This window comes from Capricornis sumatraensis, chromosome 17 (assembly GCF_032405125.1).
Source record: "Capricornis sumatraensis isolate serow.1 chromosome 17, serow.2, whole genome shotgun sequence".
Lineage (NCBI taxonomy): Eukaryota > Metazoa > Chordata > Mammalia > Artiodactyla > Bovidae > Capricornis > Capricornis sumatraensis.
Window position 1 is genome coordinate 9899306 of NC_091085.1, and position 72089 is coordinate 9971394.

At 37.6% G+C, this 72089-nt stretch overlaps 1 protein-coding gene across 1 annotated transcript; it reads right to left on the bottom strand.

The window, feature by feature from the left end:
* Positions 1-896: 896 nt before the first annotated feature.
* RBM46 (RNA binding motif protein 46) lies at positions 897-43992 on the bottom strand. Its single transcript, XM_068990157.1, has 4 exons — positions 43842-43992; positions 42489-42956; positions 41212-41994; positions 897-1096 (listed from the first exon to the last, which is right to left on the bottom strand). Exons 1-4 carry the CDS (start codon positions 43990-43992, stop codon positions 897-899), a joined length of 1602 nt encoding a protein of 533 aa, XP_068846258.1.
* Positions 43993-72089: the final 28097 nt, after the last annotated feature.

The following is a 72089-nucleotide window of genomic DNA, read 5'->3' on the forward strand; positions in this document are numbered from 1 at the left end:
AACTATTAATTTTTTTCCTGCATTATCCTTTGCTTTGATCCCAATGAGGACACTGAGCCTATGCATACCAAGTAGGGGAAATTGGTTTTTAGAAGGGCCAGACAATTGTGAGAACTAAACTTTTTGCACATACTAATAAACAAGTGAGACATAGGCATATTAGAAACACTGTATATTTAATGTCAAAGAATTTGAATTCAAGTACAAAAATTAAACAACACATGATTTCAACATTAAAACACCGTAACACTTACTCAACTATACATCGAATATCAAAAACACAGAAGTATAACTACAAAAACCTTGAATATATTAACAGCAAAATTATAATTTATTTCTACAACAAATAATTATTAACTAAAATATTTATAGTTATTTTCAAGGACCACAATGGTAGACTTTTTCTTTAGTACTGCATAAAATTTGCATCTTAATCTTTTTGCCCTTCATTTCTTTTTACATAATAGTTAGATGCTTCTGGTTATATAATTGTTCTCATCTCTGATACAGATAAGTGATCCTTGGTAATCAAATCTAGTGCTTTAACACTTGTGAAACTCTATTTAGTAAAGTTACAATGAAAAAATTTAATGTAAACTTCTGGGTTCTATTGACCACTCAAGAATCAGAAGTTATTTAAAATCCCCAAAATGTAAAATGAACAGTAGTTTGTTATACCTTTATCAAGAGAAATCACTGAGTAACTTTTTAACTGTAGCATTTTTATAAGTTTTACAACTGTAGGCTATTCTGATGTTTACTATGACTGATATTTACTATGTTGAATATATAATTTTCATTTTAAAACCAAATGTACAAACCCGATTCTAAAATAAAACTATTTTAATGTGCATGCTTTACAAAGAAACTTCATATTCCTGTTTACAGTATTTTCTTCAGAAGAATGAGGCCTGATTGGAGATATATAATCGCTGTCCAACATGGCTGCCATTAGCAAGAGGTATCGTTGGTGACAAGGAATAGCTTGGATAAGAGTAAGGCCTTGAAGTATAAGGAAGCACGCTGGGAGTCCCAGAAGAGAGGGTAGCACTAACAGGGGAAAGACTATTTATTGAGCTGCGACGGAAATTGTAGTCTGTAAATAAATACATAACAATTATGCTGCACATCTTTATGGTTACAAATTTAACTCAAAGAGACAATGCATTATAACTATAATCACAGTTTAACATAATGTTCTAAAACTTTCAAAATCCTGATCATCTTATATTGCTGGTAAAGACTATTTCAGCATTCACTGCACTGCAAATCCTGACAGTTTCATCAGTCAGTTATGTTAACTTTCACTGACACAATGCTTCAGAGATCTTACTAGAATGCATTCTTGGATATCTATTAATTGTTTTGTGTCTTTATGATCAACAAAAAAGAGAACCTCTGATTTCTCTTACTCTATTCACAACGAAGTTCCTTTTAAATCTGATATTAACACTAAGGGGTAGGTCATCCACGAGGAAAAGATATAAAACACTGAATTCATTATTTGCTTCTTTTTAAAAATTGTGTTAGGTGAAACATTTACCCCCGGATTGCAAAATTTGTCTAATATTTCATTACTTAAATATTAATATAAACAATTATACAACTCAACAAACCAACTTAATATCAGAATCCTACCAGTACCACAAAACAGTAAAATGAATCATCTTCATAAAATAAACCTCAAGAAACCATTATCAACTTGTAATATTGAGAAGTCCAAAAATTAATCCAAATTATTTTTTGAAAACCAGTATTTGAAATATTACTGTTCCAAAATAAACATTCATCTTATGTAGATGCAATTTCCTGCTTCATTAATTATAATGTTTAGAGATGTGTGTGACCATTAAAGACCAAATCTGTTAAATCCTGTACTTTCCAAAAACTCAACTATGTTCTTTAGTGTAGAGTAAGTCAAAGAGTGTGAAAATGACTATAAAATGATTATTTATAAAAGGTATGGTACTTCTAGGAATGGAAGAAATTAGATCATCTAATATATAGGTCAAGTCTTTTCCATATTTTCCTGGTACTATAAATGAGGCTTAAAAATGAACATTAACCTAGTATTGTCATGGAATTTAATAGTAGGCCAACAGGAATGAGATCAACTGCAGGGGAATAAGCTCAAGAAACATCAGAAAGAACCTAGTTAAGAAAAAAAATGGAAAAAATAAAAATCAGTTAAATGTAAGTTTAATTTCTAGCACTGTAAAACTCTTAATTAGAATAATTTTTATGAACTTTTAATGGTACCATAAGATCAATGAAAGCAGATTGCTACAAGAAGACAAATACCAAGACATCCAGTTAAAAATATTTTCAATATTGTGAAACTGGATAAGGAATTATCCATTTGATACTACTTGCTTTCCTAATATCTAGGTATTACAGAATAAAGTAACATTAATCCAGGTATTATAGAAATTTTTTTTCTTCTTTTAAAGGATCCTCTTTGCCTGAAGCATTACAATATTGAGTATAAATAGAAACCTTAATGTTTCTGATAATTCTAATAACTGTTTTTTTAAGAAGTTCTGATTCTCTCCTCTCATTCTAAAGATTATCACACAAATACAATCAATTCCTTATTCATATAGTTCATACTTTCAAATTTTAACAATGTGATCATAGACAACAGGATTTAAAAGAACAGATCTTTAAATAGTTAAACTTTGTATATGGGGAAATGCAGTTTTCAGAGGAATCACTTTCACTTTGAGTTTATATCCATTCAAGATCTAATGCAGCCTGTTCATGGAATGTGGCTAAGAAAGAGATTTTCAGAAGATTTCACAAAGAAGATACAGACAACTGGCTACTTACAGAGTGTTCATTAGGTATGAAAAAGTGCATTTTTTATATACCCCTACTGTAAACCTTCAATTTAAAAACACACTAATGACCACTGTAGTCTCACACTCTGGAGACTAAAATATAAAATTAAAAGGGCACTTTGATGGCTTTATTCATAGAGGATAAACAAAGAAAAAAAATTCTCCCTAATACGACAAAGATTGGGAAATAAAAAGCTTCAGATGTTTACAAGCATTTCAAAAAAAATTCTTCTGCAATCTAAAACTCTAAATATATTCAGAAAAACATCTGGGTATCTAGAAAATATAATACATACCAAAGCTGAGATAATACCTGTGAGATAAATCTAGATGAATTTTATTTCCTCTAATATATAATTTATGTATCACAGACAACAGAACTCAGAAACATCACTGATTTCTATGAAACAACAAATTAACAAATGAAATAAAATTCCTAACATATTTACTTGCCCACCTCTGCTTTTTCTTCCCAATGAACATCCTTAGTTCTTCAATCCCACTGTTTCTGCCTCAGACTGAGATATGGACTTCCCTGTCCCCTTCTTCTTAAGGGAATGACACAGAGCCAATTTCAGAATTTGTTATACACTGATAATTATTCAACTGTCTTAACACTTTTTAAATTGAGGTAAAATTTACATTTTACATTTAAGTTGAGGTACAATTTATATGGGGCTTCTCTAACAGCTCAGCTGGTAAAGAATCCACCTGCAATGCGGGAGACCTGGGCTTGATCCCGGGTTGGGAAGATCCCCTGGAGAAGGGAAAGGCTATCTACTCCAGTATTCTGGCCTGGAGAATTCCATGGAATGTATAGTCCCAAAGAGTTGGACACGACTGACTTTCACTTTCACAATTTACATACAATAAAATGCATACATCTCATGTGTTCATTACAGTGAGTATTTCTAACTATAAAAACCTATGTAAACAACACCTAAAGCAAGATTAAAAAACATATCCTTCAATCTAGAAGATTCCATTACCCATTTCAGAGCCCTTCTATTTGAGGCAACCACTTTCTGATTGCTAGCAGTATTAGTTTAGTTTTGCCTGTTCTCAGACTTTATATAAAATGAACTCTTAAGGTACTTTCTATGTCTAGATTCATTCATGTTATATCAGTAGTCTGTTCATTCTTATTGTTGAGTGAGTAGTCCACTGTATGAATACACCACAACTTCTTTATCCATTTACCTGTTGATAAAAATTTGAGTTGTTTCTAACTTTGACTATTATGATTAAGCTGTTATATACATTCTTATATAAGCTCTTTTGTGAATATATATTTTCATTTCTTTGGGGTAAATAACTAACAGTAGAATTGCTAGGTGATAGGGTAGAGACAGATACTGCTAAACAGTGCATTTACAGCAGCACACTCAACATCAATAAAATATGAGAGCTCCAGCTGCTCCACACCTAACATTTGTTATTGCCAGAGCTTTTAATCACCGCTATTCCAGTGATATGAAATGATATCTCATTTTGGTTTTAATTTGTATTTCCCTTATGTTTAATAAGGATTCCCTGGTGGCTCAGACAGTAAAGAATCTGCCTGCACTGCAGGAGACCCAGGTTTGATCCCTGGGTTGGGAGGATCCCCTGGAGAAGAAAATGGCAACCCACTCCAGTCTTCTTGCCTGGAGAACCCCCATGGACAGAGGACCCTGGTGGGTTATAGTCCACAGGGTCGCAAAGAGTCACACAACTGTGAGACTAACATTTTTACTTTCACAAAATTTCATCATAAAATTTAGAGGTCTCCAAATAATCTGGGTTTCAGAAAACCTCACAGCCTGCTAAATGGGGGCTACATGCCTACTTGTTACGGCATGCAAGAGACTGGTGGAACACAACCAAGATGTTTAAATTGCAGAAGTCAAGTTGCAAAGATCTGAGATGCAAAGGCTGGCTACAGGCATATTTCACTGCATGTAGCATCTGAAGATTCTTTGTTATGATTTATGAGGGTCCTGGTTAGGTCTTGGTTCTGACCCCAGTGGCTTGCAGTAAAAATGAACCCAAAGGCTTAAACTAGATATTTTACTGAAATGGTCACTTACTGATCATTCTTATTGGGTTTTCTTCTTACTGTTGGTATCAATAAATTTTTTTACTAATTAAATTCTCTAAATTAAAATATTAAATAGCAACAGCTTGAGTCCTCAGAAGTCTCTACTTTAAACCACCTCTTTCACTGAAGGATATTACTGACAAAAGATGGTTGATTTGAGCAACTTTTCCATATTCCACAGTTAAACAGAGAAAACAAGTTAAAAATTAGGCCTTCTAACTCCTAGGAAAGTACTATTTCCACCTGATCAAGCTCTTTCACTCTGACAAGTTTCTCAAAACTGGGTTGAGAGAAAGTGTTTCAAAAGGGTGTTGTGGGCAAGGTGAGAGAAAGAGAGTGCTGAAGCTTCCCAGGTGGCTCAGTTGGTAAAGAATCTGCCCGCAATGTAGGAGGACCCAGGTTTGATCCCCGGGTTGAGAAGACCCCCAAGGAATGGCAACCGACTCCAGTAGTCCTGCATGGAAATTTCACTGACCAGAGGAATCTAGTGGACTATAGTCATGGGGTCACAAAGAGTCAGACATGACTGAGTAACTAACACTGAGCTACCTGGCTTCTGCTTGCACCTCCCCACACCCTCATTTTCCACTTCAACACACAACTCTGCATTCCCTTGCTTTAAATGCTAAACTTTTATGCAACATTTAAGGAAAAGGCCCTTTTGTACAAAAAAATGTATGAGTAACTTGCTCTAATATAATGCTTTATTAGAGATATCATTTTAATCAAATCCTCTAAAATTCCGTATTTATATGCTGAATGAAAACATTTTTACAGAATAAATTTGATTTATAGGCTTAACCTTAAGTGGGCCTGTAATTCCAGAAGATTCTGAAGCTATGTCTGGAGTGAGCAGGATCGTGAGTCACAGCCACGGTGCCACATGGTGCCAGGGAGCGAGTGCAGAGCCTGGCAGCGCATGTCCCACCTGCTTGCCACTCCTGCCTCCGCAGTGAACACACTGAGGCCTCCGAGCCTTCTCTGTCCAGCATGAGAGACAAACGCCACCAATATGTTTCTCAGTGGAAACTAAGAAACAGGTATACTGATTTATTCTATTTGTGTCTTGCTTTTCTGTTTCTCTCTTACACATCTTGACGGAACATCACAGAATCGCTAGCTGCTTTTGTTTCATACAAAGGAGAAAGCCTTAATAGAGACTTTAAAGTGAGTTCCAAGAAAGTATCCTCTCATATTAATCGTTCTCTTTTAGTTTCTAACCAGACACTCTTTAAATTCATTTTCCGTTAGAAAGTAAATTCCTCGTAATTGGTTTTTTCTATTCTCCTTGTTAGCTCTGTGAATTCTACCTTGATATCCACCTCTTCTTTCTGATGTACCTTTTTAAAGTGTACGATTCAGTGATTTTTAGTATATGCACAAAGTTATGCAACCAAACACCACTACCCAGAGCATTTTCAAGACCCTCAACAGAAACTCTGTATGTACCTATTAGCAGTCACTCCCCATTCCATCTCCTCCAGCCCCAGCAACCACTCACTTTTCTGTTTCTTCAGATTTGCCTATTATAGATTTTTCATATAAATGAAATTACATAATTAAGGTGGTCTTTCTTAATTGACTTAGCATGATTTAAAGGTTCATCCACGTAGTTATGTATCAGAACTTTTTTACAGTCATCGTATAGAGATAATGCATTTTGTTTATCCAAATTGTTTATCCATTTGTTTATCAATGGACATTCACCTTTTGGTTGTTGGGAATAATGCTGTTAAAGAGTACGTGCACAAAACTTTGTGTGAACATATGTCTTCAATTCTCTAGAACGAATAACTAGGAATGGAATTTCTGGGTCATATGGTAAACTCTATGTTTAACTTTCTGAGGTATTGCCAATGATTTTCCAGGAAACTATATACCATGTTAACACTCCCAACAGCAATGTGAAGCACCCAATGTTTTGACCTGTGAAAAACATTTCCACCTTTAACATGTATTTTAAGCATTTCTTTAGATTTCTATGAGATCTGTCAAAATTTTGAAAAAATTTCATTTTACCATTTTTTATTTCAATTTCTAATATTCTAATAGCCATAACTATAGTAACTCAATAACTTTCTTTTACTGAACCACTGAATTTCATCTTTAAAATAGTTTTTTCTAACAATATTATATATATCTAGAATATTTTTAAAAGGCTGGGTTCAAACAGACATTAAAATCATGTATGTTAGAAAACAATTAACATTTATCATTCATTATGCTGTATTTCTATCATAGTACAGAAGACCAAGAGCTAACTGTAAAGCAGAGGAAAGCGTTTTCAGAATTGGTAATTATTAAGCAACTACAACCTATGAGATATTCAAGATCACTAATTACATTTTTATGTAATATTCTTGACTGGACTACATTAAGAGTGTCAAATTTACTGGTATTTTTACCTCATTTACTTTCCCTACTTCAAGTAAATTTTTTTGAAGTATTTTTATTTCCTACTTAATTTTTCCTATCAGGTGCCCGACGTGTTTCTCTAAGACTAGGCCCACAGAGTAACTAAGGTCAGTATTTCTGTTTTAACATGATTTATAGGAGGATTTGAATATGATAATCTTAGTAATAGGAGGCTGGGTACGAAAGTTACTGTCTATAACTGTTTCCTTATAAGCTTCTAGTTAATTAGTTCTCTGATTTTACTAGATGATTATATTTCTCAGATTCAATTTTGAGGGGAAATTATTAATTAAATTATGGACTGCAGCCTACCAGACTCATCCGCCCATGGGATTTTCCAGGCAGGAGTACTGGAGTGAGTTGCCATTGCCTTCTCTGCATTACAGTGTAATTCCCATATAATTTTGAAGATTTGGGTTTAAAATTCTTACTCTAAAAACTCTGATATCATAAATCATAAACATTTTGTCAATTATCTGTATTATTATTAACAAATTACAGCTGTTTCATTCTAAATTATCTAAAGATTATAATTGAAACCCTAAAACAAAGGTTTGAAATCCTCAAAAATGCAAACTAATATCACTACAGTGAAAGCAATCAGTTTCAGTGCCTGCCTGGGAAAGAGGATCCAGAAGAATAAGTGGATTATAGTAAAGGTGACAGAAATCTTCTTTTTCTTGATTTCACAGATTTATAAAGCAAAACTGACCAGAAGTGTACACTTTAAATATGAGCATTTTATTGTATTTTAATTATACCTCAAAAAAGTTATAAAGAAATCCCAAGCATTTCTCTGAGATAGTTTAAAAGTTTCCCAAACTACATCCCACACAATTCTTGTTGAAACAAGAATCCCTTGGGCCAAAAAACATCTTAGGAAAATTTTAGGAAAGATGGATCTAACAGCTAAACAAATTGTACTATAGTTATTCAGGATGTTAATTGCAACATGACCACAGAAACAGCTATTTCACTGAACAACTGTGCAAATCAGTACAGAAGAACCTTTAATAAGACTACTATATAATGGGAAAACATTAAAAAGAAATCAGAAAAAATCTTAAAATATGTTAAATACAGAAATTATAAACTCAAGTGTCTTCAGAGGCCAAGATGTAACAAACAAAAGAGCTCAAAAAGGACCAAATGTAAAATAATAGGTGTCCAGCTATTTGTACTGAAGTGAAACCTAGCTTCTTTCCTGTCAAAAAATTGAAGAGACCAAACAAATTCTTCCTAGAACTTCTAGTATGCTACCTTTGTATTAAGAGATTTAATTATGTCAAATTCCTTTTAATGCTAGTTTATATACCATTTGGAAAAACAAGAATAAAAGAGCAGCCTATGAGAGGGAATATTATGATTTGAGTTATAGCAAACTAGGCTTCCTAGGTGGCACCAGTGGTTAAGAACTCACTTGCCAATGCAGGAGACAAAAGACACGAGTTCGATCCCTGGGTTAGGAAGACGCCCTGGAGGAGAGCATGGCAACACACCACTATTCCTGTCTGAATCTGAAATCCAGAGGAGTCTGGCAGGCTACAGTCCATAAGGGCACGAAGAGTCAGACGTGACTGAAGCGACACCACACATACAAAACTAGGCTTCAGTATAGCTTAAGAATTGTAGCTCACTACAAAAACTGTCTGAGCCAAGGTGAAGATACAGCTCTAAGAAAGACAGCAACTCTTTTCAAGTTTCATTTCCATCAGTAAATTTAGTCCTCATACTTTAAACTTTGAACAAAAAAACTTGTAGGGAAGGCAGTTCTGAGAACAGCATCACATATTTAAAAATTTTAACTAAGATTAAGATCTATACAAATAAAGTTTTAAGTTTCAAATTTAAATATACTGCTTGTATCTGAAGTATGTTGTTCTGTTCAGTTGTTAAATCATGTCCTACCCCATGGACTATAGCACACTGGGACCCTCTGTCCTTCACTGTCTCCCAGAGTTTGCTCAAATTCATGTCCATTGAGTTGGTGAGCCTATCTAAATATCTCATCCTCTGCTGCACCCTTCTGCTTTTTCCCCTTTCTCCTTCTGCCTTCTATCTTTCCCAGAATCAAGGTTTTTTCCAGTGAGTCAGATCTTTGCATCAGGGGGCCAAAGTATTAGAGCTTTGGCCCCAGCATCAGCCCTTCCGGTGAATGATCGGGGTTGATTTCTTCAGGATTGACTGGTTTGGTCTCCTGGGTGAACAAGGGGCTCTCTCAAGAGTCTTCTTCCGTATCATAATTCAAAAGCATCAGCTCTTAGTGCTCAACCTCCTCTACAGTCCAACTCTCACATCCGTAGGTGACTACTGGAAAAACCACAGCTCTGACCATATAGACCTTGTTGGCAAAGTGATGTCTTCTTTTTAACACACTGTCTAGGGGCTTCCCTGATAGCTCAGTTGGTAAAGAATCTGCCTGAAATGCAAGAGATTCCTGGGTTGGGAAGATCTGCTAGAGAAGGAATAGGCTACCCAACCCAGTATTCTTGGGCTTCCCTTGTGGTTCAGCTGGTAAAGAATTCACTTACTTGAGGGAGACCTAGGTTCAATCCCTGGGTCTGGAAGATCCTCTGGATAAGGGAAAGACTACTGACTCCAGTATTCTGGACTAGAGAATGCCATGGACATGCACAGTCCATGGGGTCACAAGGAGTCGGACATGACTGAGCAGCTTTCACTTTCACTTTGGTTTCTCATAGCTTTCTTCCCAAGGAGCAAGCATCTTTTAACTTCAAGGCTGCAGTCACTGTCCACAGATAATTTTGGAGCCCAAGAAAAGAAAATCTGTAACTGCTTCCACTTTTTCACCATTTCCCATGAAGTGACGGGATCAGATGTTGTGACCTTAGTTTTTTGAATGTTGAGTTAAGCCAGCTTTTTCACTCTCCTCTTTCAGCCTTATCAAGAGGCTCTTTAGATTCTCTTCACTTTCTGTCATGAGTGTGCTATCATTTGAATATCTGACGTTCTGATATTTCTCCTGGAAGTCTTGATTTCAGGGTGGAGGAATTTCACATGGTGTACTCTGCATATAAGTTAAATAAGCAAGGTGACAATATACAACACTCCCATACTCCTTTTCCAATTTTGAACCAGTCAGTTGTACCATGTTTGGGTCTGTTATTTCATGACCTGCACATAGGTTTCTTGTTTATCAGGAGACAGGTGAGTGAGGTGGTCTGGTATTCCCATCTCCTGAAGAACTTTCTAGTTTGTTGTGATTCATACAGTGAAAAGCTTTAGACATAGTCAATGAAGCAGAAGCAGATGCTTTTCTGGAATTCCTTTGCTTCTTCTACGATACAATGAATGCTGGCAATTAAATCTCTGGTTCCTCTGCCTGAAAGTTGTACGTCCGGAAGTTCTCAATTCACATACTACTGAAGTCTAGCCTGAAGAATTTTGAGCATTATCTTGCTAGTATATGAAATGAGTGCAATCGGATGGTAGTTTGAACATTCTCTGGCATTACCCTTCTTTGGGACTGGAATGAAAATTGACCTTTTCCAGTTCTGTGGCCCCTGCTAAGTTTTCCAAATTTGCTGGCATATTCAGTGCAGTACTTTAATATCATCTTTTAGGATTTGAAATAGCTCATCAGAATTCTATCATCTCCACTAGCTTTGTTCATCGTAATGCTTCATAAAGCCCACTTGAATTCACACTCCAGGATGTCTGGCTCTGGGTGAGTGACTATGGCATTATGGTTATCTGGGTCATTAAGACCTTTCTTGTATAGTTTGTCTGTATATTCTTGATAACTATTCTTAATCTCTTCTGCTTCTGTTAGGTCCTTACTTTTTCTTTCCTTTATCGTGACCATCCTTGCATAAAATGTTCCCTTAATACCTCCAATTTTCTTAAAGAGATTTTTCTATTGTTTTCCTCTGTCTCTTTGCATTGCTCATTTAAGAAGGACTTTTTATCTATCCTTCCCATTTTCTGAAACTAAAGTTGGGTATATCTTTCCCTTTCTCCCTTGCCTTTTGCTTCTCTTCTTTCTTCAGCTATTTGTAAAGCCTCTTCAGACACTTTGCCTTCTTGCATTTTTTTTTTTTTTGAGATGACTTTGGTCACCACCTCCTGTACAATGTTTTAAACTTCCATCCATAGTTTTTCAGGCACTCTGTCTTCAGATCTAATCCCTTGACTCTTTTCGTCACTTCTACTGTATTAAGCATAATAGATAAGATTTAGGTCATACCTGAATGGTTTAGTGGTTTTCCCTACTTTCTTCAATTTAAGTCTGTATTTTGCAGTAAGGAACTCATGATCTGAGCCACAGTCAGCTCCAGGTCTTGTTTTTGCTGACTGTATAGTGCATCTCCATTTTCAACTGCAAAGAATATAATCAATTTGACTTAGGTATTGACCATATGGTCGAAACTGTTAGCCTTTGCCCTCCTTCATTTTGTACTCCAAGGCTAAATTTGCCTTGCGATTCCAGGTATTGCTTCACTTCCTACTTTTGCATTCCAGTGCAAAAGTGTGAGTCTTTCATGGATCACAGCCTTGTCATGGCAAAGGAGCTTGTAACCTTAATGAAGCTTTAAGCCATGCCATGTAGGGTCACCCAAGAGGACTGGGGCATAGTGAAGAGTTCTGCAAAATGAGGTCTACTGGGGGAACAGATGGCAAACCACTCCAGTATTCTTGCCACAAGAACCCCATGAACAGTATCTGAAGTATGAGTTATAGTTAATATTTATTGAGCACTTACTAAGTACAAAAAAAATAACTATACAAGATGAGTATTTAATCCTCACAATAGCCTTACAAGGTAAGTACTACTAATTTTCTCTTTAACATGGAGGAAACTGAGGTACAGAAAGGTAAAAAACTTACTCAAGAACATACGGATTACTTCCCAGTGAACCACAACATTTTTTTTTGTCTCTATATGTAAAAATGAATTTAGATACTAATAATATTTACTCAAACTCTAAACTACCTTAATTTCCTACTAAAATTTATCCTCCTCAGTACCACAATGAAAAACTAAGTGAATCCTAATAAAAATAATTTTTATTCTAAACTGTATCAATAATAATTTGGTTTAATAAATCTGAAAAAAATCAGACTTGCATTGTCAAGTTAGTTTGAGAAATCTGAGGTAATCTACTTATGATACGTTTATTTCAACTACATCTACTTTAAAATATTGTTTGCCATCTTGGTGCTTTACAATGTACACACAAGCCTGTTTAAAGTTTTGAGAAGTCCTAAAATATGGAAACCGGTTTAACTTTTTAAAACTTTGTGTAATGTGTCTATAATCAACAAAGCTATAATCATCAAAAATTGACACAGGTTTCATTGGCCAATTTTAAATATTTCTTCTTAAAACTGTAAGGAAGAATAATTTATAACTAGCTTTCTGAAAACTAAATATATCACTTAATATTCCTAAGAAGCTTTTTCTTACCTGCTTATTTTCTCCAAATTCTTCTACATAGGTCCAGGCTGAAGAGACTGTGTTCCCTGTCTGTAAGCAGTGAAGACAGAAAAGAATTGAGTCTTTAGACTGATGTTATCCCTATCTTGGAAGTGATGGAATCCTTGATAACTTCAGTTTAAATTATCTGATCAGTAAATATGAAAATAAATTTAGAGGAAAAGAAACAAGTGATAGTTATTTCTGAAGTTCTGCAAAGATGAACAAAGAGCAGTATTTTGCTTTTGGAATAAAAATTATGATTTAATACATTAACAGAATTAACATATCTTCCCATACAAATTAAGACCTTATAGTTGGTTTTTCCAAGAAGGACTACTCTATCAATAAAATAAGAAAAATATTTTAAAAACAAATGAGATTGCCCAATTTTTGATAAGTGGATAGCCAAAGAACCTAAGTGAATTTGAAAAAAATCAATATTATTTCCCTCTGTGTTAAAAAGAGAAATAGCCAAAATAATACTAACCTTAAAAAATATCTGACTTATTAACAGCTAAACTTAATCTACTTGAAGCCTAACTTCGCCATATACAGCGTAACTCTGAAGGTCCATCCATTTCGGTGGATCTCTGTATTCAAGTGTGAACAAGTAAAAAATGTTTGATCCACATAAAACTATAGACTTTAAATACTGATCTTACAGATAACTCAGCAGAAAGTCACCATATTTTCTGATTTTTATGTAGTAAATTAGGTATTTAGTCAACCCTTCCCAGTGAGAACTAAATACCCAGACATTTATTAAAAGAAAAGCTAACTATCTAAAAGCACCGAGAATGGTCAAGACTGAAGAACTGTGGGACTGTGATCTTAGACAGGAAGAAACTCAAAGAGGTGTGCACATCTTCTGAAGGTATGTTTTGCCTTCAAAGACTGGCAAGTTCTAAAGAGGGATCTGAGAGACAAAGGAAGATGGCAACATACAGACAAATTTCTGAGGATAAGAGGACAAAAACTGGAATTGAGGAGCATGTCTAGAACCCTGAATAAAACAGAACTAGAGGCAGACTAGTCTTCATTTAGCTTAGAAGACTAAATTCAAATCTCAGCATCTGCCAAGACTGAGACAATCTGAGGTTGCCAGTCCTACGGTCACCTTTTTAAAGCAAGCATATTAGCTTTCAGATCATCACGTTTTTCATATTATCATATATGAAATGGCATGCAATCGAAAAGAACCAATCATATAAAAAGGTAAAATAATGTGACCTAGAATCACAAGAAATAGAAGTCAACAGTAACAGAGCTATAGGAAATGTAGATAAACTTCTCAGAACTAGACATCAAAATAATTATGACTGCCATCCTCAAGGAAATAAAAAACAAGACTGAAAATTTTGGAAGAAAAATATAAATCACAACAAAAAATCAAATGACATTTCAGAACTGAGAAATTCAATAATTACTTTATCATGTTAGACACAGATGAAAAAGGAATTCATAAGCAGAAAGACAAGCCTGAAAAAATATGTAGACTAAGTATACAAAAGAATGGAAAAGTATAAAAAGAACACAGTAAATAAATGGGATATAGTAAAATGGTCCAACAATTCATAACTGGAATACCGTAGAGAAAAACAGAAAATGGGACAGAAGCAATCTAAGAAAACAGAATAACTTAGAACTTTCTAAAACAAGTGGAAAACACTGATCCAGATTAGAAGGAGTGAAAGTTCCAATTAAGACAAAAACTAAGAAAATTACACCTAAGTCTACCATAGTAATACTTCTGAAAATCACAGGAAAAACAGAAAATATTAAAAGTAGCCAGAGGAGTTATAATAAAGGAGCAATGGAGGCAGTCCCAAGATGGCCAAACAATAGGATGGGGAGACCACTTTCTTTCCCACAAATTCATCACACGATCATCTGAACGCTGAGCAACTTCCACAAAACAACTGCTGAATGCTGGCAGAGGACACCAGGTACCCTGAAAGGTAGCCCATTCTCTTCGAAAGGAGGTGGGACAAGATATAAAAGATAAAAAGAGAGACTAAAGAGTTAGGGATGGAGACCCAACCTGGAGAGGGAGTCGTGAAGGAGAAGTTTCCAAACAGTAGGAAACCCTCTCACAGGCAGGTCTGCGGGGAGTTTTGGAATCTCAGAGGGCAACATAACCCAGGGGTGGGGGGAAACACACAGAATAGGTGCCTAACTGCAACTGTCAACAGAGAGGCAGCCCAGATGCTCACATCCACCACTAGCGAGTGGAGGCTGGACAGGGAGGCCTGGGTGGCATCATCAGTCCTCGGGGTAAGGACCAGGCCTGAATGCCCTGAGGACAACCTGAGGAAGCTAATGTGAGACAGCAACCCAAACTGGGGAATCGCTAGAGAAGAAAAATAAAGAGAGAGAGAACTTTCCCACAGAAGGCTCTAACACACAGCCTGGCCCACTCACAGAACAAAGGACTAAGAGAATATCAAAGGAGAGTGAGCCGGTTGCATACAGCCCATACCCTAGACCCTGCCAGGGCAGAGGCAGGCATGCGAGAGCCAGAGCCGGAAGCGGGTGGGGGTGCTGCTCCAGTCTCAGCCCGAGACAGCATCCTTCACCAGACTGTGAGCAGGCCCCCAGCCGCTAACCACGTCTACCTGGGATCCTGGACGGTTGACACCTGCCAGGAGGTTACAGCCTAAGGTCAGCTCCCCAGAGGAGATACACAGCGGAGACGGCACTCCCATGGCATACCGGGGAAACCAAGTGGCTGGGACTGGGGAGGTGGTAAGATGCATAGCCCACCGGAGACAGTGCTCGCCAAGCACCTGGTTGCCTGAGCTGCTCAGACCTCGGACGGGCACAGAGCAGATGCCCAACAGAATCTGTGCCCTTGTGGAGTTCCCAAGAACCTTGAGCGGCTTAGACCTGGGAAGTACACAGAACGCAGGGCCTAAGCAGGCCCTAAGTAGACCCGGAAAGCACACGCCTCTGTGAGCAGGGGCAAACCCAGTGTGGTCCATACGCTGCAAGCATTCCCTACACATGCAAGCAGTACTTGTTTGCAGTGCTTCTCCCTCCCCACAATAGAACTGAGCAAGGCAGCCTAAATAAGTGACCAGGTTCACCCCCTTGTGCCAGGGCAGAAATTAGAAGAGAGTTGCAAACAGAGGAAGCCAAAATAAGCAAATAAGAGAGAACGGCTCTGGAAATGATGGGTGCAACATATTAAAATCCTATAGTTAACATTGACTAAGCATTGGAGGGGGCCTATAGATCTTGAGAACAAGTACAAGCTGGAACAAGCAACTATCTAAAACTGAACTGACCCCACACGGCCCACAACAGCTCCAGAGAAATTCCTATTTTTATTATTACCACTTTTTAATTAAAAAGTTTAGTTATTTATTACTCCTGTAATTTTCATTTTTATAACCTACTATTACCTGGCAAAAAGACCATTTTTTAAAGCAAATTTCACATGTGTATATATATATATTTATAATTTTTGTGATTGATTTTGTTTTATATTTTTAATATTGTTATTTTTGAGAGTCTTACCTCTACTCTAGAATTTTAATCTTTGCTTTTGGGTATTTGTTACCAATTTTGTACCTTTAAGAATCTAATCTTCGGGATCCATTTCCACTCAGGGGTGTGATTACTGGCTTGACTGCACTCTCCCCTTTTGACTCTCCCTTTTCTCCCGTAGGTCACCTCTATCTCCTCCCTCCCCCTTCTCTTCTCTACTTAACTCTGTGAATCTCTCTGGGTGTTCTGGGCTATGGAGAACACTTAGGGAACTGATTTCTGGCTAGCCTGCTCTCTCCCCTCTTGATTCCCCCTCTTCTCCTCCTGGCCACCTCTGTCTCCTTCCTCCCTCTTCTCTTCTCTGTGTAACTCTGAACATCTCTGAGGGATCCAGGCTGTGAAGAGCACATAGGGAATTGATTACTGGCTAGACTGATCTCTCCTCTTTTGATTCCCCCTCTTCTCCTCCTGGTCACCTCTATCTCCTGCCTCCCTCTTCTCTTCTCCATGTAACTCTGTGAACCTCTCTGGGTGTCCCTCACTGTGGAGAATCTTTTCACCATTAACCTAGAGGTTTTATCATCAATGCTGTATGGATGGAGAAGTCTTGAGGCTACTATAAGAATAAGACTGAAAGCCAGAGGCAGGAGGCTTAACTCCAAACCTTGAGCACATCAGAGAACTCCTGATTCCAGGGAACACTAATAGACAGCTCATCCGAAAGCCTCCATACCTACACTGAAATCAAACTCCATCTAAGAGCCAATAAGTTCCACAGCGAGACATACCAAGCTCATTCTCCAGCAAAGCAGGAACACAGCCATGAGCATTAAAAGACAGGCTGCCCATCTCATTAGAACTGATTCAAATGTATTCTTTTTAATGGCTGAGTAATACTCCATTGTGTACATGCACAACAGCATGTACACTCGTGGCAGATTCATGTCAATGTATGGGCAAAACCAATAGAGTATTGCAAATAAAATAAAGTAAAAATAAAAATTTTTTTTAAAAATTTAGAAAAATAAATAAAAAAAAGACAGGCTGCCCAAAGCCAAACCAAACTAACAAAGATCAAACGCAAAGAACAAATATTAAAAGCAGCAAGGAAAAAACAACAAATAACACACAAGGGGATTCCCATAAGGATAACAGTTGATCTTTCAATAGAAACTCTTCAGGCCAGAAGGGAATGGCAAGGCACACTTAAAGTGATGAAAGAGAAAAACCTACAGCCCAGATTACTGTAGCCAGCAAGGATCTCACTCAGATATGAAGGAGAAATCACAGGCTTTATAGACAAGCAAAAGCTGAGAGAATTCAGCACCACCAAACCAGCTCTTCAACAAATGCTAAAGGATATTCTTTAGACAGGAAACACAGGAAAGGTTTATAAATTCAAACCCAAAGCAACAAAGTAAATGGCAATGGGATAATACTTATCAATAATTACCTTAAATGTAAATGGGTTGAATGCCTCAACCAAAGACAAAGACTGGCTGAATGGATACAAAAACTAGACCCCTATATATGCTGCCTGTAAGAGACCCACCTCAAACCAAGGGACACATACAGACTGAAAGTGAAGGGCTGGAAAAAGATATTCCACCCAAATAGAGACGAAAAGAAAGCAGGAGTAGCAATACTCATATCAGATAAGATAGATTTTTAAATAAAGGCCATGATAGAGACAGAAGGACACTACATAATGATCAAAGGATCAATCCAAGAAGATAATATAACAATTAAAAATATATATGCACCCAACATAGGAGCACCTCAATACATAAGGCAAATGCTAGCAAGTATGAAAGGCGAAATTAACAGTAACACAATAATAGTGGGAAACTTTAATACCCCACTCACACCTATGGATAGATCAACCAAACAGAAAATTAGCAAGGAAACACAAACTTTAAATGATACAATGGACCAGTTAGACCTAATTGATATCTATAGGACATTTCACCCTAAAACAATGAATTTCACCTTTTCCTCAAGTACACACAGAACATTCTCTAGGAATGATCACATCCTGGGCCATAAATCTAGCCTTAGTAAATTCATAAACACTGAAAATATTTCAAGCATCTAAGATTAGATATCAACTACAGGGGAAAAAACTATTGAAAGCACAAACATATGGAGGCTAAATAACACGCTTCTGCTGCTGCTAAGTTGCTTCAGTCATGTCCGACTCTGTGCAACCCCACAGACAGCAGCCCACCAGGCTTCCCTGTCCCCAGGATTCTCCAGGCAAGAACAATGGAGTGGGTTGCCATTTCCTTCTCCAATGCATGAAAGGAAAAGTGAAGGTGAAGTCAGTCATGTCTGACTCTTAGAAACCCCATGGACTGCAGCCTACCAGGCTGCTCCATCCATGGGATTTTCCAGGTGAGAGTACTGGAGTGGGTTGCCACTGCATTCTCCAACACACTTCTGAGTAACCAACAAATCATAGAAGAAATAAAAAAGGAAATGAAAATATCCACAGAAACAAAGAAAAACGAAAACACAACAACCCAAACCTATGGTACTTAGTAAAAGCAGTGCTAAGGGGAAGGTTCACAGCAATACAGGCTTACCTCAAGAAACAAGAGAAAAGTCAAATAAACAACCTAACTCTATACCTAAAGCAACTAGAAAAAAAAGAAATGAAGAACCTCAGGGTTAGTAGAAGGAAAGAAATCACAAAAATTAGGGCAGAAATAAATGAAAAAGAAACAAAGGAGGCTATAGAAAAGTTCAACAAAACTAAAAGCTGGTTCTTTGAAAGGATAAATAAAATTGACAAACCATTAGCCAGACTTCTCAAGAAAAAAAGGGAGACTCAAATCAACCAAATTACAAATGAAAATGGAGAAATCACAACAGACAACACAGACATACAAAGGATCATAAGAGACTACTATCAGTAACTATGCCAATAAAATAGATGACGTGGAAGAAATGGACAAATTCTTAGAAAAGTATAAGGTAAAAACTGAACTAGGAAGAAGCTAAAAACCTTAACAGACCCATCACAAGCATGGAAATAGAAACTGTAATCAAAAATCTTCCAACAAACAAAAGCCCAGGACCAGATGGCTTCACTGCTGAGTTCTACCAAAAATTTAGAGACGAGCCAACACCTATCGTACTCAAACTCTTCCAGAAAACTGCAGAGGAAGGTAAACTCCCAAACTCATTCTATAAGGCCACCATCACACTAATGCCAAAACCAGACAAAGACACCACCAAAAAAGAAAACTACAGGCCAATATCACTGATGAACACAAATGCAAAAATCCTCACCAAAATGCTAGCAAACATAATCCAACAACATATTAAAAACATCATACATCAGACCAAGTGGGCTTTATCCCAGGGATGCAAGGATTCTTCAATATTCACAAGTCACTCAATGAGATACACATAAACAAATTGAAGGTTAAAAACCATATGCTTATTTCAATAGGTTCAGAGAAAGTCTTTGACAAAATTCAACATCCATTTATGATAAAAAAAAAATCAAAACCTCTCCAGAAGGCAGGCGTAGAAAGAACATACCTCAACATAACAAAAGCTATATGTTTATCACACAGCAAACACTATCCTCAATGGTGAAAAATTGAAAGCATTTCCCCTAAAGGTAGGAACAAGACAAGTAATCACCACTACTATTCAACATAAGTTTTGGAAGTTTTAGCCACAGCAATCAGAGAAGAAAAAGAAAAGGAATCCATATTGCAAAAGAAGTAAAACTCACTGTTCGCTGATGACATGATCCTCTACATGGAAAACCCTAGAGACACCACTGAAAAATTACTAGAGCTAATCAATGAATATGGTAAAGTTGCAGAATATAAAATTAATACACAGAAACCCCTTGCATTCCTGTACATTAACAATGAGAAAACAGAGAAATTAAGGAAACAATCCCATTCACCATTGTGACAAAAAGAAGAAAATACTTAGGAATACATCTACCTAAAGAAACAAAAAAATGTATATATAGAAAACTATAAAACATTGATGAAAGAAATCAAAGATGACACAAATAGATGGAGAAATATACCATGTTCATGGATCAGAAAAAAGTGGATCAATATAGTGAAAATGAGTATACTACCCAAAGCAATCTATAGATTCAATGCAATCTCTATGAAGCTACAACGGCACTTTTCACACAACTAGAACAAATAATTTCACAATTTGTATGGGAATACAAAAGACCTTGCATAGCCAAAGCAATCTTGAGAGAGAAGAATGGAACTGGAGGAATCAACCTTCCTGACTTCAGACTATACTACAAAGCTACAGTCATCAAGACAGTATGGTACTGGCCCAAAGACAAATATATAGATCATTGGAACAAAATAGAAAGCCCAGAGATAAATCCACGCACCTATAGACACCTTATCTTTGACAAAGGAGGCGAAAATATACGATGGAGGAAAAACAATCTCTTTAACAAGTGGTGCTGGGAAAACTTGTCAACTACGTGTAAAAGAATGAAACTGGAACACTCTAATACCATACACAAAACCAAACTCAAAATGGATTAAAGGCCTAAATGTAAGACCAGAAACTATAAAACTCCTAGTGGAAAACATAGGCATAACACTCTCTAACATAAATCAGAGCAAGATCCTCTATGACCCACCTCCTAGAGTAATGGAAATAAAAGCAAAAATAAACAAATGGGACCTAAGTGAACTTAAAAGCTTTTGCACAACGAAGGAAACTCTAAGCAAGGTGAAAAGACAGCCTTCAGAGTGGGAGAAAATAATAACAAATGAAGCAACTGACAAAGAATTAATCTCAAAAATATACAAAGAGCTCATGCAGCTCAATACCAGAAAAATAAAGGACCTAATAAAAAAATGGGCCAAAGAACTAAACAGACATTTCTCCAAAGAAGACATACAGATGGCTGGCTAACACATGAAAAGATGTGCAACATCATTCATTATCAGAGAAATGCAAATCAAAAACCACAATGAGGGACTATCCCACGACAGTCAGAATGGCTGCTATCAAAAAATCTACACACAATAAATGCTGGAGAGGGTGTGGAGAAAAGGGAACCCTCTTACACTGTTCGTGGGAATGCAAACTAGTACAGCCACTATGGAAAACAGTGTGGAGATTCCTTAAAAAACTGGAAATAGATCTGCCATATGACCCAGAAATTCCACTGCTGGGCATACACACTGAGGAAACCAGAACTGAAAGAGACACGTGTACCCCAATGTTCATCGCAGCACTGTTTATAACAGCCAGGACATGGAAGCAACCTTGATGTCCATCAGCAGATCAATGGATAAGAAAGCTGTGGTACACATACACAATGGAACATTACTCAGCTATTAAAAAGAATGCATTTGAATCAGTTTTAATGAGGTGGATGAAACTGGACCCTATTATACAGAGTGAAGTAAGTCACAAAGAAAAATATCAATACAGTATACTAACGCATGGTAATGATAACCCTATATGAGAGACAGCAAAAGAGACACAGATATAGAGAACAGACTTCTGGACTCTGTGGGAGAAGGCGAGGGTGGGATGATTTGAGAGAATAGCACTGAAACATGTATATTACCATATGTGAAATACATCACCAGTCCAGGTTCAATGCATGAAACAGGGCACTCAAAGCTGGTGCACTGGGATGACCCAGAGGGATGGGAGGTGGGAGGAGGGGTTCAGGATGGGGGACACATGTATGCCCGTGGCTGATTCTTATCAATGTACGGCAAAAACCACCACAATATTTTAAAGTAATTGGCCTCCAATTAAAATAAATAAAGAAGTAATAAGCAAATTTCAGCTGACCTGTCAACAGAAACAACAGAAGCCTGAATGGAATTATTAACCTCAAGGAATTAATGGAAAGTAACAGTTGGTATAGTAAAAATACCCTTTCAAAAGGCAGATGAATTAAAGACATAGCCTGAATGGAATTATTAACCTCAAGGAATTAATGGAAAGTAACAGTTGGTATAGTAAAAATACCCTTTCAAAAGGCAGATGAATTAAAGACATAGTCAGGCAAACAAACTGAGGTAAGCTGTCACTGGCATATTCATACCAAAGAAAACACGAATGTTCTTTGAGCAGAATAAAGAATTAATCATAGTTAATGCTTGGTAATATCAGAAAATAAAGAGCAAAGGAAATGATATATAAACAGTATTAAAAACTGTTTATGTTAACTAAAAACTACTATAATTAGGTATGTGGGGGTTAAAACATAGTCTTAAGACATATGGAAATATCAAGACACTACAAAAAATTGGAAGAGAACATTTAATAAGTTCGAGTGTATTAAGGCCCTTGCATTGTTTTAAATGGAATAAAAACACTAATTAGTATTAGATTTCAGTAACTTAAGAATACATGTTGGGGGCTGCCCTGGTGGTTCAATGGTTAAGACTCTGGACTTCCACCACAGGGCTTGTGAGTTCAATCCCTGGTCAGGGAATGAAGATCCTGCATGCCAGGTGGTGCAACCCCCCAAAAAGAATACATACTGGAGGCTACAAGGTTAAAACTAGAATAATAAAAACTCTATGAATAATATAGCTAAAGAGGAAGACAGAAAAAAAGCAACTAAATAATCCATTACAAGGAGGCAAGAAAGGAGAAAAGGGGAAGAGTACACAAGGACTCAGAACAAGGAATAGAAGGCAAAGGGCAAGACAAGAAACTTAATTCTTAACATTCGTGTAAGTATATTAAATGCAAGCTGATCAAACACTTAAAACACAGACTTTCAGCAAAACCAAATGTCAGCAACAAAAACAACACTAACTCTACATTGGGGTCATCTTAAAACTAAGATACAGGGAAAGTAAAAGTTTAAAAATAGAAGAAAATACATGTGTTAAACCTTAATCAAAAGAAAGCCTGGAAACCTATGTTAATATCAAAAGTATTCTTTAAGGCAGGAAAGAATGATAGGAGTCAGGATTGCCAAGAGAAATATCAAAAACCTCAGCTATGCAGATACCACTCTGATGACACAAAATGAAGAGGAACTAAAGAGCCTCCTGATGAGGGTGAAAGAGAGGAAAAAAGCTGGCTTAAAAGTCAACTTCAAAAAACTAAGATCATGGCATCCAGGCTCATCACTCCATGGCAAATAGATGGGGAAAAAGCAGAAACAGCAGCAGATTTTATTTTCTTGGGCTTAAAAATCACTGCAGATGATGACTGCAGCCACAAAATTAAAAGACGTTTGCCCCTTGGAAGAAAAGCTATGACAAACCTAACAGTGTATTAAAAAGCAGAGACATCACTTTTGGTGCATATAGTTAAAGCTATGGTTTTTCCAGTAGTCATGTATAGATGTGAGAGACCATCAAGAAGGCTGAAATTTATGTTTCTTTATTGTGGTGCCAGAGAAGACTCCTGAGAGTCCCTCTGGACAGCAAGGAGATCAAACCAGTCAATCCTGAAGGAAATCAACCCTGACTACTCACTCAAAGGATTGATGCTGAAGGTGAAGCTCCAATACCTGATGAGAAGAGCCTACTCACTGGAAAATACCCTGATGCTGGGAAAGATAGGGGCAGGAGGAGAAGGGGGCAAAAGAGGATGAGATGGTTGGATGGCATCACCAACCCAATGGACCGGAGTTTGAGCAAACTCTGGGAGACAGAGAAGGACAGGGAAGTCTGGTGTGCTGCAGTCTATGGGGCTGCAGAGTCAGACACAACGTAGCCACTGAACAAAACAACAACAATGCATAATAGAGAGAGAATGACACAGTATAATAATAAAATGTACACTTCGCCAGAAAAACATAGCAATTCTAGATTTCTATGTACCTAATAATATACAACCTAAAATTATATAAAGCAAAAACTGACAGAATCAAAAGGAGGAAAAGCCAAGTTTGTAGTCACAATGGGTAATTTTCACAACCCTCTCACAGTAATAGAATACGCACCAGAAAAACATGAAAGATAAAGGATTCTACATCTGATTAGTAAACCTGGTCTAACTTATGAGCTGAATCGTGTGCCCCAAAATGGTATGTTGAAGTCCTAATCCCTAGCACCTCATAATGTGACCTCAATTGGAAACAGGCTAATCAAAAAATGTAATTAGTTAAGATGAGGTCATACTGGAGTAGTATGTGCTCAGTTGGTCAACAGTGCCCATCTCTGTGACCCCATGGACAGCAGTCTGCCAGGTTCCTCTGTCCATGGAACTTTTCAGGCAAGAATACTGGAGTGCATTGCCATTTTCCTCCTCCGGGGGATCTTCCCGACCCAGGGATCGAACATGCATTTCCTGTGTCTCCTTCACTGCAGGCAGATTCTTTACCTGCTGAGCCATCGGGGGAAGCGCATAGCAGGGACTCAATCTAGTATGCTGGATATCCTGATAGAAACAGAGACACACAGAGAAGAAACTGCCTCATGAAGACACAGAAAGATACAGGGAGAAAAGATAACCTTACTCAGCAGAGGCAGAGGTTGGTGCAGCACATCCAGAAGCCAAAGAAGTGAAGGGCTGCTGCAAGTGTGTGCCACTGAGAGACGAAAGGAGAGTCTCCCAAGTGCGTGACGCCGAGAGGCGCAAGGGAATTCTCCCCTGCCAGCTTTAGAGAGAGCTTATTTCTAGACTCCAAACTACGGAAAAATAAATTTCTGTTGCTCAAGTCAAACAGATTGTTGTACTTTGCCACAGCAACCCTAGCAAACTAAATACACTGCAATTACCAACTGGAAATACATTCTTTTTAATCAGGCATGAATTTTTAAATTTAATCATTAAAAAACAAAAGACAAAGTACTGAAATGATCCATAATATACTTTTTGATCATAGTAAAATAAAAAACAAAAATATAACTATAGAAATCTTCGTATGTTTAAAATTTATACTCATGTGAAATCAAAATGAAGTATTTTCAAATAAATAATGATAAAAATCAACAACATCAAGACATATGTGACACAGCTATAACCACACTTAAAGGGCAGTTTGTAGCCCTGAAATGTACCCAGTGTAATAAAAGAAAGGCTGAGAACTCTAAGATGACTTCTTAAATGATATTCCACATATCCAAATATATACATATAACGCCAACCAAACTCTTACGTAGACCATTAAAAGAGAAAAAATTTAGTAAATGTTTTTATGAGGAAAAGTATGGGCCAATCTCATTAATGAACACAGATCTAAAAATCCTAAAGAAAATATAAAAATGAAATTTAGCATACATAAAAAGGATAATGAATATCATGATCCAACTGGGTTTATTTCAGAAATGCAAGACTGGTGTCACATTCAAATATCAATCAATGCAGTTAACATTAAAAGAATAATAGATAAAATGATATAATTATCCATATAGATGCAGAAAAACTTCATTGCCCATTTGTGATACAACCTCTGAGCAAACTAGGAATAGAAAGGCCAGGATAAAGGGCTTCTCTAAGAACCACAGTAAACATAATACTTAATTGAGAAATACTGAAAGGATTTAAGAATGCCTTTTATCATTATTTGCAGTCAAGGCTGGATAAGTGGTCTAGCCAGTGCAATAAGGCAAGAGGAAAAAAGAAAAGTCAAAGGACAAAAGAAGAAAAAAATCCCATTTTTTTGTGTGGCTGATACCACTGTGTAAGTAGGAAAATTTTAAATGATATAGAGCCAAACCATTATACTCAAATAAATAGCATTATTCAATACATAATAAGTAAATTGTATTTATATAAACAGGAACAATTAGAAATAGAAATAAAAGGCAGCATTTACAATGGCAGTGAAAAACATTAAGACTCAGGAATAAATCTAATAAAAGATGTAGGAACACTTACACAAACATTTATAAACTATTGAGTGTTTACAGAAATTAAAGAAAGTCTAAATAAATGGATAGATGTATAAGTTTCATGGATCAGAAAGCCCAATATTATAAAAATGTCATTTCATCACAAATGGAGCTACAGATTCAATTCTAATCAAATCCCTAGTAGGATTTTTGGTGAACATTTACAATTGATTCTAAAATTTATATGGAACTATAAATGCTAACATGAGTCAAGGTAATCGTGAAGAAAAGAAAAAAGTGTGGGAAGATAGTTCTCTACTAAATATCAAGATTTTCATAATTAAGATACTACAATAAAATCAATCAATGCAAGGGAATATAGAATCTAGAGTAAGACACCAATATATATGTAAACGTATACATACATATACATGCAATACATACTTCACAATCTCACTAAACTTGAAAGATAAAAGTTTCTAAAAGATAATACAAGAGAGTATTTTATCACCTTGAGGTAAGCAAAGATTTCTTAAGCAGGGCACAAACAGTACCAACTTTTAAGGACTGATAAAGTAAACCACACTAAAATTAAGAACTTCTGTCTTTTTCAAAGTATATCATGTAGAGAGTAGAAAGATAAGCCACTAGTGGAAGAAGGTATTTGTAAAGTATATATCCAGCAAAGGGGTTGTACTTTAAAAAAGAAAAAAACAAACAACCCAATATAAAAAAGGGACAAAAGATTTAAAATGAGACATTTCATCAAAAGGATATCTTAATGCCCTATAATCTTATTAAAAGATGCTCACTATCCATCACTCAACAGTGATATAGAAATTATGATCTTAATGAGACAGCAATTTATATCTAGCCAGAGTATTCAATATCAAGAGACTAGAAATAATGTTCAAAGCGGTGGCAGGGATATGGAACAACTGAAACCCATGTACTGCTAGTAAAGTATAAATTGATATAATCACTTTGGAAAACTGTGTGGCCTTAACTGCTCAAGTTTTAAAGGCTCCCCAGGTGGCACTAGTGGTAAGGAACCTGCCTGCCAAGGCAGGCGACCTAAGAGACTCAGGTTCAATCCCTGGGTCCAGAAGATCCCCTGGAGGAGGGCATGGCAACCTACTCCAGCATTCTTGCCTAGAGAATTCCATGGACAGTGGAGCCTGGCAGGCTACAGTCTATAGCGTCACACAGAATAGGATATGACTGAAGTGACTTAGCACATAGGCACCCAAGTTTTAAAAATATTACCTACCACAGTTATAAATCTTCCCTGGTGGCTCAGAAGTTAAAGTGTCTCCCTCCAATGTGGGAGACCCAGGTTCGATCCCTGGGTTGGGAAGATCCCCTGGAGAAGGAAACGGTAACCCACTCCAGTATTCTTGCCTGGAGAATCCCATGGACAGAGAAGCCTGGTAGGCTACAGTCCACGGGGTCGCCAAGAGTCGGACATGACTGAGCAACTTCACTTACTTACTTACCACATGTATGCCTATGTATTCAACAGAAATGCATTCAAATGTACACCAGAAAAACCCACCATGTAAAAGAATATTCACAGCATCATTATTCAAACAGCTCAAATATGAAGCACTCAAATTTCTAACAACAGAAATAGCAACCTGTATGATTTTGATGGAATCCTTACACAGATGACAGTACATATAACAACACAGGCCAATTTCATAAACATAATGTCAAAATAAGCCAGACAAAAACATACAAAATTCTGTACAAATTTCAAAAACAGAAGTAGTCAGAAGATTAGTTTCCTTTGGGAATAGAGATAGCTGAGTAGGAGCACAGAGGACTGTTCTAGGGTACTGATACTTTGTCTTCCGCTAGTGGTTACAGCTTCCTTGGTGGCACTAGTGGTAAAAAACCTACCAGCCAGCAGGAGACTCTTTTAAGAGACACAAGTTGATCCCCTGGAGGAGAAAATGGCAATACACTTCAGTATTCTTGCCTGGAAAATTCCATGGACAGAGAAGCCTGGGAGGCTACAGCCCACGGCGCTGCAGAGTCGGACAGTGTCTAACTAGTGGTTACGCTGATGTGTTGCCTCTGTGGTAACTCACAAAGCTTTCAGTCATGCCCTGTGCATGCTTTTCAGTTTGCATGTAATATAGTAAGTTTAAAAAAGAATTAGTACAGATAAATGGAAAGTTAATCACTTATAATTTAAAAAATAAAACCACACAATATAATAGTCACTATCAAGATAAAATAGTATATAAAAGAAAAATGATTCAAAGTGGCAGAAGATACTATCTATTGTTAGGTAAGATGGGGACAAACAACTGAGAATTCTGAACAAGAGAATATGGAGTTCAGAGGACTTGATATGCTATGCATTATAAAAGCAAGCCCCTGTAGGCTCCTGAGCAAGAAAGCGGTAAAAGCAACAGCAGATGTAGCTGCAGCCGTAGGTTGCATGGGTGAGTTACATACTGCTGTGGCATCTGAGCACAGTCCAAAAGCAAAATGAGAACACCAAGCAACAAGATACCATGGACAGACCTCAACAGACCGTGCCTATCTGAAACTCTGTCTAGTGTCTGAGGGAGGGAAAAAACAAGTCTCTTCTGCCGGCATGTCACACATGTGACCAGCTGGCAATGCTCACCCCAGAGGAAACTGAAAAATCCCAAAGCTCATTTGTAAACAATGTATGTTCACAACTCCTCTGTAACTTAAATGATTTATTTAGGATTCAAACAGGTATACTAGGTGCACACTATTAATACATGGAGTGAATGGGAATACGGGCTTGTTGGACTAGGAAGATAAACCTGTCTCTGAAAAGCAGGCAAAGTATGAAACAAAAGCCCATTACACTATATTTTAAGTTTCAGAAGAATAACTTGCCAATAATTTTCCCCAAATTCAGATCTGTCATCAAATGTTTAACATTACACAAAGGTCAGTTTTTCACTGGGAACATGTAGTTAATAAAGAACAGTACCTAAGACAAACCCAGTCAGCATATTAAATAGCAGAGCCATCACTTTGCCGACAAAGGTCCATATAGTCAAAGCTACGGCTTTTGCAACAGTCATGTAGAAATGTCAGAGTTGGACCATAAAGAAGGCTGAGTGCTGAAGAATTGATGCTTTTGAACTCTGGTGCTGGAAAAGACTCAAACCAGTCCATCCTAAAGATCAACCCTGAATATTCATTAGAAGGATTGATGCTGAAGCTGAAGCTTCAATACTTTGGCCATGTGATGCTAAGAGCCAACTGACTGGAAAAGACCCTGATGCTGAGTAAGATTGAGGGCAGGAGCAGAAGTGGGCAACAGAGGATGAGACGGTTGGATGGCATCACTGATTCAGTGGACGTGAGTTTGAGCAAGCTCCAGGAGACAGTGAAGGACACGGAAGCCTGGCAAGCTGCAGTCCATGGGGTTGCAAAGAGTCGGACACAACTGAGCGACGGAACAACAAAAAAAAGCAGTTAAGAGCACAACTTCTTAGACAACTGGGGAATCCTGAACAAATTACTCAGTCTACTAAAGCCTTGGTTTCTTCACTTATTAAAAAAAGCTGACATAAAATATAATAAATATTTATTATACAAATAATATTATCTACATAAAAATAAAATAAAAATAATACTATATAAAAAGACATAAAAATAATATCTACAGCACCTCAGAGAGTTCACAAATAATGCAGAATCATGTAAAGGCATTTAACACAGTACCTAATATACAGTAAACCCTCCAAGAATCTTAACTACTATTATTACTAATAAAATTCATTATTATACATGGTTGGAAAATCTGTTGTCCTGGATTTGTTTTCTGAATAAAGATTGTTAATACTTATACAGCATATTTTAATATACAAGGCAGTGCTGTGGGCCCTTTACAATTTTAACTCATTTAATACATATAATTACTCTATGAGATAAATATTCTTAACATTCAGATGAGGAAACTCAAGTACAGAGAGGATAAAGTAACTTCCCAAGTAAGCGATGAAGCTGGGATGTGAACTGAGGAAATTCAGCTCTGAGTGCCACGTTCTTACAGGCAATGTTGCCTCTACGTTATCCTAGATTTAAAGAACTGAGTTTCCTTTTGCTGTAATTCTAAAATGCAGTGTACTATTTCCTGACCCTCTCATCTCAGGTCATCCAATTATATTTTCTCGTAACACCCCATACTTCTTTAGAATGTTTATCAGAAAAGAAACTGAATAACTGTCTCCCTCAATAGAATGTGAATTCTATGAAGGCAGCAGCTGTGTGTGATTCACTACAGTGATCCTCAGGACTTGAGAGAGAACACAGTGTCCAATAAGTATCTGCTGCATGAACATTCATATTAACAAGGTGGTGCAGTGGAGGAGACACAAGAGATGCTGGTTTAATCCGTGGGTTGGGAAGATACCCTGAAATAAGAAATGGTAAACCCACTCCAGTAATCTTGCCTAGAAAATTCTATACATAAAAAAATTTTTTATTGCTATATAACATTAAGCAAAGTTCCCTGTGCTTTACAGTAGGTCCTTGTTCAGTCAACAGCATTTTTAAAATAAAAACATGCATTCATCACACAGGTTTAGAAATAGAAAATAATCAATACCTTGGAAATCTCTTGCATCACTTTCAATCTCTCTTAATCCTTAATTATGATCTTAATTTTTAAGTGTTAACCATTCTCTTGCTTTCCTTTATAGTTCTGCCATATATTCCTTCATTCCTAAACAATATATTGTTTAGTTTTGCTTGGCTTTATTTTCCTACTCATAATTTCCCACTGACTTAATAATTTCTTCAATTTTTAAGATTTGAATCCTTTCATACTTAACCTATTTTTAATAAACCACCTTATATCTTTCAGGGAGAGATAAGGACTATGGTGGATAGCCCAACACCAGTAGAAAATAAACAGAAAAGATAAAGGTAAGATTAATATTCTACTTGGGTCAGGCTGCTCCATCAGTATGAGACAACACGCTCTCTCCCAAACAGAAACTGAGCTGAGGGGAAGTTAAACATCTTTCCATCCTTTTCCTAAGTCAGATTTTTATAACAGGGCTCTAGAATTTGTATAAATTCCCTGAATTAATGAACTATATATTTAAAGAACCCTAGAATAAATATAATTAAACAATGTAACAACACTTCAATTTACTTGGTTTCAAATTATTGATAACAAATCTAAACATAAATATTTGCTAGTTGGCTATAGAAATTTTTCTTGTCATATAAAAATTTTCAAAATACAACATCAGACTAAAATAACTGAAAATAAAAATCATTGTTGCCTAAAAATTCAGACAAAATCTCAAGGCAATGAAATTTGCTTTATTTACCAATTTAAATCAGACTGGCTGACATCAATATACTTGCCAAGGCCTAAGAGGACTGATGAAAAAGGCCGTTAATCCCCCTCAAGTCATGTTCACTAATATGCCACTCCCTGCTTGTAGCATAAACCACAATAAGCAAAAATAAATGAGGTACAAAGATTTTTAAAAATCAGGAAAAGTAAGGTTTAAAAACACACTGGTGCATAAGTAAGAAAGTTACCTGTAAAAAGAGCAGGTATCCTAGAGTCACAGTTACCCTAGATACATTCCAATACAAGCACGTAAAAACCTTAAAATCAGTAAATCATAGGAAAAACTTAAAAGAAATAAAGAAGGAAAACAAATCTCAGAGATCTCATATTTGTAAATACCCTTCAGAAGGTAAGAGTGCTTTCACAGAATAAGTAATCCTATTTTTGCTCAATATCTCCCCTTTCTCTCTAGTTAAGAGAAAAAAAGTAACTTTCCAATGCTCTGATATCCTCATTATTTCTATAGTTGGTATATCTAAATTTCACACCTATGAATCACTCAAGGAAACTTGATTTGTGATCTCTCAAAGAAACAAATGTAGACAACTAAACACACAAATAAGACATTTAAATTAATAAATGTTACTCTGAATTATTTTGCTTTTGGTAAAAATTATAACTTTATAGTGCAGAATACAATTTAAACCTGTTTTCCAAAGAATCATAATGGCTCACTTCGAATGTTTTAAATTCTATACCCCAAATTATCCAATATAGGTATCCCCCACTTTTTGAAAGTTCACTTTACATTACACACTGGTATCTGTTTTTGCTAACCAAAAGAAATTCAAAGAGGACTTTTCCTCTATGAGAAAAGGTAGAAAGCAAAAACAGTGTTCAGCATTCATTCTGTAGCAATTCCACTGTAAAGACAGCATGCAGCCTACACATCCAGACCAGCAAAGGCAAGCTCCTCCCCCCAGAATGACAGTGTCTCAGCATCAAGGTGTCAAGAGCTCTGAATTGTGTTGGTGAGCATCTGTGCTTTACCTTGATTTGCTTTGTGCCTCTGTTAGCAAGACTGTGTCCTAAGCCTCTTGGCTTTATTCTGTTTGGCTTACAAAAGGTTTCACAGAAAGGCTCTACTTTGGAGAGTGGGTGAATCTGTACTTTACTAAATCTGTAACTACATATTTGGTCACCTTTGGATCAAAAATTAACACAGCCGCAGAAGGAATAAGCCATACACACTATGGCACATCGGCTGCAAATTTGCTTCCTCCCTAATCTGGCCAGTAAACCAGCAGACTGGAATATGTATGCTGAAATGAAGATAAGAGAAAAATTAATTTCATGGGCTTGCAGTCTTACAATAATTCACCTATAAGAGGATTACCAAAAAAAAAAAAAGTAAAAAAAAGTAAAGTGTCTCTAGAAATAACATTCTTAGAAAATATGAAGAAAGAAAATCAAAAACATGAAAGAAAAAATGAAGTAAAGGTCAACAGATAACTACTGTATAAAGGAAACGAGTTGTATATTCAAGTTTAAAATTTTTATTTATTCAAGTTTATTTACTCTTGATTACTCTGTGTATAAAAATCAGGCTGTACTGTTTAAATATGTATGAAATGAAGAAGTTTAGAGTACACTTATCAAATTATCAGGCAATATAATTGAGCAGACTGATGTTTTCTAATGATTGCACTCTGATACGCTTTTTAACTGGAAGTTATAAATACATTTATAGTAGAAATCATAATCAGTGGTATGTAAGACTGTATTTACTAAAGGCAATGCAGAAAGATACAGTTAGCCAAATAAAAGATTCTCTTAAAATATGAATTATTGTAACTAATTTTTATAACTCACATGTCACTTGCTGTAAGGAAAGGCCCATATATAACTAACGACCTTTAACCAAATATTTCAAACTTAAGGGCAAGAAAATCCAAGTTGTTATTAACATTTTGGCAATTTAGAGATTCTAACCACCTGGGAAACTAGGGATTTTTTTTTATTTTTTTGACTCTCCAGAGGCAAGTACACTCTTCTTAGAGGTAATGCACTATCAGGTCTTGGATAGAATGTATATCACTCTATGACAGAGGATGAATTGCTCTGCTAAGTCACGTCAGTTGTGTCCGACTCTGTGTGACCCCATAGACGGCAGCCCACCAAGCTTCCTCGTCCCTGAGATTCTCCAGGCAAGAACACTGGAGTGGGTTGCCATTTCTTTCTCCAATGCATGAAAGTGAAAAGTGAAGTAAAGTTGCTCAGTCATGTCCGACTCTTTGCGACTCCATGGACGGCAGCCTACCAGGCTCCTCCATCCATGGGATTTTCCCGGCAAGAGTACTGGAGTGGGGTGCATCGCCTTCTCCGTGAATTGCTCTAGTATAGATAATATATCTGAAATTAACTAGTAAGATCAGGTACTACATTTAATTCACACCAAAACGCCTGGAAGCAACTGACATTGAATAATTTTAAAGTGGTTGAAATCACAAATGATCACTTGAATAAAACATCACAATAAAACCATTTTTCCAAAACAGCTTCCATCCCTATTCACTCCATTCATTTTATAGCATCAGTAATTACTGTCTACTAAATATTAAGGAGAAGGCAATGGCAACCCACTCCGGTACTCTTGCCTGGAAAATCCCATGGATGGAGGAGCCTGGTAGGCTGCAGTCCATGGGGTCGCACAGAGTCGGACACGACTGAGCGACTTAGCAGTAGCAGCAAATATTAAGTAGGAAGCAGAAATAAAGGCACAATAGTGCAGCTTCTACACAGAGTTTCACTATTCTAAACCCTCCAAAATATGTATAAAGCTTACTTATTTCAGAGGGTTTAGAAGCTTAGAGGAGAGAAAAAAATCAATACAACACTGAAATTCCTTTTAAAGCCACATTGAAAAATATATTTAGGGGATATCATGTGGTAAAATTTTGAGTTGCTGCTGACATCTAAGAATGCACATATGCAAAATTTACTGTGGCCTTTAACACTAGGGGAAAATTTACAAACCATGGGTTTTTTAAATATTAAATATCATACATTAAGTTTATAAATTAAAAAGCAGTAGCTACTATTAAAACTAGTATATTAGAAAAAGAATTTTAGAAATGTATTAACCAAAGATACTAAGAAACTGTAGGACAGAAGATCAAGCATGACCAAATAAATGTGTAAAATAAATGAAGTCACACAATCACATTTGTCAGCTAATAATATAACTATGGAATAATACTGGTCATATGTTTTAATATGCATTATTAACTTCCTAGATTCTCTGGTACAAAAACTAATTTCCAAATCGCTGAGTAATCAGGTTGTTTTATAAAATCTTGGTTTTGATTATAATTAATTGACAAATGCATGGAAAGAAAAAATAATTACTTGTCATCATGAAAATGAAATCGGTAACTCATTGTCTTAATCTAGTTGTTTTGCTGTGAAGCAGACAAACGTTAAGTTTTGAATTATATGAAAAAAAGGAGCATTAAACTGAGAAAAGGGTTAATCTTGACAAAAGCAGCTCTTGATTTTAAACTACTTGAATTCTATCTCGGTATGCATAAGAAAAACTCAAATATTGTTTTTTGGTTCTTTACAGAGTTTTTATCATATTTTAAACAAAACCATAAATTTGGGGGAGGTGACCTCCGTAGAAGTCACCAAGTAAAACCCTGATATTTTAGAGATGAAGGCACCAAGGTCCACAAAGGTGGATCATTTCAGGGTCACACTGTGTTGGCAGCTGAGACTATAGCTTCTTTTACTTGATTGCTCATTATTAAGCTTCTCTTACAGCAGCAACTTCACAAAAATTATGGTCCGTTAAAACAAGTGTTAGTAAGATAAAAATTATGAGTAATATCAAATGATCTTCTGGGGAAAAAAAACTAGGTTTCAAGAGGAGTAAAAACACATTTTCATGAACACAGGGCCCTCTCTGAGGTCCAAAGACACATAGTTGAGTTAATGGAATTTTCATCTCACCACTTGGTCATATGGAAAACAAATTAATGTATGAAATGTTGGTGATCATCCCACTTAACTAGGTGAATTTTAAAACAAATTCAGAAAATTACTTTTGTTCTTTAAAATATAAGTTTGAAATAGTATAAAAGTTAGATCCATAATTAAAACTGGAAAGAAAATATTAACTTTCTAAAAGTGTTAATTTTTCTAGTTATTTAACTTTAAAATTTCACTATAACCACTGTATTATATTTAGCTTGCTGCTGCTGCTGCTAAGTCGCTTCAGTCGTGTCCAACTCTGTGTGACCTCACAGATGGCAGCCCACCAGGCTCCCCCATCCCTGGGATTCTCCAGGCAAGAACACTGGAGTGGGTTGCCACCTCCTTCTCCAATGCATGAAAGTGAAAAGTGAAAGTGAAGTTGCTCAGTAGTGTCCAACTCTCAGCAACCCCATGTACTGCAGCCCACCAGGCTCCTCCGTCCATTTCTCCTAAAATTTCTTAAATTTAAAAAACTAGGGAAGTTTCTCTTTGTTTCAAAGCAATTTATTGGCAAATTTTTTAAGTTAAAATCTTATTTTTGAATTTCTGCCCATCAATCTGGAAATAATGATAGCTCATAAAAAATAGCACCAATTATTTTTCAGATGAAAACTTCTCAGAATAGTATTTCTTCATCTTACTGTGTCTTCTATTTCATAACTATCAACCAAGTTACAAGTGACAACAGAAATAAAAACCTAATCCCCTAATCTTTTAATGATATTAAAGGGATAGCAAACATAACTGCCACATGCTTAGAAAATATAAATTTAATATGTTAGCACTCAATGACCAGAAAAAAAATGAAGATTCTGATGATGTATGCCATTACAAAGTCAAATATGAGAAGCAACATGCAGGTCAGCCACAAAATGAATGCTGAAAAAAGTACAGAATATGTAAAAAAGATGAATATTCACACATAAAATGGTCCACACAAATCAAAATGGATTCATCTAAGAAAAACATTACTTGGAAAAAGCAAAAGCAAGCACAGTCAACATAGGCTGTACTAAAAAGAAAGAAAATATCCACAAACTTTCAAAAATAGAACTGATGAAATTTAGATTAACTAAAGTCCACATATTTTCTATTCCTAATCCTAAAAATCTGACTGAAATCACCAAAGCACATTTCTGTGTTCCCAAAGTAACTATGCGTAGAGTTCACACCTCTGCCTTCTTCAGCAGATCTGACTCCTTAAGGGCCAGAACAGTATCTTATTTACCTTTAGGTCCAGACTGCTTAGTAAAGTACAATTCACACAAAAGAGGCATTCAAAAAAGCCTGTTCTTTAATTAAATTTTATCAGTCATAGCAACAGCACAAAATTTCAGACGAAATTAAATCAATGTCACAAACAAGCTGGTTTGTGACAGGTATTTCACTCCTGTTTTTTTTTTTTTTTTAAGAGTTTTAAGTATCATTCAAGTAAAAAACTACCATTTGCATCAGGAATGAACAAACAGAAATGAGAAATGTCTTGCCTACAGTTATTTGTTAGTAAATTATTAACAGAATCAATTATCATCACACACTGAGGCTACCTCCCTCCTTCCAGTAAGTATTTTCCAGGACTTTTCTTCTTACAAAACTAGGACTTTTATCTCCTCAATTGCTGTCTCCTCAATAGTGAAGACTACTCCAGAGGAAAGCTATGGCAATATTTGAAGGCCCAGATTCAAGACAGAGGCAGTTTTAGGAAAAGCAGGATTATTCATACTGATACTCTGGTCAATTATTAAATAGATAAAAATTATGAGATAGAAAATTATGATACAGAATGACCTGAGATGTTTCCAAACATCAAATATTTAGTATAAAACCTATCTCCTAGCCCCCAAGTCTGTATTCTACCCATTAAATCCACTGATGGTGGTGTAGTGATCTAGTTGCTAATTCATGTACAATTCTTTGCAACCCCATGGGCTGTGGCCTGCCAGGCTCTTCTGTCCCTGGAATTTTCCAGGCAAAAATACAGGAGTGGGTTGCCATTTTCTTCTCCAGGGGATCTTCCCAACCCAGGGACTGAACCCACATCTCCTGCACTGCAGGCAGACACCTTACTGCTGAGCCACCAGGGAAGCCTTTCTTAAACCCACTGAGTATCCCATTTATTACAGCTTCCTAATGTTGAATAACCAAGTGATAGATAATTTCTTATCTTGTTGGTTGGGTACTGAGTTCCCAGGGAGGTTACTCTCTGACATCCTGAAGATGAAGACAGTCTCTATCTTTGAAGTAAAAAATAGTAAGGGTTCAATTTTGGCAAGAACCCCAGCTTCCAGCTTTTCATAAAGTATTTTGCTTAAAATAAAGCTTACTATAAATGGAAACAAAAAAAAACCAGAATATTTTAAAAATTCATTTTACATTACTATGCAACAAGAATATTCTGGACTCTAGTAAGAGCACTAAATGTTCACCAGAAGTACTGTGATTTGGTACTTCTATAGATGCCTGCTCTCCCTTGAAAAAACTTCCATGTTCCTCAACACCAATAATCGTCATTTAACTAAATGAAATCTATTTTTTTCTCTTTTATTTTTCAGACTTGAAAAACTGGCATAGTGAAGCTAAAACAAACATGGACAGTGAAAGCACACTCTTAAAGAGCTGAGACAAAAAGGCAAATGATTGTTTATATAGCATAGAACAGCCAAAGATCATTAAGGAAAGATTTAATAGCATCAAAATAGCATCAAAACTGAAAGAGAAGAGTGGCAAAGCAAATAAAATGCTACACCTAAAGAAAATAGGTGTACACCTAAAAAAAATCTTAAAATATTAATAGCAGTTAAATTCACTAAGAAATTAGATTCAAATTCTTCAAGAAAATAGAGCCAAAATATGATTTCATACTTAATGAACTATATTTGAGGGGGCTTCCCTGATAGCTCAGTTGGTAAAGAATTCACCTGCAATGCCGGAGACCTCGGTTCGGTTCCTGAGTTGGGAAGATCCACTGGAGAAGGGATAGGCCACCCACTCCAATATTCGGGATTCCCTTGTGGCTCAGATAGTAAAGAATCTGCCTGCAAGCAGGGAGACCTGGGTTCAATCTCTGGGTTTGGAAGATCCCCTGTAGAAGGGAAAGGCTACCCACTCCAGGAGTCTGGCCTAGAGAATTCCATGGACTGTACATGTATACTCCATGGAGTCACAGAGTCCAATAGGACTGAGCGACTTTCACTTGCACTCACATTTGAGGAATTCCAGGAACCAATAGCAACCTCTTGGTTGGAACTTGCTTGGAACAATCTAATGCTTGAAACATGCAAGACATCAGTAACACAGCATCTCTTCCCCTCTAAAAACACAACACTATTACCAACTGATCTCAACCCTGAGCCACCCAGTGAAACTCTGCAACCTTTATTTAAAGGAAACCGCACATAAAAAGGCACAGCTCATCAAAGCCCAAAGGATCCAATGCTAACAGAAGGAACAAGCACGCCAAAGCACTGCCAACAGTATTCAACCTATTCCTAACCTGCCTTGTGGCAATATGTCACTTTCCGGCTGCCTACTTTAAAGACCTCTGAAGGTCTGATGTTTGTTTTCTTATCAAAGATTTCTAGACTTCTGATTTTTTCATTTCCTTGAATTCTCTCTTCCTGCTTAGCTGCCTCTTAACTTAGCGTTCATTCTGATTTCTAGTCAATCACAGTTTGTGTGCTACTATCTATGGACAAGGCCCCTGGCCTTGCGTATGAAACTCAAAATTTGGCTTGCATTTGGATCTTGGCTTTTGTCTCTGATGATGGACTGAAACTGAAAAATAAAACAGAAACTGTTCAATTTTTTATTATAAGCAGTCTTGATATACGCTGATAAAATCTGTACTAGAAGACTAAAGCAAACTGTCTGGGTCCCCTAAGCACTTCATTCCTTGACATTAACTGCATCCCTAGTGAACATAATCAAGTTGGAAATACTATAATTGAACAGGGGTTGTCTTTGGGAACTACAGGTGAATAGGAGTTAACTATGGCCCTAGGACTCAAGTGAAAAACATCTTAATAATGGAATTTACAAGTAGATGGGTAAACTAGGTCTAAATAGAAAATCTGACAAACTAAAAAAAAAAATGTTTTTAAGAATCTTGCAAATTTAAATTTGTAAAGAAAATGAATAGATATAGAAATAAAATACGTTTCAAACACAAGTATCTTGCTCAGCAACTGAATGCCAAACATTCCACTTTGAAAGAATAATTGGATCCATTTTCTCTAAGAACACTGTTAATCATTTGCTATCCACCTACTTTTATTTTTAACTCAGACTGTCTTTATTAAAAGAAAAACTGAAGGACTCTACTGAGTTGGCCAAAACGTTCGTTTCAGTTTTTCTCTATCATCATACAGGCATCCCAGGGGGCACTAGTGGTAAAGAACCCGCCTGCCAGTGCAGGAAACATACCCCTGGGCGGGGAAGATCCCCTGGAGGAGGCCATGGCACCCCACTCCAGCATTCTTGCCTGGAGAATCCCATGGACAGAGGAGCCTGGTGGGCTACAGTCCATGGGGTTGCAAAGAGTTGACATGACTGCAGTGATTTTAGCATGCATATACATATCATCGTACAGAAAAACTCAAACTTTCTGGCCAACCCAATGTTTTGTACATTAACTGAAATCACATCTAAGACTTAATTAACTTAGATGACTGTAAAATTCCCAAACTCCAAACTAATAATTGAGAACACTGCTGGTAAGTTTCTTGTAGGGAACCTCCCTTCAGCCCTAAAATTCTGACTCCACTTCCAAATCAGAATCTCCTAAAAATATTTGTAATACCATTGGAGTAGCCATGATACATAAGCAAGTCTACAATGAGGTACAAAAATTACTCTCCCTTTAACAATGATTTTCCTTTTTGATTTCCTCTCCTTAACAAATTTGAGAACATGTAACAGATACAATCTTCAGTAATATACAACTATATAACAAATAAATTTTAAGCTATGACTGACAATTATAATCAAGGACAATTATAATCCTTAGTAGACCTTTCCATTCTATTGTAACTTTCAATAAGCCAGTATTCTTCTAATAAATATTATTTTAAACAAAGTAATAACCAACTGAAACCTACAGCTGCATTAATAAATGAAACAGACTAGTGCAACAGGAGGACAGTCAGGAGAGACTAACATAGATTAGTAAAAAAAACAGCAGAAGGAAGACACCAGAGTGATATTACATCTCTTTCTTCACAAGGCAAAATATTTAGTTAGCATATGGCCCAAAGTGTGTCTTAATTATCCTTCAAATGCTTTAGAGAAACTTTTTTAAAAGCATGAAATTAAAGAGAATGGTCATAAACATCTCTTAATGATGCTTCTTGTTTTTCATAAGTAATAACGACAGATTTCCAGATTTTTGAGCATAAGGTGTGTCTACACGTGACCCATCTGAAATGCTTCTGATTTTAAGCCTAAGCCTGCTCTCAAAAAAAGATTACCATGCAGACTTCACCAAGGATGTAAAACATTCTTATAAACTGGTCTAAGTAATAAATACTGCAACTTACACAGAAACTATTTCAAATGATTAGTCACTACAAAAACAGTAAATTGATGTTAAGATAGTGAACTCTTAGTAAATCAAAACCAAATGTTTCCCCCAGTAAATAATAAGTAAAAAACTAAATATAGGAAGATCAAACAGAAGTCTCAGTAAAATTTAGCATGAGTTCACAAAACTGAGGTAAAATTTATGTTAAATACTCACCACTAATGTTGAGTTCAAACAAAATAAATTCATAATCTATAATAATACTTTCTAATTCCATATTATACTATGTTGTTTAAAGTACTTATAAACTTACCCAAATGAAGTAATGTAAACTGGGCTGCCAGTTCCTTTGCATCTTCTAACGTAGTACAGAGTTTGTCTGGCATGAAGTAACTCTGGGATCCATTTGCAATAGCAGGAATAACGATTTTATATACCAAGAGTACTTTCCCATCTTGACTTGTTGTTGAATATAAATAATATTCTGGTGGCGCCCAATTATTTTTGTTGCAGTAATAATCCAAATGCATTACTGCGGAATTGAAATGAATGGATTTTAAAGAATACATACTAATTGGAGTAAGCTTTGTTCCAGGAAAAAAAGGGTAGGTGCATCTTTCAATTTCAGGGGGGCTTGGGCTATGCTGGCCATTGAGACGAGCTGGAAGAGTTGGCGGCTTCCCTAGAATTTTGGGGTGACTCTCTTCTTTGTTAGCAAACACAATCAGGTTTTCAGAATTGGGGCTAATCTGACCATTAAGATGCTGTCTCCAAGTGTTTTCTTTATTTACGGGTTTTGCCAGTGTTACCTCAATACTTGCTCCATCAATGCATTTTCCATTCATTACTGACATGGCAGCCACTGCATCTTCTCGGTTGAAAAAGTGAACAAAAGCATAATCTCTAAGTTTCTTTACTCGCTCAACTGTACCAGGTTTGAATTTATTGAATTCTGCTTTAATTGTTTCCTCAGTAGTTGAGATCATTAAATTTCGTACATAGAGAACTTTAACTCTCTGCATGGTTTCCTCATCAACCTCTTTCTCTGGGTCAGCCCAATCCACCTGAATGGTATGGCCCCACAGTTGGAAGGTTCCTGTAAAAAAATAAATTAATTTGAAGACAATTAAAATAAATCTAAATCAAAAATAAGTAGAACTGTTTCTCCAAAGAAACAGAAACTCAAATACATATAATGTATTTGGTAAAGTATTAGTTTCCTATTCACACAAGTTTTTACTAAGGTGAACTGAGACAGACTTACAGTGAAATTAATTTTGAGAGTCAAAAGAACAAATACAATTCAAGACCTTTATTAGAAGGATTAGGGACTGTCCTTTTTATTTTTATCAAACAACAACTAAGAGCTAAACAAAACTGTATACATTCAGTAAATCAGTGAACTGTTAACAAATGACTCATTATATAGGATCATATTCTTTTAGAATCATTTGTTTTACTTTCTTAATTTCTATTCTTCTTCAAGGGCACTACATATTTTTATAAATTGATCTACAAGGTACTGCTATTTTTTCAAATGTATAGTAAGGTTAACATAGAAAAATAACCTTTGAAAAAGGATAAATTTACCTGGAATTAGTTTTCTCCTAGCCATAGCAGCAGCTCTATGAGATTCATATTCCACAAATGCAAAACCACGATTTTTGGTCTTATCAGTTGCACTTGGGTAAACAATGACATCTACAACTCCTTCTGTAACTTTCTTCATTTCATCCAAGATTTCTTCTTTCTTCTTTTCTTTCGGAATAGCTCCAATAAATAATCTGCAATTATCCAAGCTTACACACACACCAATAAATTTCCCTGGTCTAATTTCATAATTATTAAGAATTCTAATGGCTAACTGGGCTTCTTCTTTTGTGGTATACATCACAAAAGCATAACCTCGATTTTCACCACTAAATTCCATCATAAGTCGAAATTCATATATTTTCCCAGCTCTTTCAAATACAGGAACTAACTCATCTTCATACATATCACGAGGTATTTTTCCTACAAAAACTTCACAGCCTCGAGGCGGAGGTGGACCTTCCCAACCTGAAAGACAAAAATAGACAAATTCTAATCAGGTATTTATGTTTACTATTCAGTAATTCATTCCACAGATTTACTGTGAGCCTTCTATATGCCATGCACTATTATACATATTGGGGATACCACAATGAACAAACTAGAAGCCTCCTTCCTTCATGAAGCTTATATTCAATAGAAAAAGAAGACAACGAGTAGTGAGTGCTATGAAGCAGAATAAGGCCACAGAAGGGTTGATATTTTTGGTAATCAGGCACATCTTTTCTAAGCACATGAGGTTTGACCAGAGACCTGAATCAAATGCAGGAATGAGCCTTGAGAACGTATCAGAAAAGAGAAAAGCAAGTGCTTTCCGTATTAGTCATATTAGAAGAGCACACAGCAAGAAGGTCTGTATCGGAAGCGCATACTTGAGGGAGGAGCAAAATGACAGGCAAAGCAGCCATCACTGCCGTTAGAGGCCACGATTCTCGTTTAAGTCTCACACAAAGTTAGCCGGAGGGTTTTGAGCAAGGAAACTGTACTGGCTATTGGTAGAAAGGCAAAACATCATATCTAATAATCTGCTTGCATCTAGCATAAACACCACTCCTCTACTTGTTACTCTTTCTGATTCCTCCCCAAATGCCCTCCCCCTTCATAGCTAGAGCCCACTTTCCCCTAATCCTGACTTATTTCTTAACTGCTACTTAAACCATCAGTAGAATGTTCAGGGACACACATAACAAACATAATCTACCTCCTCTCCCTCACAACAGTAAAAATGACTGCTGAAGTCTTAAAGCGGTTTTGAGGAAAGAGCTATTTGTCTGGGATACTTGTGGAGATATATACCTAACATAAATGACTGCATTAAACACCCAATCTTTAGAACATAAAAGAAATCCACACCTGGAGGTGGACCACCAAACTTTCTTTGCCCATTTTCTTGAACCATGTTGTATCCAGTCTTTTCCATCAAAGCAAGCAGCGCCGCTTCATTCTGAGTACCAGTCCGCACTTTGTTGCATCCGTTTGTCCCATCTACAGTTTCTTCACTCATGGCTGCAGCTCCTAAAGCAAAGTTTAAGAGAAGTGTTTATGACATGGAGCTCCAGGAGGAACCTATGAAGCATTTCTCTGAGACACAAAAAAAACAAGAATAGTTGTGGCTGCTATATTCAGAGATCACTGAAGCCTTGGCCCCAAAGTTCTTCCCTACAAGGGAAGCTGGAAACCTCTTTTAATGTCTCTAATCAGTTAAGCAGTACCTTTATAAGGCATAAGCTACAAAGAAAGGGATGCAAAAGTGAAAAAGACAAAGGAACAAAAAAACAAATGTGGGAAAACAGGAGTAAGTGAAAGGAGTTAGAGGAGAAAACAGCCAGCAGAAATAGTAACGAAGTATCCAGAAATTCTAAAATGATATAGCTAAAATTAGGTGACCTGAGAAAGTCCTTCTTAGTTCTAAAATATCTGAGTTTTCTTCTGGGTGATGAGAAACATAGCTACAAACATCCATTATCGTATATACCACACCCACAGAGTCTCTTTACAGTTCTTTACAGTTCCTCCCAAGCTATCCAGTTGCATCAATGATACACTTCTGAAAACAACACAGAAGGAAAGCAGCTCATGCCCCCACACAGCTAAATGTAGCAGTCCAAGGCTCTCTATTAAGCTACCGGTCGTTATCAAACTGCCTACTGAGTTTGCCTAGCAAGCACTAAGAATGAGATTTTTAACTGGCATCTTGAAGTCAACAGATTTAAAACTGAATGTCATTTTATCCTCCAAATCTGTTCCTCCCTATTTTACCTTATCTCCATCAATTCATCTGGCCAACCGATAACGGCCCCACAAGGATTACTTATTACTCCTTCTGCAAACTGTCACAGCCAGAAACTCAGGGACTTAATCCTGAGGCCTTCCTTTGACTCAGCTAATCAGCCACAAAAACCTGCATATATTTCCTTCTAAATATTTCTTGAAATCAATCTTTTCCTGTATATCCCCACAGCCTGTTCTCAATTATATCTTACTTGAATCAGCATAGTCATTTTTTATCATGCAGGATCCATAGGGGATGATTCTAGAACTCCCAAGGACACCAAAACCCACATATGCTCAAACCTCACATAAAATAGCATAGTTGTTTGCCTATAACCTATGCTGCTGCTGCTGCTAACCTATGCATATCTTCCCATATACTTAAACCATCTCTATAGATTACTTACAATACAATATAAACATAATCTAAAGAGCTATAAATACAATGCAAATGCTATATATGCCAGTATGTGTGGCAAATTCAAGTCTGAGGAACTTTCTGGAACTATTTTTCAAATATTTTTGATCAAACGTTGGCTGGATTTGCAGTTGTGGAACCATGGATACAGAGAGCTGACTATGCTAGGTTCCTAACCATTGTTCCAGAAATTTTGTCCCTTTCAGACAAAATCTCAGTGCTGTCAAGATGATATAAAAATATGTACCTGACTACTTTGAAACAGATCAAAACTAAAGGGGAAATGAGTGAATTTACTTTATCTTAGAATCAAGAAGGCTCTTTTAAGAAATGAACAAAAAAGTCTCAAAGGAAAAAAGTACTAAATTACTTTTACTACCCTGCTGGTTCCAATGGTAAAGAATCCGCTTGCAATGTGGGAGACCTGGGTTTGAACCCTGGGTTGGGAAGATCTCCTGCAGAAGGGAAAGGCTACCCACTCCCATATTCTGGCCTGAAGCATCCATGAGGTTGCAGAGCTGGACACGACTAAGTGACTTGCACTTCATTTTTACTACATAAGTAGTAACTGTTTTGAAGGCAGAAAATTACAAACGGGGGGAAATGATCTGCAGCACAACATAATAAAAACCTAATTTTCCTACAGTAGAAAGAGCAGCATGGTATCATAATTAAGAGCAAACTCAGGTACCTAAATGACTGCTTAAATGTGATCTCTGGTTCCTCCCCTTATCAGCTACAGCTTTGGGCAAGTTTGGCCTCAGTTTGTCTCTAAAACTAGAAAATAACAGTTTCTATCTATTTCATAAAGTTGCTGACAGGATTAAGCATAAAGGGCTTAAAATAGTAGTTTGCACATAAGCACTATAAATTTATTATCTAATTAATACAATAATATATATACTTAATGTTAACTTTTAGGAAAATAATACTATTGTATAATAAATCAATAAAAGAATTTTAAAAAAAACTGCTGACCAGGGACTGCAAACATGATTTCACACATTCATTTACTCAATGAATGTTTATTAAGGACAAACTGTGTGCCAGACACTATTCATTAAGTCTGGGATACATCAGTAAGGTAAAAATCAAAATTGCTCCCTTGTATACTCCAAGAAGAGAAACAAATGATAATATAAGTAATATGTAAATAATGTTAAAAGATAACAGAAGGAGGAAAATGAACAGGGTACATGATTGAGGAAGAGGTGCCAAAGACAGTGTACAATTTTAATCATATAACTAATATTCAGAGGTTCCTGAGAAGATAACATTTGAGCAAAGAACTGAGGAACCTGGTCACTGCAATTATTTGGGAAGAACAACACAAATGCGAAAATGAGGACAGAAGCCCAAGAACAGAAGTGTGCATGGCACATCTGAGGTGAGCAAGGGGACCAGTATGGTAAAGCCAAGAAGAGAATAGTAGGAGATGAAGTCAGCAAGGTAACAAGCTGCCACACCACACAAATCTTCTAAGTCCAGTGCTAAAGGTCCTCAGCGTTGATTCTGAGTAAATGTGGAGCCACTGGAGATTCTGAGCCTGGCGTGCTGCGATTCATGGCATCACAGAGTCAGACACGACTGCGTGACTGAACTGAACTGAACTGATCTCTACAAGAGGTTCATGGTTTCTTGAAAACAAAATGTTGCAGGGTTTAAAAAAAAAAAAAAGAAAACCTTGGAAATTAATTCAATTATAAAAATAATAACAAAAACTGCAGAAACCAAACAAAATACCTGCAGACATTCTGTGGCTTAAACTCTGAGATGCATAAAAGCAGAGATTCCTATCTGCCTTGAACACTTTTCCTATTAACCAACACAGTGCTCAGCACACAGTAGGTACTTAGTAATTATTTGCTGGATGAAGATGCTAACAGAAAATTTAAAAAAAAAAAATCCTTAACATGATTTCGTACACTCTGGGCATTAAATTAGAATGATTTTTTAAAGGAAAATTGGGTAATCTTATTAAATTCTAAAATGTATATATACTCAGTAATTACTAAGAAATTAACCCACAGATATAGTTGTACAAGCATATAAAGATATAAACACAAGCATGTTCACTGAAACACTGTATTCAAAATAAAAAGTCTAAAAAATTTCTATTTGTCTACCAATAAAGGACTGATTTTAAAATTATGGTGTAACTACATAATGGAATGCTATGCAGCTATTAAAGAATGTCATAGATTTGTGTGTGCTGATATGGAAAAATATTTAAGAAATATCACATGAGAATAAGTTGGAAAACAACACATTGACTATGTATCAACCATGTGTTTTGTTTAAAGATATATATGTATACACTCACAGATGCTTGTGAATACAAAAATTAAAGACACATGATTTGGAAAAATTTACAGGGAACTTTAACAGTAGTTATCATTTGTAAGTAGGAACTAAGAGTTAAAGGAGCTTAACTTGTTGCTTTTCTGTGAATATCAAGAGCATATGCTACTTTTACTTACGGTAGCTACATATGCTACCGTTAGCAAAAGGTCATTTCAGGGATTTTCCACTGTTCTTTAAAGATAAAACCTAAACTCTCTTTTAAAAGTGTCATAAAGGTCCTTTCCTAACCTGCCCCAGCCTCTCTCTCTCAAACTTCGCTTCTTGTCTGTCAACAACAAAGCTCATGTAGTTGCACTTTTGCAAACGCACCATGTTCTCACACACCAGCCTCTGCACAGGCTGCTCCCCAGTCTTCTCTTGCTCTCTTTGCCTTTCCCACGTTTAATATTCCCCCCCCCAAAAAACCAACAAACAAAACAAACCATCGTCTACCCTCCCTTCTCCATGCTAAATTAGATGCTATATCCTTCTGTACTGCTACCACCTCAGAGTGCAGGACTGTAAGTCCCTGCTGTCCCCTCATCCCCCAACCCCTGACAGATCTTAAGCAGAGTCTGGGCTTTAATTCCCAAATCCCTACCACAGAGTACATTCCCTGGCACAGTCACTAGCTTGCTACTCAAAGAAAGAGACAGGAAAGAAGATACATTGTGGTTTAACTAAACCTAAGGGTCGAGGGTTCTAGTTCTCAGTCAACAGATCTTTGACAAATCACTTTACACTTTTACCTTTACTAATTTCTGAAATTCCATTGTACACTTATTTCTGCATTCATTTATTTAGCACATTTATACTCTGCATGATGACAAGCACATTACACACATTATCTCATTTAGTACTTACCCTCTAAGATATTATTTTCCATTTTAAAAATAAATAAGCTGAGAGTAAGAGAGGTAAAAGTCATAGTGCCTATAAATTGATAGTGTTTGGTATGGAAGACATGCAAATTAGAGACTGATCTGCCTAAATACGGGATTCCTAAACCCCTACTTTATATTACTCTCATTTTACTTATTTGAAAATTTGAGATGTCCAGAAAGTAACATAATTTACCTGAGATCATATAACCTGAATCCAGATTTTTTTTCACAATAACAGTTTTTAAAAAATGTTTAAAATAACACATCAATTAAAACTACAGCATGATTTTTTAAAAATACTGTATAAACTTGGGCGGGGGGAATCCATCAATGGACGTTTTGGAAAACTCCTAATAAAATAACTTCAAACTTTAATTAGAGATCTTAAAATCATTTAATTCAACCAACTTTGCTGCGAAGCAGTCACCCATCTTATTTTTGAATCCTTACAACAACATAAGTTCAGCTAATTCTTTAGTAAAAGTCTTTTTAACGAATCATTGTATTTTTCCTTGTTAACTTTCACCTACAGGTTCTGACTTTATCCTTCTGGCCAAACTGAACATGCCCCTTTCATATAACTGCTTTTGAAAAACAATTCTCTCCTTCTCCAGGCTTAATATTATTGCACATATGTGCTAAACTGCTTCAGTAATGAGCTACTCTTTGCGACCCACCAGGCTACTCTGTCCATGGGCTTCTCCAGATAAGAATGCTGAAGTGGGCTTCCATTCCCTTCTCCAGGGGATCTTCCCGACCCAGGGATCGAACCCGCATCTTCTACATCACAGGTGGATTCTGTTTCTTTAATCCAACATTTTCTAAAATGATATTTCTAAAATGATTATTCCAGGAGCTATTAGCAGGCCTCAAAAATGTGTTTTATGCCTAAATACACCTGGGAATCACTATACTTCCCTCTTATGAGCATCATAATGAACAAAGGCCACAAAAATTTTAATGAAAACAAATCTTTCCACTTTAACCCTGTGTTTCCCAAACATTTCAATATGATATTTTAGCTTTCCTTGATAATTAGCTTTCCATAGAGCCCTTTGGAAAATGAGTGTATTAACTGCCTCTTCTATGATAGTTTCAAGCTTCCTCACTAACCTCTTTCCTTTGACACTGAAAAGGCCACCAGTGCAAAGAAAGACATTAGTGTCTGACACAGCTACATGACACTGACAGCTCAAATTAAGCAAACTGTCAAAAAAACAAACTTACATCTGCCTTAGCCTATAACAAGTAACCAGATTTTAGGCTCATACTGAATTTCATCTTCTTAGGTTCAACTCACCAGTTCCTCCAACCCTCCTCTCTAATCTTTTATCAACTTGTGCCCCATCCATGAAATGACCTCACTTATTCTCCTCTTCCAGGACACAACTTTCACATATTTTCAAGTTTAATTAACAGCTATCTTTCCAAATATAATCAAAAAACAACTTAAATCTTCCCAAGTCTGACTAGTGACAGTAACAGAATTCAATACTGGTTTAAATAGTCATCCTTATTCATCTTTGATTCAGAATAAAACATTCTGTCATCTTTATAATAAGAGTATCTACTCAATATTATTTGGGTACTGACAATTCATTTTAAAAATGTATTTACACTTGAAGAACAGGTATAACTGATATCCTAAAGAACTCTTGTTTTAAATAATACAGCTACTATGTAAAGGCCCATTTCCAGAAAAGGTAAAAAGCTGTTCAGCTTTTCTTCAATTCCTCCTTCCATGTTCATTTCACCATAGCTGGTAATGTCTCATTTCTCTTTATATGTTTTTCAGATTCTTCTAATTTACTGGCCTCATATATTTATTAACTGGCAGAAGTAAGAAAAAAGCCTTATCCAAGGAAAAGTCTTAAGTCTGTACATCCAGCTGTGTATCTTACACTATATTTTAGGAATATATTTTATTAGTGTCATATAAATCCAATAAACTATTATTAATAGATTATTATAAAAGAGATGCTACTCTTTGACAATCAGAATCATTAAAGATTAGCTAACCAGCCTTTCATCTTTGAATAAACACAATTTTTTCTACTATCATTCCTTTAAAATTAAGAGCATTTTAAATGATATAACTACATTTCTCGATTTAAGACTGTTTTATTCTAGGTTTTGCCATTATACCATCACTGCAGACTTTGCAGTAAGAAAATATCAGAATTGCAAGTGGACCTTAAATCCCTCAAATTTTATACACTGGAAAATTAAGAGTAAATAAACTTGCTTAAGGTCATAAAACTAGTAACTGAAAAGACCTGAGACCCAAACCTTCAAACTCTTAAGAGATTTATAAACTCTGGCTCTCTTCCATCATTTATTCTGTGTGCTTAGTTGCTCAGTCCTGTCTGACTCTTTGCAACCCCATGGACTACAGCCTGCCAGGCTCCTCTGTCCAGGGAATTCTTTAAGCAAGAATACCGGAGAATTGGTTGGTTCTCCATGCTCTCTTCCAACGGATCTTCCCAACCCAGGGACTGAACCCAGGTCTCCCACACAGCAGGTGGACGATTGACTGTCAGAGCCACCAGGGAAGCCCATCATTTATTCTAGAGCGACCTTAGCGGACCCCACAGGACATCGTAACAGCCCACTGCACTAACGACATCATGTTGACACAATGTAGAGAAAAGCAAAGTGTGAGATTTCCATTTTTTAAACATGCTGCAAGAAGAAGGATGAGGAAAGAGAGACTCTAGTTTAATATGTTACCTTACACATGAAATTCACTGCCTATAAGCACAACAGATAAATACAGATTCTGCTTCTGTTTTATCCAAAACAGTTCTGGCTTTTTTTTTTTTTTTTTCCTAACTGTAATGCACAGTCTGCTCCAAATGGCTGATTTCTGCAACCCCCCCTACCCTCCCAATTACTTTATAGATATATATCTTGGGTTAGCCCACATCACTGAAGTTGTATTTTTAAAGATATTATCTATAGTCCCATGTTTAAATAATAGGCCAGACCCCATATTAAAGACTTTTTTTTCTAAAGAGATAGTAAAAATGTATGCTATATTTAGTACATTTCAAGAAATCTCAAAATACAAAAACTTGAAATTGCAGAAGTATAAGATACACCGAAGAATCACCAATCTCACTCTCCTTAAAAAAAGAGAATGTTCTCATCTTAAAGTTTTCCAAACAAAAAGTAACATATACATATATCTAATTCACATTTAAGAAAGCTGAAAAATATCTAACATGAAGACCATACTTTATTTAGCCAAAATATGTTTACAAAAGAGCCAGAATTCAAGAACCTCAACAAGAAAATCATAAGTCAAATCTAAAGCAGGCATACAGTATTTTTATAATCATGTCAGAATATTTCAGAATCTGAGAATTACCAAAATTCCAAAGAGGCATAGCAGTCCTATACATTATGACAAAGCTGATATTATCAACTGAAGCTTCCAAGACTCAGTTAGTCCTCCGTCACTTTCAGCTGTGACTCACAGTGCTACGTGTTCTACAAGGTTTTTTCCTTCCCCGTTGACCCAAATAATCCGAGTAAATGAGGGAGGATCCTGAACATGAGAAGGGCATACCATGTTTATAAAAAATAAAAAGTGGGAAGGGTAGATTAAAGGTTGTTGTACCCTATGTGGACTCTAGCTTGCATAGATAAAACTCTTTTTTCTCCAACCTTTGGACTTTCAAAGACTTCTCTTCATCTCTATTTTAAAGCAAACGAAGAAAAAAAGAAAAAAAAATCCACCAAAGTGGAAGAACAAAGACAGTTAGCCAATCACAGGACAGATATTCAAGCAGCAATCTGAATCAAGTCTTTAGCCTGAAATGGTTAACTGTATCTTCACTAGCATTACGCATCATAATAACAAAAATTTCAAGTTTCAAACTCCTACTGACTTTCAATATAGAAAATATATTAATGAAAAATAAGCACAATTTTAACAAAATTAAGTGAAAATCATTCATCTAAAAAAATGTCAGTTGTGTTCAAGCTATACTTAAATTGAAACTTCAACTTATCAATTACGTAAAAATTTATGAAGTTGTGAAAATGAATATTTTATAAATTTTGATTTTTAAAAACTAATTTAAAAGTGAAAATATATTAATTTTAAAAATATCAAAACACACTTATAGAAAGCACATTAGATCTTTAAGGTATCCCTTAAATTACATGGCATTAAATTTCTTACTTGTTAGTTCAGCTGTTATTGACTATGGCACATGGCTAGCAGGTCAACAGAAATTTTTTAGCAACAACTCATTTTACTGACAGACTGCACTATAGCAATATGGTTGGAAAAATGAGAAGGATAATTGAAAATGTATGGATGTGTAAGTCTAAGATTATTTCAAAATAAAAGGATATAAGTGGATCCATTACCTTCCACTTTAAATTACTTTTATTACAGATGAGAGCACATTTTTATTCCTGTATTTTTATTCCTACATTTTACTCCTAAGTTAAATATAATCTATGTATAGAAAGTTTTAGAACTAGGTGTTTCACAACTTCTAGTAGCACTGTCAGAGAAGGCCATGGCATCCCACTCCAGTACTCTTGCCTGGAAAATCCCATGGACGGAGGAGCCTGGTAGGCTGCAGTCCATGGGGTCGCTAAGAGTCGGACACAACTGAGCGACTTCACTTTCACTATTCACTTTCATGCATTGGAGAAGGAAATGGCAACCCACTCCAGTGTTCTTGCCTGGAGAATCCCAGGGACGGCGGAGCCTAGTGGGCTGCCGTCTATGCGGTCGCACAGGGTCGGACCCAACTGAAGCGACTTAGCAGCAGCAGTAATACCCTGGACGGCAGATTCAAATTCAGAAACACTTAAAAATTGAACTACTTTAAAAATAACTGAAATTAATAAGTGGCTAAAATATTGCTTTGAATATGGAAGTGTTATATGCTTTTTGAACTCAGGATAAAGCTATCTACAACAGAACCAAGCTAAGATTCCTAACAACAAACATGACACCACTAAAAATATAAACCTTAATTTCGGTCCACAAATTAGGCATATTTTTGAATGCCTGATGATTTTTACCTCATCATATATTCAGTAAGGCTACATCGTATATTTCAATAAAACTCCTATTTCACATTTCACATTCATATTTCAAGTATTATAATGTTCAAGTTGAATACTCAATCTTAAGCCAAAATTAACAATCAAAACAGTGCTAATTACAGAACTGCTAATATTTAATAACTGAAGCACCAGTAGTCATCTTTATGTCTATGCAAGTCGTTCAGTCGTGTCCGACGCTGCGTGACCTCGTGGACTATACAGTCCATGGAATTCTCTAGCCAGACTGGAGTGGGTAGCCTTTCCCTTCGCCAGGGGATCTTCCCAAACCAGGGACTGAATCCAGGTCTCCCGCACGGCAGGCGGATTCTTTACCAGTTCAGCCACCAGGGAGGGCTCTTTATGTCTATGCTGCTGCTGCTGCTGCTAAGTCGCTTCAGTCGTGTCCGACTCTGTGCGACCCCACAGACGGCAGCCCACCAGGCTCCGCCGTCCCTGGGATTCTCCAGGCAGCAACACTGGAGTGGGTTGCCATTTTCTTCAATGGTACGTAACTGCAAACAAGCTAATTTTCAAACAATGTTCTAAATGTGTACGCTGGAAAGAAGTCTATGATTAGAGCCCATGATGAAGTTTAATCCTGAAAGGCTCTAAATGGAAGTTTGTCCAACTGCTTAAGATTCTTGAAAGAAAAATATATCCTTGAGCAAAATTCTATCAACACGCGAATGTTATTCATGTTAGCCTATTTTTACACGCAACGTATCCTGCTTCCGGGTTCTATAGCAATCCTCAAACACAAAGCGGCAGACCCGTAAAAGAAACCACGTCTTTGAAAAGCACCTGCAGATGCCGCGTCTGATATTGGCCCATGTTAGAATCGCCATACACGATAAAAGCTATAGAGCATTCATCAAGTGTAAAGAGACAGCTTAAAGAAACGTCGACATTAAACTAAATTCACATATGAAGCAAGACTGTCCAGATAAAAGTTTCACAAGGATTAATTAATTAATATCAATGCCCGTATGAAATCTAAAGTCTCCTGACTCCAGATTCAGAGGTTTTTTCAGTACCCCAAAGGAAGTATTTTTAAACTTAGCAATGAAAACCATCTGGCCTTAAGAAACAAGATGGTACCCTGTGTGTACGCCCGCCCGCACGCCGTCCATGGCCGCGCACTGCTAGTCTGGGAGAGGGGTCAGTTATGGTGCCCTCCGCCCGCAGCCCTCCGCTGTCAACACCCGACACACGCGAGCCCCCGGGCAGGGAAGGAAGGGCATCCAGGGCGAGGGGGAGAGTTCGAGGCTCATCCCCGTTTCAAAGACGGGAAGGACGACGTGATTGCCAAACCTCACCCAGCAGTCGGACGCCCGGGGCGCTGTCCCAGAGCCTCCAGAGGGAACGCGCGGGCCCGACAACGGCCGCACGGACGCTGCAGGCGGCCTGGACCCGCGGCGGTCGACGAAGAGAGAGTGTTAGGAGAACATGGAAGGCAGCAGGTGGGGACGGCCGGAAGGCGGCGGCACAGAGCGGAAATAAGGCGGGGAGAGGGCCCGGCGCCGCGGGCGGAGGGCGCCGCCGAGGGGCCCCGACGGGATCCCGGGGCCGGGGCCCGACGGCTGGACGGCCAGTGGGCGCTGACGGCAACCGCGGGTGCAGGCGCCTCAGAAGGCGCCCTGGGGTGGGGAGCCCGGCCGAGGGCACCTGTCCTCCTGCCGCTCCACGAGACGGGGACGGGGGACGGCGCGGCCCGCAGACGCCGCCTGCAGCCGAGCGCGGGTCCCAGCGGCGCGGCGGCCGGGGCGGGGAGCTGGACCGGGCTTTCTGCGGCCAGGAGGCACGGTCTCCGGCCGTTACAGGCGGTTTGGCAGTGACCCCGCGGCCCCCCATCCCCTCCTCACCCCTTCGGGTCTTCAAATATTGTTCTTAAATCCGTGGGACCAACGACCACAAACCGCCGCCACCGTTTCGGGGACCGGCGGGTCGGAGCGGGGGTAGAGGGCGGGGCGGGGCGGGGCGGGGGGGGGGCGTCGCAGCAAGGGGGAGGGGAGTCCACGAGGAGCCGCTCGCGCGGTCCTCGAGCCTCACAGCCGGTTCCCGGCGGGCGCTGCGCGGTGGCCTAGGCAGCGCACGTGGAGGGACGTCTCGACCAATCAGCGACCAGCCCCAGGAAGGGGTTTGGGAGGGGGGGGGGTCCTGGCCCTAGGTTTAAATCCGAAGGTAGTTCTTGGGCAGGGGAAGTGGGGAGGGGTGGAAATGTTTGGAATGACAGACCCTTTAGCCAATTGGAGGGAGAAGAGCCGGTCAGGTGAGCATAGACTGATACAAAAAAAAAAAAAAAAAAGATCGTGCTTGTTTTGTTGAGATGTTTATAAAGCAAGGACTGGGACTTGAACTTCCTTACAATGTTTACCTGGGAAGAATGTGGATGCACTGTTAAAGTTTTATGAGTTTTCAAGTCTTTAGCTGCTAGTCTGACCCAGCACGGTCATATATATATATAGTGTGTGTGTTGACCCTATGTGACCCACGAGGCACTTCTGTCCATGCTACTGCTAAGTCGCTTCAGTCTTGTCCGACTCTGTGCGACCCCAGAGACGGCAGCCCACCAGGCTCCCGCATCCCTGGGATTCTCCAGGCAAGAACACTGGAGTGGGTTGCCATTTCCTTCTCCAATGCATGAAAGTGAATAGTGAAAGTGAAGTCGCTCAGTCGTGTCCGACGTCGCGACCCCATGGGCTGCAGCCTCCCAGACTCCTCCGCCCATGGGATTTTCCAGGCAAGAGTACTGGAGTAGGGTGCCATTGCCTTCTCCTCTGTCCATGGGCCTCTTTAAATAAAGACTTATGGAGGGGTTGGGGAAATATAAGGCAGATTCGCAGTAGACTCACAAAGTTTGAATGGTTTAAGTGCACAAGAAAATGGGCTGAATCGGAGACCTAGAAACCTACCGCTGATCAGTTTGGAAAGTGATTTGGCTGTGGCCGAGCTGATGCACCACGCTGTATGCTTGGGTAAAACCAGCTTTTCAAGGATACAGTTGTGTGGCTTTCTGCATACTGAATTTTTGCCTTCTTTAAAGATAGTTTGGGTTTATATGGCAGACAAAGAAAGAAAAAGATGGCTTTAGGAACCAGCTCCTAAATAGACTGAAAGAATATTAAAACTAGATAGATCCTAGATCATGTAGCTTCTCCGTTAACAAATGAGAAACTTGATGCACAGAATAATCCACTGAGTTACACAGTAACACAGCCCCCTAATTCCCAACCACATGATGCTTTCTTCTACACTAGTGATTTGTTTGTTCATCATCTCCATATGTTGGAGGCCTAACGAATGTCTTAAATTGTATTAGTTAACAAGTGTGCACATATATATATAAACAGATATGTACATTTAATGTATATATTCACATATTCCAACAGTAAAGAATGAGCAAGAACTTTAGAATCATACAGATTTGGGCTCGAGTCCCTGTGTCACCATTTTATGATTATGATACCTTGGACGAATTACTTCTCTGAGCGCCAGTTTAAAATGGGATAGGGTGTTTAAATGATTATGCTAGCAAATAATGACCTCTTACTGTGTGCCAGAAACAACTTTAAGGGATTTTCACATATTAGTTCATTTATTTCTCCAAGTAAGTTTGGCAAACATGCTAGCCCCCTGCAGTCCCATGTTTCAGATGAAGAAAATGAGACACACAGAGCTTAAGTAATTTACTGAAGATCATTTAGCAAGTAAGTGGCCCCAGTTTGAAACCTGCAGATAAAACCAGTATGTTTTACTGTTTCAAAATGTGTGCAGAAACAAGTGCCAGAAAACCCAGTGCATGCTAGATGCTCAGGAAATACTCAGGCAGTAAACACCAGTCTCATTTATGAAGGCTGCATGCCTTCAAAGTACAGAAACCAGAATACCTAGACTGATAGACCATTCCTGTTGATACTTGAGGGTTTTTGTGTTTTTTTTCTAATGCATTTCTCCACTTTGGGAACCACAAGGATGATAATTATTCTCTTTTATTGATTACTATTTGTGGCTGCTCATTTATTTCTCTGAAAAAAAATTACTCACATTTTTAATTTTCATGTTGGTGCCTCAATTCCAAGTAATTCATTCTAAACGGATTCTAAATACATATTTCCAAAGTTCAACTAAAATTGTGTTAGACATATTAGTCTGACAAGTTTAATCATTTTTTCAGGAGTTGCTGGAGGATCCTTCACTGTTACTAAAGTGGAGATGTTATCTTGTGAGCTGCACAAGACATTCTTGGAAGTAGACTGAAGAATTGTTTTACATTTCCAGTTTTCTTTTTTCCTTTTTCTTTTCTTATAAAGGAAACCAAATAAAGAAAAGTTCCTCAATAGGCATTAGAGTCAGGCCAAAGAACCTTGCTTTAGATAAAACAGTATTACTTTAAGACCCCTCTGATGCTTACATTATATGTCCTTTTGGTCAGATTCCTTCTAAATCTTTTATTGCTCAATGTACTCAGTCACTTTAGTTCATGTCCGACTTTTTACGACCCCATGGAGCCAGACCCCTCTGTCCATGGGATTTTCTCAGCAAGAATACCAGAGTGGGTTATCATGCCCTCTTCCCAAGGGATCTTCCCAACCCAGGCATTGAACCCAAGTCTCCTGCAACTCCTGCCTTGCAGGCAGATTCTTCACTTGCTGAGTCATCAGTGGAGGTGGTGGTTTACTCTCTAAGTCGTGTCAGACTCTTGTGACCCCATGGACTGTAGCCTTCCAGGCTCCTCTGTCTGTGGGATTTCCCAGTCAAGAATACTGGAGTGGGTTGCCATTTCCTTCTCCAGGGGATGTGCTGTACCATTGGGGAAGCCCAAATCGTTTATTGCCCATAGCCTATATATTTATCAAAAGCTATTAAAACTGCATTCTCTACCAGTAAAATTGAAGGAGTGACCTTTAGCTTTGTTTCTCAAGGCTCCTAGAAAGAGAATCTAAAACAGTTAAGCCAACTTGAATTATTTTTCAGGAATAGATCCCAAGTTAGTCTTTGTTAGAAGTTTATTTGCAAATTTATGGAAAATGTGATCCAAATAAATAGGAAGATAAACTGTGTAGAGGTGTTTTTGAATGAAAAGAAGCCGAAGTTGAAAGATACTTATTGGTGAGGGAGAAAGTAGAAAGGGAGCTCTGTAAATGCCAAAAAGATAAATAATATTGTGGAAAATGCAAAGGAAAAGTTAGAATAAAAAATTGGAAGGGGTGTACAAAATATAGTTAGATAAAGTGATCTGGATTACTATGTAAATGTTATTTCTCCCCATATTAAATGCAAGCTTTTTGGATTAAATTGTCTTGATATACCTTCTATAAAATACAAAACCCCAAAAGGGAAAGAAAAAGCCATGAGAAGTCTTATAAATGTTTAAAATCCAACGTGGTCCAAATAAAGATGGAAAAGAAGGAAGGAAGTGAACAGTCTTACATGGAAGAGCATCATGCAGTGGCTGCTTTGTTTTCCATGTGCTGGAGCCTTCTTTAACCATACCTGGCAGTGATGGCACAGATCCACCAAAAAAAGGCAACTAGGTGCATGTTTATAGAATTAGTGAACACAGCATGGGAGCTAGAGAACCTCCTTTAATTTGGTGACCCTTCAATCTAAATGCTCTCTCAAAACCCTTTCAGAAATACAGGAGCTTTTTCAATACTTAAAGTAAATGTGTTTCATTCATTTCTCTGACCCCTACTTTCTCACCCGGATTTGCTGCTTTGTGCCTGACGGTTTAATTTGAATTTTTCATAACTCTGAGACGTGAATGTCAGTACCAAGATGATTATAAAGTAGAATAGTGTGTTCTTTAGTTTGGGTGATAGGTTATACCACACCGTTTTTAAATCCAGTCAGTGTACCTCCCATGATTAACAACCTGTCTTTCCAAGGCAGCAAATCTTTTGGATCTTCCTACATAGATTAATGCTCTACATGAAGACTAAACCCATAGCTAAGGCCTGGAGACACACACATCAGTGGGTGAACGGATAAAGAAAATGTGGAATAGATATATATATGCAGACATACATAAATGCATATGAATTCATACAATGGAATATTACTCAAACATAAAAAAATAAAATCTTGCCATTTGTGACAACATGGTTGGAATCTTAGGGCATTAGATTGAGTAACTCATGCATAAAAGACAAATATCTGATGATCTCACTTATATATGGAAAGAAAGAAGAAAGAGGGGGAGAGGAATGTAGGGATGGAAAATGGAAGGAAGAAGAAGTGGGAGAAAGAAAAGAAGCTCACAGATACAGAGAACAGATTAGTGGTTCCCAGAGGCAGGAAGTGAAATGAAGGCAAAAGGGTAAAGGAGGTCAAAAGGTACAAACTTCCAGTTATAAAATAATGAATTCAAGGGGGTGTAATATGTAATGTACAGCATGACGTCTAATCAATAGTACTGTATTGCATATTTAAAAGTTGCAATAAGGAGACAGTAAAAGTGCTCATCACAAGGAAAAAGTTGTAGCTATATATAGTGGTAGATATTAATTAGACATATTGTGGTGATTATGTTACATTATATACAATGTTGAGTCATTATGTTGTACACTTGAAACTAGCATAGTGTTATGTCAATTGCCTCAATTTTAAAAATTAATTTAAAAAGAGAATGGAGGAAGCATTACGCTGGAGTCACCAAATTAATTTGATGTAGCCTTCCTAGTATAGAAAAAGTGCAATAAACATCAGAATATTTAATGCTAATAACTCACCTTTCTGTAGCATCATCTGTCAATAATGATAGCGCTATGCTAATCATCTGACCCTTGGTTTCCCATTTTCAGTTTTAAAAAAATCTAGTCATCCAATTAATTTTTTAATAAACTACAATATTAGAAACAGTATTAGGCAATACAGAAGAAAACATTTTCCCCCTCTGACTTAACTCATGACAGGACAAAACTGACATATGGAAAAATATTTTTCTGACGGAGAAGTTTAGAAAGTGAACACATGGTTGGGGAGAGAGTGTAATATACTCTTTCCCGGGTTACCTCACTGGAGTAGCTGAATAACAAGGTACAGCGGTACCAGAGGTTACAGACACCGTAAGAGTCATCAGGCCAGTAGGGAGCAGCCGGAGCACTGGCCCCACGCCCCAGAGCCAGTTAGTGGCAGTGCCAGATGCCCAGCTGCTCCCCTCTGACTTCCAGTCTTATGTACTGGCTCTCACAGACTTTAAATTGGACTTTGAACTTTTACAGATTCTTTTTAAAGTGCCATCATAAATATATTCAATGAAGAAAATGACTTTGGCTGAAGCCAGCTTTGGTTCAGAGACGTTAGTAACCCTGGGCATGAAGGCCGCCTGAGGCAAAGCAGCTCCTTCCTCAGGTGTGACTTCTCTTTTGTTGCTCCATCTAGGGTGGTGCCCTCTCTTGATGACTCTAGCCCTGCCTGTCCAACTCTCATTTGTCATGGCAGAGGAAGCAGAAGGATACTTGTTCTTTGGGCCAAGAACAGTTTGCATTTTCTCATATGCAGGGACCACAGAGCCCGTGGAACTCTAAGGGGAAAATGTTTAAAATGGCTTTATAATCCACAATGCAGTATGCATATTTTAGGGTTTTTTTTTTTTGGGGGGGGGGTTCTTTTTTGTTTTAATTCAAGTATAGTTAATTTACAATGTTGTATTAGTTTCAGGTATACAACAAACTGATTTAGTTATACACAAACATATATATGTATGCATGTATATTCTTTTTCAGATTCTTTTCCATTATAGGTTATTATAAGGTATTGAAAATACTTCCATGTTCTATACAATAGGTCCTTGTTGGTAATCCATGTCATTTATAGTAGTGTGTGTTTGTGAATCTCGAACTCCCAATTTATTCCTTCCTTTTTTTCCCCTTTAGTAACCATCAATTTGTTTTCTATGTCTGTGAGTCTACTTCTGCTTTATAAGTTGATTATATCATTCTTTAGATTCCATATATAAGTGATATAATATGTTTATCTTTGACTTGTGTGCATGTGTGCTGAGTCACTTCAGTCATGTCGAACTCTTTGCGAACCTATGGACTGTAGCCCATCAGGCTCCTCTGTCCATGGGATTCTCCAAGCAAGAATATCGGAGTGAGTTTCCAGGCTCTCCACCAGGGGATCCTCCTAACCCAGGGATCGAACCCAGGTCCCTTAACATTTCCTGCACTGGTAGGTGGGTTCTTTACCACTAGCGCCACCTGGAAAGCACTTGTCTGACTTAATTTCCTGAACATGAAAACCTCTAGGTCCATCTATGTTGCTGCATATGGCACTATTTTATTATTTCTTATGGCTGAGTAGGGGAGAAGGCAATGGCACCCCACTCCAGTACTCTTGCCTGCAAATCCCATGGACGGAGGAGCCTGGTAGGCTGCAGTCCATGGGGTTGCTAGGAGTCGGACACGACTAAGCGACTTCACTTTCACTTTTCACTTTTATGCACTGGCGAAGGAAATGGCAACCCACTCCAGTGTTCTTGCCCAGAGTATCCCAGGCACGGCGGAGCCTGGTGGTCACACAGAGTCGGACACAACTGAAGCGACTTAGCAGTAGCAGTAGCAGTAGCAGCAGCAGCAGCATGGCTGAGTAGTATTCATACACATGCACACATAAACACACACACACACATTGGGGTGCATGTATTTGGTTGGCCAAAAATTCCTTCATGTTTTCCGTACTTCTTAATATCTTTTTGAATTAGAATTTTCTCTGTATATATGCCCAGGAATGGGATTGCTAGATCATATGGTAGATCTATTTTTATTTTTTTAAGAAATCTTCATGCTGTTCTCCATGGGGGCTGTACCAATTTACATTCCCTCCAGCAGTGTTGTAGGCTTCCCTTTTCACCACAGCCTCTCCAGCATTTGTTTAGACTTTTTAATGATGGCCATATTGACTGACATTAGGTGATGCCTCTTAGTTTTGATTTCTAATTCTCTAATAATTACTGATCTTGGGCATATTTTCATGTGCCTTATTGGTCATCTGCCTGTCTTTTTTGGAGAGATGTCTCTTTAGTTCTTTTGCCCACTTTTTGATTGAGTTTTTTGGGTTTTTTTTTTTTTTTTTTTTTTTGGTATTGAGCTGCATGCTGCTGCTGCTGCTGTTAAGTCGCTTCAGTCGTGTCCGACTCTGTGCGACCCCATAGACGGCAGCCCACCAGGCTCCCCTGTCCCTGAGATTCTCCAGGCAAGAGCACTGGAGTGGGTTGCCATTTCCTTCTCCAATGCATGAAAGTGAAAAGTGAAAGTGAAGTGCATGAGCTGCTTGCATATTTTGGAGATTAATTCTTTGTCATTTGTTTCATTTGCTATTATTTTCTCCCATTCTGTGGACTCTCTTTTCACCTTGCGTATAGTTTCCTTCATTGTGTAAAAGATTTTAAGTTTAATTAGGTCCCATTTGTTTATTTTTATTTCCATTACTCTGGGAGGTGGGTCATAGAGGATGTTACTATGATGTATGTCAGCGAATGTTCTGCCTACGTTTTCCTCTAGGAGTTTTATAGTTTCTGGTCTTACATTTAGATATTTAATCCATTTTGAGTTTACTTTTGTGTATTGTGTTAGCAAGTGTTCTAGTTTCTTTCTTTTACATGTAGTTGACCAGTTTTTGCAGCACCATTTGTTGAAATCACTTATTTTCTCCATTGTATATTTTTGCCTCCTTTATTAAAGATAAAGTGTCACTAGGTGCATGGATTTATCTCCGGACTTTCTATTTTGTTCCATTGTTCTATGTTTCTGTCTTTGTGCCAGAGGTATACTGCCTTGATGACAGTAGATTTGTAGTATAGTCTGAAGTCAGGAAGGTTGACTCCTCCAGTTCCATTCTTTCTCAAAATTGCTTTGGCTATTTGGGGTCTTTTATGGTTCCATATAAATTGTGAAATTATTTGTTATAGATCTGTGAAAAATACCATTGGGAGTTTGATAGGGATTGCATGCTTTGGGTAGTATATTTATTTTCACTATATTGATTCTTCCAAACCAAGAACATGGTATATTTCTCCATCTATTTGTGTCACCTTTGATTTCTTCCATCTGTGTTTTTTTTTTTTCCTACCTTTTGGTAGTAAATTTCTTTATTAATTAATTTATTTTAATTGGATCATAATTATTTTAGAATATTGGGTGGCTTTTGCCATACATCAACTTGCATCAGCCATGGGTGCACATGTGTCTCCACATGCTGAACCCACCTCCCACCTCCGTCCCCAGCTCACCCCTCTGGGTTGTCCCAGACCACTGGTTTTAAGTGCCCTGCTTCATGCCTTGAACTTGCACTGGTGATTGGTTTTACATATGGTAATATGCACGTTTCAATGCTATTCTCTCAAATCATCTCACCCTTACCTTCTCCCACATAGTCCAAAACTCTGTTCTTTACATTTGTCTCTTTTGCTGCCTCGCATATAGGATTGTCATTCCTTTCTTTCTAAAGTCCATATATATGCATTAATATACTGTATTGGTGTTTCTCTTTCTGATGTACTTCACTCTGTATAATAGGCTCCAGTTTCATCCACCTCATTAGAACTGACTCAAATGTGTTCTTTCTTATAGCTGGGTAATATTCCGTTGTGTATATGTACCACAACTTCCTTATCCATTCGTCTGCTGATGGACGTCTAGGTTGCTTCCATATCCTAGCTATTATAAACAGTGCTGCGATGAACATTGGGGTACACATGTCTCTTTCAGTTCTGGTGGGGTACACGTGTCTCTATCAGTTCTGGTGTCCTCAGTGTGTATGCCCAGCAGTGGAATTGCTGGTTCATATGGCAGTTCTATTTCCAGTTTTTTAAGGAATATTCACACTATTTTCCAAAGTGGATGTATCAGTTTACATTCCCACCAGCAGTGTAAGAGGGTTCCCTTTTCTCCACACCCTCTCCAGCATTTACTCCTTGTAGACATTTTGGTGGTGACCATTCTGACTGGTGTGAGATACCTCATTATGGTATTGATTTTCATTTCTCTAATAATGAGTAATGTTAAGCATTTTTTCATGTGTTTGTTAGCCATCTGTATGTCTTCTTTGGAGAAATGTCTCTTTAGTTCTTTGGCCCACTTTTTGATTGGGTTGTTTGTTTTTCTGGTATTGAACTGCATGAGCTGCTTGTATATTGTGAAGGTTAATTCTTTGTCAGTTATTTTGTTTGCTATTATTTTCTCCCATTCTGAAGGTTGCCTTTTCACCTTGCTTATATTTTCCATCATTAAAAGCTTTAAAGCTTTTAAGTTTAATTAGGTCCTATTGTTTATTTTTGTTTTTATTTCTATTACTCTGAGAGGTGGGTCATAGAGGATTTGCTATGATTTATGTCAGGGAGTGTTCTGCCTATGTTTTCCACTAGGAGTTTTATAGTTTCTGGTCTTACATTTAGATCTTTAATCCATTTTGAGTTTATTTTTGTGTATGGTGTTAGAAAGTATTCTAGTTTCATTCTTTTACGTGTAGTTGACCAGTTTTCCCAGCACCACTTGTTAAAGAGATTGTCTTTTCTAGACAGCCTTCTGAATGGGAGAAAACAATAGCAAATGAAGCAACTAACAAACAACTAATCTCAAAAATATACAAGCAACTTATGCAGCTCAACTCCAGAAAAATAAACGACCCAATCAAAAAATGGGCCAAAGAACTAAATAGGCATTTCTCCAAAGAAGACATACGGATAGCTAACAAACACATGAAAAGATGCTCAACATCACTCATTATCAGAGAAATGCAAATCAAAACCACAATGAGGTACCATTTCACACCAGTCAGAATGGCTGTGATCCAAAAGTCTACAAGCAATAAATGCTGGAGAGGATATGGAGAAAAGGGAACCCTCTTACACTGTTGTGGGAATGCAAACTAGTACAGCCACTATGGAAAACAGTGTGGAGATTCCTTAAAAAATTGCAAATAGAGCTGCCTTATGACCCAGCAATCCCACTGCTGAGCATACACACTGAGGAAACCAGAACTGAAAGAGACACGTGTACCCCAATGTTCATCGCAGCACTGTTTATAATAGCCAGGCCATGGAAGCAACCTAGATGTCCATCAGCAGATGAATGGATAAGAAATCTGGGGTACATATACACAATGGAGTATTACTCAGCCATTAAAAAGAATACATTTGAATCAGTTCTAATGAGATGGATGAAACTGGAGCCGATTATACAGAGTGAAGTAAGCCAGAAAGAAAAACACCAATACAGTATACTGACACATATATATGGAATTTAGAAAGATGGTAATGATGACCCTGTATGCGAGACAGCAAAAGAGACACAGATGTATAGAATGGACTTTTGGACTCTGAGGGAGAGGGAGAGGGTGGGATGATTTGGGAGAATGGCATTGAAACATGTATACTATCATGTAAGAAACGAAGTGCCAGTCTATGTTCGATACAGGATACAGGATGCTTGGGGCTGGTGCATGGGGATGATCCAGAGAGATGATATGGAGTGGGAGGTGGGAGGGGGATTCAGAATTGGGAGCTTGTATACACCCATGATGGATTCATGTCAATGTATGGCAAAACCAATAGAGTATTGTAAAGTAAAATAACGTTAAAAAAATAAAAAGAGATCGTCTTTTCTCCATTGTATATTTTTTACTCCTTTGTCAAAAATAAGGTGTCTGTAGGTGCATGGATTTCTTTCTGGGATTTCTATTTTGTCCCATTGATCTATATTTCTGTCTTTGTGCTGGTACCATACTGTCTTGATGACTGTAGCTTTGTAGTATAGTCTGAAATCAGGAAGGCTGATTCCCTCAGTTCCATTCATTTTTCTCAGGATTGCTTTGGCTATTAGAGGTTTTATGTGTTTCCATACAAATTGTGAAATTATTTGTTCCACTTCTGTGAAAAATACCAATGGTAGCTTGATAAGCATTGCATTAAAACTATAGATTGCTTGAGGTTGTATATTCATTTTCACTGTATTGATTCTTACAATCCATGAACATGGTATATTCAGTTCAGTTCAGTTCAGTCGCTCAGTCGTGTCCGACTCTTTGCGACCCCATGAATCACAGCATGCCAGGACTCCCTGTCCATCACCATCTCCTGGAGTTCACTCAGACTCACATCCATCGAGTCCGTGATACCATCCAGCCATCTCATCCTGGGTCGTCCCCTTCTCCTGCCCCCAATCTCTCCCAGCATCAGAGTCTTTTCCAATGAGTCAACTCTTCCCATGAGGTGGCCAAAGTACTGGAGCTTCAGCTTTAGCATCATTCCTTCCAAAGAAATCCCACGGCTGATCTCCTTCAGAATGGACTGGTTGGATCTCCTTGCAGTCCAAGGGTATATTACTCCATTTATTTATGTCATCTTTGATTTCTTTCATCAGTGTTTTATAGTTTTCTATATATACATCTTTTTTTCTTTAGATAAATTTATTCCTAAGTAGTTTATTCTTTACATTGCAATGGTTAATGGGGTTGTTTCCTTAAATTTTCTGTTTTTTTCATTGTTAGTGTATAGGAATGCAAGGGATTCCTGTATATTAATTTTATATCTTGCAACTTTATTATATTCATTGATTAGCTCTAGTAATTTTCTGGTAGTATCTTTACAGTTTTGTATGTAGTGGAACATGTGATCTGCATACAGTGAGACTATTACTTCTTTTCCAATTTGGATTCCTTTTATTTCTTTTTGTTCTTTGATGTTTGTAGCTAGTACTTCCAAAACTATGTTGAGTAGTATTGATAAGAATGGGAACCCTTGTCTTATTCCTGATTTTAGAGGAAATGCTTTCAATTTTTCACCGTTAAGGATAATATTCGCTGTGGGTTTGTCATATATAGCATTTATTATATTGAGGTATGTTCCTTCTATACCTGCTTTCCAGAGAGTTTTTATCATAAATGGGTGTTGAATTTTGCCAAAGGCTTTCTCTGCATCTATTGAGGTAATCATATGGTTTTTATCTTTCCATTCGTTAATATGGTATATCTCATTGATTTATTTGCAAATATTGAAGAATCCTTGCATCCCTGGGATAAAGCCCACTTGGTCATGATGTGTAATCTTTTTAATATGTTGTTGGATTCTGTTTTCTAGCATTTCATTGAGAATTTTTGCATCTATGTTCATCAGTGATATTGTCCTATAGTTTTCTTTTTTCGTGGCATCTTTGTCTGTTTTGGTATTAGAGTTATGGTGACCTCATAGAATGAGTTTGGCAGTTTATCTTCCTCTGCAGTTTTCTGGAAGAGTTTGAGAAGGATAGGTGTTAACTCTTGCCTAAAGTTTTGGTAGCATTCACTGGTGAAACCATCTGGTTTTGGGCTTTTGTTTGTTGGAAGATTTTATTATTATAGTTTCAATTTCCATGCTTGTGATGGGTCTGTTAAGATTTTCTGTTTCTTTCTGGTTCAGTTTTGAAAGGTTATACTTTTCTAAGAATTTGTCCATTTCTTTCAAATTGTCCATTTTATTGTCATATAATTGCTCATAGTAGGCTCATGATCTTTTGTATTTCTGTGTTGTCTGTTGTGGTTTCTGGATTTTCATTTCTAATTTGATTGATTTTATTCTTCTCCCTTTTTTTCTTGATGCATCTGGCTGTTTGTCTATGTTATTTATCTTCTCAAAGAAGTGATTAGTTTTGTTGATCTTTGCTATAGTCTCCATTTCTTTTTCATGTATTTCTTCTCTGATTTCTATGATTTCTTTCCTTCAACTAATTTTAGAGTTCTTCTGTTCTTCTTTTTCTACTTGCTTTAGGTGTAAAGTTAGGTTGTTAATTTGATGTTTCTCTTGTTTCTTGAGGTAGGCTTGTATTTCTGTGAACCTCCCTCTTAGCACTGCATTTACTGAATCCCATAAGTTTGGGGTTGTTGTGTTTTCATTTTCATTTGTTTCTGTATGTGTTTGATTTCCATTTTGATTTCTCCCATGATCTGTTGGTTATTCAGAAACGTGTTGTTTAGCCTCCATATGTTTGTATTTTTAATAGTTTTTTTTTCCCCTGTGGTTGACATCTAATCTTACCACATTGTGATCAGAAAAGATGCGTGAAATAATTTCAATTTTTAAAAATGTACCAGGGCTAAATTTATGGCCCAGGGTGTGATATATCCTGTAGAATGTTCCATGTGCACTTGAGAAAAAGGAGAAATCCATTGTTTTGGGGTGAAATGCCCTGTAGATATCAATTAGGTTTAACTGGTGCACTGTATCATTTAAAGCTTGTGCTTCCTTTTTAATTTTCTGTGTGATTGATCTACCATACATGTGAGTGTTTTCTTAAAGACCCTCACTATTGTGTTACCTCAGCTTTCCCTTTCATACTTGTTAGCAATTGCCTTACGTATTGAGGTGCTTCTAGGTTGGGTGCATATATGTATATATTTATTTTTTATATCTTCTTCTTGGATTGATCCTTTGATCATTATGCAGTGTCTTTCTTTGTCTTTTATCACAGTCTTTGTTTCAAAGTCTGTTTTATCTGATATGAGTATTGCTACTCCTGCTGTCTCTTGGTCTCCATTTGCATGAAATGTCTTTTTCCAGCTCCTCACCTTCAGTCTCTATGTGTCCATAGGCTTGAGGTGGGTCTCTTGTAGACAGCATATACAGGGGTCTTGTTTTTGTATCCATTTGTCAAGTCTTTGTCTTTTGGTTGGAGCATTTAACCCATTTACATTTAAGGTAATTATTGATAAGTGTGATACTGTTACTGTTTAGTTTGTTGTTTGTTGTTCATTTTCATAAACCATTTCTGTGTTTCCTGTCTAGAGAAGATCTTTTAGCATTTGTTGAAGAGCTGGTTTGGTGGTTCTGAATTCTCTCAGCTTTTGCTTGTCTGTAAAGCTTTTGATTTCTCTTTTGAATCTGAATGAAATCCTTGCTGGATAGAGTAATCTTGGTTGGTTTTTCTCTTTCATTACTGTAAGTATGTCCTGCCCTTCTGGCCTGGAGAGTTTCTGTTGAAAGATCAGCTGTTTTCTTTATGGGGCCCCCCTTGTGTGTTATTTGTTGCTTTAACCGTGCTGCTTTTAATATTGCTCTTTGTGTTTAATTTTTGTTAGTTTGATTAATATGTGTCTTGGGGTGCTTAGCCTTGGGTTTATCCTGTTTTGGACTCTCTGGGTTTCTTGGACTTGAGTGGCTATTTCCTTCCCCTTTTTAGGGAAGTTTTCAAATATTATTTCCTCACATATTTTCTCATACCCTTTCCTTTTGTCTTCTTCTTATGGGACATCTATAGTTCAAATGTTGGGGTGCTTAACATTGTTCCAGAGGTCTCTGAGGTTTTCCTCATTGCCTTTAATTCTGTTTTTTTGCTCTGTTTCATTTATTTCCACCAGTGTATCTTCCACTCACTTTTCCTCTCTTCTGCCTCAGTTATTCTACTGTTGGTTCCCTCCCGAGTGCTTTTAGTCTCAGTTATTGCGTTGCTTATTATTGATTGACGCTACTTTATTTCTTCTAGGTTCAACATTTCTTGTATCTTCTCAGTCCTCGTCTCTGGAGGACTATCAGTTACTCCATTTTGTTTTCAAGATTTTGGATCATATTTACTATCATTGTTCTGAATTTTTTTTTCAGATAGCCTCCCTATCTCCTCCTCTTTTGTTTGATTTGATGGGTTTTTACCATGTTCCTTCTCCTGCTGAATACTTCTCTGCCTTTTCTTTTTTTTTTTTTTTTTGATTGCTGTGTTTTGGATGCCCTTTCTTCAGGCTGGAAGTTAATGGTTCCTTTTAATTGTGAAGTCTGCTGCCTGTGGGTGGGGTTAGACCAGTGGCTTGTCAAGGTTTCCTGGTTGGGGGAACTTGTGTCTACGTTCTGGTGGATGGAGCTGGATCTCATCTCTCTAATGTGCAGTGAAGTCTCCAGTGGTGAATTTGGGAATGTCTATGGGTTTGGCATGGCTTTGGCAGCCCATCTTTTAATGTTCAAGGTTGTGTTCCTGTTTTGCTGGAGAATTAGCATGGTGTGTCTTGCACTGGAACTTGTTGGCTGTTGAGTGAGCTTGGTTTCTGTGTAGGTATGGAAATTTTGTAGTGAGCTCTTGTCTATTAATGTTCCCTGGAGTCAGGAGCTCTCTGATCTTCTAAAGTTCTGGAGTTATGCCTCCTACCTCTGGCTTTCAGTCCTTCTCTTACAGTAGCCTCAAGACTTCTCCATCTTTACAGCACAGATGATAAAATCCCTGCATTAATGGTGAAACAATTCTCTGCAGCCAGGAACACCAAAGGGATTCACAAAGTTATATAGGAAAGAGAAGGGGGAGGAGGGAAATAGATGTGACCAAGAGGACAAAAGGGAGAGTAAAAAGGGAGAGAGCAATCAAGCCAGTAATCAAATCCCTAAGTGCTCTGCACAGCCCAGAACACCCAGAGGGATTCACAGAGTTATATAGAGAAGAGAAGAGGTAGGAAAGAGATAGAGGTGACCTGGAGGTAAAAACGGAAAGTCAAAAGGGGAGAGAATAACCACGACAATAATCAAATCCCTAAGTGAAAATGGATACTGAAGATTAGATTCTTAAAGGTACAAAACTGATAGCAAAAAGTAAAGATTAAAAACCTAGAAAAGAAGTTAGACTCTCAAAAATACAATAAAACATGCAGAACAAAATTAATCACAAAAATTTAAAATATATGTATATGAAATTTCTTTTAAAATATGGGTCTTTTTTGAAAGGTTATAGTAGGCTATAAAAATGAAAGTTAAAGGAGTAATAAAAAATAAAGTATTTTTAAAATCTTAAAAGTGATAATAGTAAAAATATATCTAGGAATTTCTCTGGAGCTATGGTGGGCAGTGTGGGGTCCCTTGTTCTGGCTTGTACTTGTTCTCAGGGTCTATAGTTGCCCCTCAAATGCACAGTCTCTGCCTTTACTTCAGGGTTTTAATCCATTGCAGTTGTCACTTCCAGAGCAGTTCTCTCTTCCTTGTTTATTGCAGCTTCCTCTGTTTGCAGATGTCTTCAGTGTCTAATTTCCAATCTGACACAAGGGGGCGAAGGTGGCCACTTATTCAGGCTGACTTGTTCAGTTGTGCTGTGGGGAGGGAGGGACACTGCAAATAACGCTGGCATGTGTGGGAGTGCTCACAGTGGATGGATGGCACTGGGTTTGCCACAGCCCAAGGTGGCCTGTATGTCCCGAGTCCACACTGCTCATGTCCAGGGTCCTCTGCAAGGGCACTCTTCCATGTGGACCCTGTGTTTTGTGCACTTCTTAGCTCTAAGCCACTCAGGTTCTCAGGTGCTCTGCAAGGGCACAGACCCCAGCGGGCTGTGCATTTCATGTCTTTCTCTGGTCCAAGCCGCTCAGGGGACCTGGTGCTTTCCAAGCGCACAGTCCCAGGTGGCCGTGTGTTTATGTACCTCCCTGGTCCCAGCTTCTCAGTTTCCCATGTGCATAACGAGGTCACAGTCCCAGGTGTACCATGTGTCTCCTCTGGGGAGCTGAAACTGTGTTGCTCCTGGCAGATGTGAGCCACCCAAGATCCTAGGAAGACATGGTTAGCAGGTGGCTGCCTGCTCATAGTTTGGTGGAAGATGCAGGTCTTCAGGGCAGAGATTGGAGCAGCCCCTTGCCTTCTGACTCTGGCTGCCACACACTTGCCTCTCCGCC

Coding starts and splice junctions, on each gene's coding strand:
- RBM46 (XM_068990157.1), bottom strand. CDS start 43,992: ATGAGTGAAGAAACTGTAGATGGGACAAACGGATGCAACAAAGTGCGG. Junction 42,957..43,841: donor GTTTGGTGGTCCACCTCCAG/GTGTGGATTTCT, acceptor TTTGTCTTTCAG/GTTGGGAAGGTCCACCTCCG. Junction 1,097..41,211: donor GTTTACATTACTTCATTTGG/GTAAGTTTATAA, acceptor ATTTATTTACAG/ACTACAATTTCCGTCGCAGC.